This window comes from Simochromis diagramma, unplaced genomic scaffold (assembly GCF_900408965.1).
Source record: "Simochromis diagramma unplaced genomic scaffold, fSimDia1.1 OVJJ01000165.1, whole genome shotgun sequence".
Lineage (NCBI taxonomy): Eukaryota > Metazoa > Chordata > Actinopteri > Cichliformes > Cichlidae > Simochromis > Simochromis diagramma.
The window spans coordinates 2277531-2337188 of NW_024387467.1; the positions used below are offsets into that span (position 1 = coordinate 2277531).

Here is a 59658-nt window from a genome sequence, read left to right on the forward strand (position 1 = left end):
TAACTCTAAATAAATAATTCAAGAGTGCAGTTTTTGTTTAGCTGGCCTTATAGATCGAACTTTGCAATTAGGATGAGGGAAGCTGGTCACAGCTACGCTGATAGTCGCCTCGGGGAATACAGCCACAGTCTGCAAAGCTGTGAGGAAATCAATTAGATTAGCATATATGTCCTAAAACAATCCCACTATGAGAATTTTAGCATCAGCTACTCTTTTTGTGACAGCTGGTATCAGAATTGTCAGGGTTAATCAGTAAACGGACAGATTTTCTAAAGTGCTTTTCTACTCTCCCGGAGCGCAGTACTCAACTGTGGTACACCACCCAACTTCTCAAATGCTGTGCAGCTTTTTCACCAGTAAAATGACTGGAATGCAATGGTGCATGTTTTTAATAATGTGGCTACAAAGATTTAAATGCAGAACTGAATAACCTTGAAGTCTTGGTCTGTGACCCAGGAGGTACTAGACTACAGTTTGGAGATGCCACCACGGATGGTTTCCTCCTGCTGTAACTGTGGTTTTCTCACTGATCAGGATTATGTAATGCCTCTCCTCTGGGTGTTTATGCTCTTCATATGTACCTGTTACTTTGTTGTGCTTACCCGCTCTGACTTCAGATGATTTACAAAGGGAAGTCAAATCATAGGAAATGGAAAAGGACCCTTACTTCAGGGATTAGTTGTAATCAAAGCATGTGCCCTCCTGCTCAGAAACATCAATATATGGAGAATCTGCTGTGATCTATGGATGACTAGAGATCTTCACATGATGTCACAGCTGACTGATGAACCATAAGCTGGGTGAGAGGCACTTCATGGCTGCGTAACAGAGAAGATAAATGTAATGGTTAAAGAGAAGAAAATGCTTTCTCTCTTTGGACCATGAGAATAAGGACGTACAGATGCCTCTGCAATGAGAGCAGCACTAGCTCATCGTAATGATCAGATTTGGAGCTTTGAGCTAACTGTGAGTGTTAATGTGGCAGGTTGCTCATTTGTGACAAAGACACTGAGCTGAATGCTCGCGCTCATTCTAAATCATATCAGAGAGAAAGGGACGAGTTTATTTACTGGGAGACTGAGACAAGCTGCCTGATGGTCAGCCAGTCCAATGAGATTCTGTGCTAACATGTTCACTTCACCATTTCCATTTAATATTTACCAGTGTTCAACACTGTAACCAAAATCTTCTGTGTTCTATAATCAGATTTTTAAATATACATTAGCTTTGTTTGGCATCCAAACTTCAGTCAGTTATAAAAACTATTGAGACCATTTTATCTGTAACATCTAAATCCACTGGCAGTGGGGCATTGGTTATCACTTTGTAGTACAGTGTCCTGCTCTGGTCTTGCCGCTTACATGGACATTATTCTGACACGTACAAAGTGTTAAAGAATAAACATGTCCCACCTGAAATCCCACACAACAGGGGGCTACCCCAGCAGTACACTACGGCCCATCACACCATCCAAAGTGAGCACAAACAGCCTCCCCAGATCCCAATCCAAGCATGGGATGCAATAAACCTGATCCACACATACCTCCACCTGCAGGACCAACCGCCTCATCTGACACAGTCCCTGTGACAACCCACCAGGGTCAGAAACAACAAAAGTAGAAGAAGAAGAGGGACAAACATATCATATCATCATCTGAAAAAGCTTCTAGTTGACCTGTATACATTCAAAGAGTTCTGTTGAAATGAGGTAAGGAAAAAAACAGAAGCATACATGTTTTAAAAGCATCTATAGTTCTGAATTTCCTGTTTAATTAGGTGAGTTTCCTTTCATGCTCCAAACAACCTCCCATCTTCTATTCTTAATCTCTTTTTCTTGACCTCAATGATGATGCCATCAATCAAGGAAACGTGTGAACATATTCCAGCTTCAATCTGGGAGACAGACACTCTGTACTTTTAAGATTAGGCTTGAGAATTTCAAAAAAGATTTTCACCGAGCCGGACCAGGTGACCCTGGAGCCACCCTTCTCAGGATGCTTGCTCAAAAGGGGTCGTCTGATTGACGGGCTCTCTCTGTGTCATTTCTGAACCGAAAATAAATCTTTTGCCATCGAAAATGTGTTTTTTATTCATCAGATGGTCTGAATATAACAGAAGTTATTCATTACTATGCTATGCATGATTGGAATAAGTTTTAAGTAATTTGATTTATTTATGGGGTTTTTATTGGATTTTATAACACCTGTGGTCCTCGTGGACAAAAATGACCCCAAAGTACAAAGTGTTGCAAAGAGCCATATTTTCACACCATACTGCTTTCATACATCTTTGATCTTGGATCACTGATGTGTGGGGTCAAGCACTGGTCATAACAACCACAACAACAACAACAACAGGCAGCACAATGAGGAGGCAGGTGCTCTACATTCAATTAAATTTTATTTATACAGCACCAAATCACAACAACAGTCGCATCAAGCTGCTTCATATTGTAAGGTAGAGTCTACAATAATACATACACACAAAGTATGAAAAAAGTACATTTTTTTACCATGTTGTGCAAAGCAATGACCAGTAGAACAAAACACATATTGTCCTCTAGTATAATGAGGAGGAAGAATCAACGATCAGTTTATGACATCCTGAGTCTGGTAGAGAAGTTTTAAAGGTGACACAAGATTAATCATAGAAGCACAAAAAGGACATAATTTCTTGATAAAGACACAATAGATGATCATCGTTCATGACACAAACGTGCTCCTGTGAGGTGTATGGAACAAGTGGGTGTTTCTCCTGCTGTGATGTAATATCCTGGTACTGATGTGACTGTATGAGCACCAATTCCTCTTCAGAGGACTCTGTCCAACAGAACATCCAAGTAAACCAGGGAACTGTGAGATAAAAACATGGGCAGCATGTGATGCAGGTCCAGCTGTACATGGAACATGCTAGTGTGCGATGGCAAACCGTCTGTCCTGCAGTCAGGACACACGAGTTGTCCCTAACATTGCAGGTTTCCAAAAGAAAACAATCACCTGTAACAGCTTGTTTACTGTTTATGACCCTTGGCCTGCAACTGCAGAAAGAAAGCTGTCCATGATGGGACCAGTGCAGAGGAATAAACCTGAGCTTCCTCCTGCACTTGGGTCAAATATGGACACGCCTTTGTCCTCGTGAAAGTTTGCCTTCACTCAGACCCATGCCCTGGTGTTCCTACCATGCCAAAATATAGAAAACTGTCAGGCAATGAGTTGGGATAAAGTTGAATAAAACCTTGAAACACAGAGATGGATGATATTTTATACTTGTTGCTTTATAAACAGTCAAAGCAAACGGGGTCATTTTTGAGCCCAGAGGACAACAGATGTGATTATTTGCTGCCAGTAAATTTGAAATGATTAAAAAAAAAAACAATTCTCACTAAAGTTCAACATACAGCACTCTGTGGTTAGTCAGACAGTCAAAATAATCTAAACAATTAAATATTTTATTGTCTTGTTTTATTTTTGCTTAAAAAACAGGGTGTATTTTTTGTAAACAAGGTCTGGTGGCCCTAAAATGTAAAATGTTGGGTAAATTTTGTGTTAATGTGTTGGTCTTAAGTTAAACTAAGGTGTAACACTGAATTGATTGAAATTTATACTTTGTACTTTAAAAAACACTCAAATGAAGTGGGGACATTTTTGACCCCTGAGGACCACAGGTGTGTGGAGGACATTATGAGGGTTAAGCTGCTGCCAGCGTAGTGCAGGTGACTGTCACACAACAAAGGCTGAAATAATCTAACCCAGCTTTCTGTTGGTCATCCTAGGTTACTGCAGTTACTCGAATCATTTCAAGAATTGTATCGCCTCCGTGGACTGATCTCTTGATTCCTTTTAGTTTTCAGGACTTAATGAATGAGGTGGTCATGTGAACTTATTAACACTGTCATAATAATAATAATAATACATTTTATTTAAATAGCGCCTTTCAAAGCACCCAAGGACACTGTACAACAGATAAAAAACTGGAAATATACACAATGATAAAAATAGAGATAAAAGTTAAAACATACAGAAATTTAAGAATAGGCAATTTTAAACAGATGAGTTTTAAGGGTGGACTTAAAAAGAGAGAATGAGCTAATATTTCTGAGGTCCGGGGGTAGGGAATTCCAAAGTCGAGGGGCAGTGCAACTAAAGGCCCTCCCTCCCATTGTGATCAGACGAGCAGAGGGAACAGAGAGAGAAAGAGAAGATGAAGATCTGAGGCAGCGGGATGGGAGCTTCATCTGTAATAAGTCAGAGAGGTACGGTGGAGAGAGAGAATGAATAGCCTTGAATGTATACAGAATTATTTTAAAATGGATGCGAAATTTGACCGGGAGCCAGTGAAGTTGCTTCAGGATTGGGGAGATGTGGTGGGTAGAAGAAGTCCTAGTAATAATACGGGCAGCAGAGTTCTGGACACGTTGGAGCTTGTTGATAGATTTTTGTGTGAGGCCAAATAATAATGAGTTGCAGTAGTCAATCCTAGAAATAACAAGATTATGGATGAGAATGGCAGTGGCGTGAGGTGTGAGGAAGGGGCGGAGGCGATTAATGTTACGGAGTTGGAAATATGCTGCACGTGTAATATTATTGATATGCGAGTTAAAGGATAATGTGCTATCGAGAATGACACCCAAGCTTTTCACAGAAGGAGAGGTAGGGACCAGCGAGTTATTGATGGCGAGAGAGAAATTGTTAATTCTGGATAGCAGTCGTTTGGTGCCAACCAGAAGAAGTTCCGATTTATTGCTGTTGAGTTTAAGAAAGTTGGAGGAGAACCAAGAATTAAGTTCAGCTAGACAGAGGATGAGGGAAGGTGGAGGAAGAGTAGAGTCAGGTTTGGTAGAGAGATAGAGCTGGGTGTCATCGGCGTAGCAGTGGAACTGAATATTATATTTACGAAAAATATGTCGAAGATGTCGAAGAATATGTCGTGGAAGAAGGTAAATGATGAAAAGAAGGGGCCCGAGGACAGATCCCTGGGGCACCCCAGTGGATAAAGGAGAAAGCTGAGAAGTGAAGGATTTTAATTGAATGAACTGAGTGCGGTCAGATAGGTATGATTTAAACCAGGCTAGTGGAGTGTGAGAGAGACCAATAGAAGCTAATCTGCTAAGGAGAATGGGATGAGAGATGGTGTCAAAAGCTGCACTCAGATCAAGAAGGATAAGGATGGAGAGGAGACCAGAATCAGCTGCTATAAGAAGGTCGTTTGTTATTTTTATAAGAGCAGTTTCAGTGCTATGTAAAGGACGAAAACCGGACTGGAACTGTTCGTAAAGGTTATTATCAGTTAGGTGAAGATGGACTTGTGAAGCAACTATTTTTTCAAGGATTTTTGAGAGAAATGGTAGATTGGAGATAGGACGAAAATTATTAAAGTTGTTGGGATCTAGACCAGTTTTTTTCAGAATTGGGGTAATAGCAGCAACTTTGAAGGAAGCAGGAACAGTTCCAGTGGTGAGTGAAGAGTGAATAATAGCAGATATGAGGGGAAGGAGAGGGAGTAAGCAGGCTTTGACGAGGACAGTGGGGATAGGATCGAGCTGGCAGGTAGAAGGCTTTGATTTATGGATGAGATCAGCAATATCAGCTAAGGATGGAAGTTGAAAAACAGAGAGGAAGTGAGAAGGGGGAGAAGTTAGGACAGAGAAGCTACATTGAGCATTAGGGTCCAGGTCTAAGTGTATTTTATGAATTTTATCAATAAAGAATAGCATTAGAGCATCACAGAAGTTAGATGAATAGAGATGAGCAGGGAGAGAATCAGGTGGCCTGTTAAAAGAGTTGAATAGTGAGAAAAGGGTCTTGGTAGAGTCCTCACTTGAGCAGACAATAGCAGAGTAATAAGCAGATTTGGTTTGACTAATACATTCCTGGTAAAACAGAACGTGGTTATTAAACATATCCTTATGAATAGTAAGGCCAGTTTTCTTATAGAGACGTTCAAGCTGTCGGCCTTTAGCTTTCAGTAGCCGAAGTTCAGGGGTGTACCAGGGTGCAGAGCGAGAAAAAAGTACAGTTCTGGTTTTTTGTGGAGCCAGGGAATTTAAAATACTACTAAGGCTATGATTATAAAAAAGTACCAGGTCCTCTTGAATAGCTAAGTTGTTAGAAGACAAGCAGCTAGAAAAAGCAGAGGAAAGGATATCAAGATTTATATTCTTGATATTCCGGAAAGAAATAATACGGGGGTTGTTAATTACAGAGAGGGTCATGTGAACATTAAAGGAGAGAAGTAGATGGTCCGAAATTGGCAGTTCGTCAGCTGTACAGATGGAGGGGGTAAGTCCAGAACAGCAGACTAGGTCCAAAGTGTGGCCCTTAATGTGGGTAGGGAAGTTTATGTATTGTTTAAGGCTGAAGCTATCAAGGCAGGATAGAAGGTCCTTGGTAAGAGGATGGTCGCAGTTATCCACGTGAACGTTAAAGTCACCCAGCAATATTATATTAGGGGAGACAGTAGCTAGATTGGTCAGCAGATCGGCAAAGTCACTGATAAAAACAGAATTAAATTTTGGGGGGCGGTAGATGACAGCTATTACAGTTGGGGTAGGTCCTGAAAGTTGACAAACAGCAGATTCAAAGGAGCTGTACGTAGGGGCGGACAGCGGCGAGACTTTCCAGTTCTCGCGATAGATTATCGCGAGGCCACCACCACGACCGGAGTCGCGAGGTATCATGTCATGCATGAACTATGCCAACCTCAATCAGGACTTTTATTCATCTTTAATAATAATAATAATAATGGATTTGATTTATATAGCACTTTTCAAGGCACCCAAAGCGCTTTACAATACCACTATTCATTCACTCTCACATTCACACACTTTAGGCATGAAAAGATGAATAAAAATCCTGACTGAGGTTATCATAATTCATGCATGAAACAGTTAAATAACAATAATTACAAAGAAACACATCATACATCTATAGTAACATTAAAGGACCAGGCAGGGTTTGGAGTGACACATCAGTGTCCAGTGTAGGGGTTTAAGTATACCATCAACACTGACACGAATACAAGACAACAGCCTTTGCATAGCTGTCCACTGTCGTGACTACTGTGTGAAAGGGTTGACTTATCCCAACTCTGCACTCACACACTAATCTTGAATGAATTAGACTGACGGAGGAATTGCTTAGAAAGCCGGGCACATCACTGCTCTTAGCCGAGGCCTTCTCACATCTTTACTCTTGCTTTACATTCAGCACACTGCATTGTGTTGTGGTGACAACATTATAGGAGAAATGTTTATGAAAATTACATGCACTGTGTGCCCATTGGATAAGGATCACACAGCATCCTGCCAACAGCAGACAGACAGCTATTAATCTCTGCTTTTGCTTCTGTGATGAGCTGAGAAGATGGCCACTCTAAAGGACCACAGTGCCCCCTACTGGAAACATTAAAGTACATCCTTAAGAAATAAGGTAGTGAGAGTGTGTGTTTGTGCAGATGCACACATGGGGTGGCCTAGGAAGTTTTTATAAATCTGACTACATGACCAAAAGTAACGGCTCCACAAAACAAGCAATTTTGTTGCAAGTTGATTCAATACCAGCTTAGAAATCACAAATTAAACTGGTGCTACTGGTTTCTCAAAACCAGCTAAAACAGAAAGCAGTTCTTATTACACGTTAAAAAGCAGAAGCCATCATCAATCATTTCACCTGCTTTGGTGCACATTAAAGAGACACCAGCTACACTATGGTGTTATTTTTGTGCCTCTATTCTGAGTGCACATAAAGAAAATGTTGCAAGTACAAATGTTGCATTTTGAGGAGGAAATTATTTTGAGCAAAGAAAAGTTGAATTTGAGTGAACAAAATTCATTGCTGTGTGCAAGAACTGCATTTCAGTGTTTGCTATTATCCATATACACACAATAACAGATCTCTGCTCTGTGCGCTCACAGACATCTGCAGACCTGCTCTCAGTGTGTCGCTCACACTCACAACATCTCTGCTCCCTGCACGCTCAACTCTTTCTCCAATCGGCTCGTTAGCTACTGCATTCCAGAAACACTGTCCAAAATGTAGCTAAATCCAGTGGAGTGGACTGGTTTAACCCTCATAATGTCCTCCACACACCTGTGGTCCTCAGGGGTCAAAAATGACCCCACTTCATTTGAGTGTTTTTTAAAGTACAAAGTATAAATTGTCAATCAATTCAGTGTTACACCTTAGTTTAACTTAGTTTAACCAACACATTAACACAAAATTTACCCAACATTTTACATTTTAGGGCCACCAGACCTTGTTTACATAAAGTACACTTTGTTCTTGAGCAAAAACAAAATGAGAAAATAAAATATTTAAATATTCAGATTATTTTGACTATCTGACTAACTACAGAGTGCTGTATGTTGAACTTTAGTGAGAAAGTTTTTTTTTGAACCATTTATAAATTTTAAATGGCAGCACATAATCACACCTGTGGTCCACAGGGGTCAAAAATGTCCCCATCTGGTTTGATTGATACTTAATTAATATGAAGTGGATTTTCCCCCACTTTTAATTAAATATTAATTCAAACATTTTGACACTATTTCTTTATTCCATTTCAAATTTACTGGCAGCAAATAATCACATCTGTTGTCCTCTGGGCTCAAAAATGACCCCGTCTGGTTTGACTGTTTATAAAGCAACAAGTATAAAATATCATCCATCTCTGTGTTTCAAGGTTTTATTCAACTTTATTCCAACTCATTACCTGACGGTCTTCTATATTTTGGCATGGTAGGAACACCAGGGCATGAGTCTGAGTAAAGGTAAACTTTCATGAGGACAAAGGCGTGTCCATATTTGACCCAAGTGCAGGAGGAAGCTCAGGTTTATTCCTCTGCACTGGTCCCATCATGGACAGCTTTCTTTCTGCAGTTGCAGGCCAAGGGTCATATACAGTAAACAAGCTGTTACAGGTGATTGTTGTATTTTGGAAACCTGCAATGTTAGGGACAACTCGCGTGTCCTGACTGCAGGACAGACGGTTTGCCATCGTACACTAGCATGTTCCATGTACAGCTGGACCTGCATCACATGCTGCCCATGTTTTTATCTCATAGTTCCCTGGTTTACTTGGATGTTCTGTTGGACAGAGTCCTCTGAAGGGGACTTGGTGCTCATACAGTCACATCAGTACCAGGATCTTACATCACAGCAGGAGAAACACCCACTTGTTCCATACACCTCACAGGAGCACGTTTGTATCATGAACGATGATCATCTATTGTGTCTTTATCAAGAAATTATATCCTTTTTGTGCTTCTATGATTAATCTTGTGTCACCTTTAAAACTTCTCTACCAGACTCAGGATGTCATAAACTGGCCGTAGCGACTCTACTGGATGCGCGGCAGTAAGAATCAACACACCCACATATGCCTACAGCTGCATTCGGTCCATTTTTCTTCCTCTCTCGTTGGCCCTCCTTGTTCGTCATTGAGTTGGCTGTAGAGCAGGTCATCTGCTAATTGGATGGTTGTTGGTTCAAGCTCTGTGTGCTCTAGTCTGGAGTTCTTACCAAGGTGTCCTTGGGCAAGTTACTGAACCCCAACTTGGTCTCTGATGCATCCATCAGCATGTGAACGTTAAAAAGCAGAATACAAGCAGAATACACTGTGTGTAATGCTTTCAGTACTCGAGTAGAAAAGCCACTGAAGGAGTATGGGACCTGGCACATGTGCTTGGACTGTGGTAGATCATCTTTCTCTGAGGCACATGAGAGAGTCATGCATCATCTGTCACTGGGAAGGATAGAAGACCAGATCAATGTTTTCTCACATTACTGTAAATGGAAGCTTGTGAGCATACTTTGTGTGTATGTATTATTGTAGACTCTACCTTACAATATGAAGCACCTTGATGCGACTGTTGTTGTGATTTGGCGCTGTATAAATAAAATTTAATTGAATATAGAGCACCTGCCTCCTCATTGTGCTGCCTGTTGTTGTTGTTGTTGTTGTTATGACCAGTGCTTGACCCCACACATCAGTGATCCAAGATCCAAGATGTATGAAAGCAGTATGGTGTGAAAATATGGCTCTTTGCAACACTTTGTACTTTGGGGTCATTTTTGTCCACGAGGACCACAGGTGTTATAAAATCCAATAAAAACCCCATAAATAAATCAAATTACTTAAAACTTATTCCAATCATGCATAGCATAGTAATGAATAACTTCTGTTATATTCAGACCATTTGATGAATAAAAAACACATTTTTGAGGGCAAAAGATTCCTTTAGATTAAAACCAACGGTGGTCTTAGTTGACTGTTGTGTGATCAGTGTTTTGTGTTCAGAATTGCCACTCACTTATGCCCCATTAGTCGTGAATGGACTATGCTGCTCAGCCCCGGTGGATACCGGGTCTTCAGCGACAGTTTTAAGACCCGATGTTGTGGGAAGGGGGGATAGGATCCTCTCAACCATGGTGAAGCTGCAAACTGTCATGGGAGAGTGGGCCCCCATGCTAGGGGAAGCGCTGCTCACCCTGAGTGTGGGGAGGAAGTCAGTCCGCTGCTCGGTATGGGTGACAAACTGTATACTGGGGCTGGATGTACTCGGGGCACTGGACTGCGTTATTTATACAAGCGGGGTGGGGTGGGGGGGGGGGGGCTCTTGTTGTTCCCTGACGGGTGTGTTGTTCAGATGTTGAGGCGGCCACCCCAACCTGATCAGCCTACAGCCCACGCCATGTCTGAGCTGGCAGCTGACTCCTCCCCCGATCTGGATGATGTTCCGGCCGCCCCCAAGGACCCGCTTACACCAACCTCAACTGTACCCTATGCTGCTTCATGCCCTCCCCTTCCCCCCAAAGAACCGCCAGACAAGGACGGGAGAGTTTAAGCTGTGAGAGGGGTTTGGGAGGGGAGCTGCGATGGACTGACTGCTAGCGAGCAAGGCTTGCTCTGGCAGCTGCTGCTGGACTTCAAGGACTGCTTCTCCTTTTCAGAGGATAATATGGGCCTGGACTGACCTCATTCAACATGACATCAATACATTCAGATGAGGCCTAGACACCTCCCCCTGGCCAGACGGGTTGCAGTGGACAGGGCTCTGCAGGAGATGCAATGTGCTGGACTCATTGAACCATCCAACAGCCCCTGGGCCTCGCCAGTTGTTATAGTTCCAAAGAAAGTGAAGGATGACTGGCGGTTCTGCGTAGATTTCCAACCTTTGAATAAGGTGACAAAAAAGGACCCACATCCTCTACCGTATAGATGAGACCCTTGACACTGTGGCAGGATCCTCATGGTTCTCCTCCCTAGACCTACGTAGAGGGTAGTGGCAGGTACCCCTTGCATCAGAGGCCAGACCAAAGACCGCACTCATTACCAGTGGAGGCTTATGGCAATTTAAAGCTCTTGCTTTCGGCCTCTTCAATGCCCCTACCACATTTGAGACACTCATGGATAAGGTGCTCACTGGAATTCCCCAGGGAGAATGTGTGGTGTACCTGGACGACATTTTGGTCCATGGTGCTTCTTTCTATGTTGCCCTTGGGGCCCTCAGACGGGCCCTGGAGAGGGTATTGGCAGCAGTGCTAAAACTCAACCCACAGAAATGCTGCTTCATGCAATGTCAGGTCACGTTCCTAGGCCACTCACTGGGGGCTGGGGGGGTCGGCACCATGGATGATAAGATCCAAGCTGTGAAGGACTGGCCCACCCCAAAATCTGTGCAGGAGTTACAGAGCTTCCTGGGCTTGGCATCCTACTACAGAGGGTTTGTAAGGGGTTTCTCCTGCATAGCTGTGCCACTGTTCCATTCCAGTGGACAGCAGGCTGCCAGGGAGCTTTCACCTCACTGCAGGAAGCCCTAGTGGGGGCCCCAGTGCTCTCTCTGCCTGACCCCACACTGCCCTTTGTCCTTGACACAGATGCCAGCAGTGTCGGATCTGGTGCAGTGCTAGTCTAGATGATACCCGGCGGGAAGAAAGTGGTTGAATACCATAGTAGGGCCTTCAACAAAGCTGAACTCTGCTATTGTGTCACAAGGCGGGAGCTGCTCGCAGTGGTATGTGCCACACGCCACTTTAAGTACTACCTCGGGGGCCTCCACTTCACGGTCAGAACTGACCATGCTGCCTTGCAGTGGCTCATGTCTTTTAAGGAGCCAGAGAATTGAGGAACAGTGACAACCCCAAAAGGAGGAAATCGCCATGTTATCTCAGGCCACAAGGGGACTCTGGTCCATGTTTAATGCCTTGCGGCAGTACAGTGGAGTGCTGCAAAGGGGCTGGAAGGAACCAGCTACGGGCGAGATGAGGTGGCAGTTGGTGGTCCCGCGGGCCCTGCAAGAGATGGTGCTTCGCGCAATGCATGGAGCCCCAGGGTCTGGCCACTTTGGTGTCACTTAAAAACTCCGTCGCCTCCAGCAGGGATTCTATTGGGCCCGACGTAGGTGGGATGTAGAGGACTTTTGCCACCGCTGCGACAGCTGTACAGCACGGAAGGGGCCCACAACCAAATCCCACGCCCAACTCCAACAGTTTCCAGCAGGGTACCCTGTGGAGAGGGTGGGGATGGACATCCTGGGTCCTTTTGCCTGCACAGAACGGGGAAACTGTGAAATAGTCCATAGCTGTGAGGATATAGCAAAGTGGCCAGAGGCATACAGATTGCCTAACCAAGAGGCCGAGATGATTGTGGATGCTCTGGTGGAGGGGATGTTCAGCAGATTTGGGGTGCCTGTAGTAATCCACACGGAGCAGGGCAGGAACTTTGAGTCCCGTGCATTTGCGGCCATGTGCGAGAAACTAGGCTCCCATAAGAGCCATACAACACCCTTCTAACCACAGAGTGAGGGACTCGTTGAGAGATTTAACCGTACACTGGCAGAGCAACTGCCGCTAGTGACAGCTAAACATCAACGTGACTGGGACACTCATGTTCCCCTGGTCCTCATGGCATATCATTTGGCGGTCCTAGGCTCGACTTTGTGCTCCCCTGCCCTCTTGATGTTGGCAAGGGAGATTCGGACTCCAGCGGAAATGATGATGGACCGACCCTCTGATGCTGATGAGGATCAACCAGGTCCTGACTATGCGAGGAAGCTCCAGGATCACATGGAGTCTGCTCATGACTTTGCTTGAAGGAAACTAATAAGTGCGGGGGTGGGGCAGAAGACGAACTACGGCATCCATTCCAGAGGCCGACATTTTGACATTGGGGAACTGGTCTGGGTGTACAACCCCCGGAGGAAAAAGGGCAGATGCCCCAAGCTGGACAGTAACTGGGTTGGGCCCTGTAAGGTTCTGGAACACCTGGGGGAAGTGGTGTACAGGGTACAACTACCCCCCAAGGGGAAGGAAGGTCGCCCTGCACCAGGACACACTGGCCCCCTATCGGGGCATGGACAGACCTGGACTCCACCCCTACAGACTCTTCCATCACCATTGTGACTCCCCCTACAGTGAGCCCCGTGAGCCTTGGGCCTATGGCCGCTTCAGATGTGGCACCTTCGCCCGAGGAGGCACCATAGACCACCAGGCCACCTGAGAGACTTTATCCGCCCGGCGAGGGACTATCCTTGAGTATCCTTGAATGTGTAGTAGTCTAGAGGCCGTTTGGCCTGTCAATCAGATCATCTACCAATGGCAGAGTCTGGAGGAGAGCATGTGTGTGGTTGGCTGAGAGTGTTTGGGGGTGTTAGAGAATGTTGTTGTGTGTGTTTGCAGGGAAAAAGGAGCGCAAGTTGGGGGTTTGTTTTGACTCAAGAGAGTGCGTTTTTCCCTCTTGTTTTGGCGTTGGCTACGGCACACAGTAGCCTGTGTTAGTGTTCCTAATATAACACCAGGTAACCAGAATAACGATAGTCTCCGTCTTCTGTCGGAGGGACGCTGCAATACTAACCGAAAATGGATTTGGTTACATTCTGGACCATGTTTCCTGAATGCAGTAGCTAGGGAGCTGATTGGAGACCAAAACAGCCAATCATAAGTTTTGCATCCAAGTCTGTGATTGGTTGGTTTTGTGGCACATTTATAACAGTGCACAGAAAGAGTTGAGCGTGCAGAGAGCAGAGATGATGTGAGCGAGAACGACACACTGAGAGCAGAGATCTGTTATTGTGTGTGTGTATATGGATAATAGCAAACACTCAAATACATTTCTTGCATGCAGCAATGAATTTTGTTTGCTCAAATTAAACTTTTCTTTGCTCAAAATTATTTTCTCCTCAAAATGCAACATTTGTACTTGCACAATTCTTTAAGTGTGCTCAGAATAGAGGCACAAAAATGACACCGTAGTACACTGGCAATAAGAAGACAACCTCCAAAAAAAAAGAATGGTTCTGCAGGTATTGGCCACAGGTCTTCTTTGCTGTGTCCATATCACTGCTGCTGGCATGAAGCGGCAGCTGAGCTCATCGAGGAAAAGAGTGTGTGCGCTCACAGGGCTTGTTCCATCTCCCAGCAGTCTCATGAGAGTGGAGGAGACATCGGGAGACAGGGTTAGGGTTGGAGCCCACTCCAGTCAACACTGAGTGAACGAGACCTTGATGGCTGAGCTGCAGGTCCTCTCATCCACTACTCTGAGACATTAGGCCTTTTCATTGTGTGTGTACTGGTCAGATCGTGTCAGTGCTGACGTATGTAGAATTTGGTCATTATTTAATCATTCATATCAAAAGTCATTTAAAACCAACTCAAGGACTGCAACCACTTTTAATGGGAAAAACATCTATTAGCCATCAGTGAGTGTTAGCGGTATCACCAGACAAGTGCCAGTGTTAAAGGTTTAAATATTTAAACAAGCATGTGTATAGACAGACTCCAGGAGTCAAGCATCTGCCTTTTTGGTCTTTTCCTTTAAGGTTTTACAACCTATTCATCTTGGAGTCACTCTTGTTCAGAATTTCTGTAAATTCTATGGATTTTCATTATTTATAAGGACCGTCTTAAAAGAATGGATCAAAGTTTGCATGACTCTGTGGGATATGAGTAGCATGACATCTTGCATTTTGGTGTTCAAATGATCCAAGTTTGAAAGCCAAGTGCATACTTAAAGTCAACTTCAAACTATCCATCCATCCATCTGCTTCCGCTTATCCTTTTCAGGATGGCGGGAGGTGCTGGAGCCCACCCCAGCTGTCTTAGGGCGTGAGGCAGGGTACACCCTGGACAGGTCGCCAGTCTGTCGCAGGGCCAACATATAGACAGGAGACAACCATTTGTACTCACATTCACACCTATGGGCAATTTAAAGTTTCCAATTAAACTATCTATATCATATTTTTATGATTCTCACGTGCAATATTAATTTTGCATTTGCCACTTCCAGCACAAAGGCTGTTCCTGCCACAGCGTCACCTACTTCCAAGGTGCATGGAGAAAAACAAGGGTCCAAAGAACACTTGGAGTATAAAGAACAGCTTTGATCCTTGACCAACAGGTTTTGGCCTGTGGTCATTGTCAGAGAATGATGAAGACTAGTCCAGCACAATACCAAGAAAGCACAGGTTAACAAAACAAAAAGAAAAGAAAACTACAGAAACTAAAACGGGTACTAGCTCTCCTCTGTCCTGACTGGGCCATCTAGTAATAAGCAGCACAGGGGAGATACTTTAAAAACAAAACCATCTATGAACGATGTAGATGTCTATCAGACTGCTCAAATAAATAAATCAGTAAGTAAACAGGTAAAAAGCGTGTTACTGTGTGTAACTTCAGTTTTTATAAATACTTGTGTGCCCTTCTATGTATTAAGGCATGCAAACTGTCAAACCCCAGCATTTTAGTAACCACACTACAGAACATGGAAACACTAAGGCTGATGAAGTTTGACATTTTTTAATCCAAAAAGCGGTCCAGCATCCTTTGGATGTTTTGAAAGGCATCTCTGCCGAGGTAGTCCACCTGTCCCATCTCCCACAGCCTGCGGTGATCCAGCGGCTCGGTGTCTGCAGGTGTCTGCCACGACAAAGTGGGAAATAAACATCACATAATTATTCCATATAGATGCATTTAACAGAAGTCTCGTTTTGAAATCTGGCCGGATTTGAATTCTTACACAAACACACCACAGTGTAAACACAAAGAGTCAGTGTGAATCGTCTGTGAAGAGGAGAGGAGTATCACAGTAGCTAAAAAGAACAAAACCACCGCTCCATGAATCATGTTCTGGCAACACAAGTGAAGCTTTCACAAGCTGTCTGCTACTCTGTGCCACACATTTAAGTGAACACTGACAGTCAAAGGACGTTTCAACCAGTGCAGTAGCTCTACTTCATTCCGAACAGATTCAACTGGTACAATAAACATCGATCTGAAATATTGTAAGTAAACCAAATCAAAATGATAACTGCCACCAGCATGTGCTCTGTGCGGTTTTGAGCAACCAGTGTTGCCTTGAAAGAATGTGCCCTGCATAGCGCTGGCTCAGACACACCTCCCCACTGAAACCTTTAAGTTGCTGTGAGCCTGGAGAACGTGCTAATATTTCCACACTACGTCTGAGGGGCCGTCAGAACTAGTCTAAGGAATGACATAATTACGGTTTCATTTGCGATTCTGTTGACAAGCAAAATCTGCAGATTATTACAACATAAATTGTTTTACAGAACATAAATTTGGCAGCTGTAAATTCATACTTCTATGGTTTAAAGGACTACATACGGGATCAGCAGCCGTGTCTGCAGGAACGTCACTGCTTTCAGAGCCTTCTGCCCCCAAAGGTGGATTTTCAGCTTCTGACTCCTCAGACGATCTCGACTCCTCCTCCAACTGTGTGCCATCTGTGTGGGAACACTGCAGACGCAGGAATCATTTTACTAAACAGCAAACATGATTGCATGTGCCGTACGCTGCTGTAAAAGCTTCTACATCACCTGATCGTGGGGATAACTCTGCTGATGCATGTTCATAGCTGTGATCATACTGGAGGGAATGTGGTTGTTCAAACTAATCGTACAAGCTTGTATAAACACAGTGCATCAAGTTGTAATGAATTAAACAAATGACCAAAGACAACGAGAAGCTCGGAGGCCTGTGGCAGACAGCAGGCTGTATCCCTGTCTTGTTGTGTTTTTTCTTCCTGGAGTCAAATGAAGTCAGGCTGAAATACTCACAACTACTACAATCATTACTATGATATATGAAAAACACAACTAGCTAATAAGGTTATTCATTAAGCTAATTAATGTACTGATAAGAGATTATATCGAATGAGTACTTACAGGAAAAGTCTGACTTGTGTTTAAAGTAGTTAATCCCCCTACTCTGACTCATGAGATGCACAGCTATGACAATTATATTTAGTAATAAACAAAAGCAAAAAATGATGCTTCAACAAAACACAGAAACTGTCCAAGAGCTTAACATACAGATCAGCATGTCAGTCTCAGCTTACCACAGCTGGTTCAGACTGTGAATAAAGGTACTCTGGAGGAGGAGGAGAAAAATGTGCAAGCAGTGAATTCGAGGTGTCCAAGTTTTCTGTAAACGGCATCTTGGCTTCTCTTTCTTGGATCTGCACAAAGACAAAAAAAAAAAAAAAAAAGGAGGATAGTAAATGTTGGGCTGACAACCAAGACCAGCGCTGCACAGCCATCTGACACGTCTAGCTGCCACGTTCATGTTGCAGCCAAACTCTGCAGCAACTTATGTGACAGATTGACAAATCTTCAGCTACAGAGGGAGAAGTCAGCAGAGAAAACTGGTGCTGGAGCGGCTGCAGAGAAAATGTGCAGAGCATCTGCCAAATGTGGCAAATGGTCGACTTCCTGCAAAGCAACACTCTTCACAATGAAACAAAATCCAGCAAACTGGGGACAATGTATCCTTACATGAGTTCAACAAAGCATCGGCTTTAAACCAGACAGTGTGAGTAAGCCAGTCTGGTGCCTTCACTACAACATCATGACAGTGATACTGGTTTACTAACAAGGACACCACCTGTGAGCTGCTGTACTACACAGGCACATGATGGTAAAGCAGAGACATCTCGGGGGTTTCACTATCAGACTGATGGCTCATCCCATGTGAACGTTTGCATAGCTCAGTTGTAACTCATGCTGGTAACGTCTGCTGCTGTTTAAAGCCAATCTTTAGCTTCAGATGTCATTTTTGTCTTTGTCCCACTCAGATCCCTCCCTTTGACTCCTGGTGTGTGACTTTGGACCTCCACCCACCAGTGAGTCCCACACCTGTTCCGTTTCCCCCGATTAAACCTTTACTGTCCTACCCGCCCTCATGCACATTCCTACCTGTTGTGGTTTCTTCTGCTCTTGCTTGGGCTGGACAACTGGAGCAGATGACACTGTGTGAATAAGGTATTCCTTCCACCACAGAGACACAAACTGCTCCATGTTGTGTGAGTAGCTGCTGTTTCCCTGCGAGTTCCAGGGTTTGTCTGCTCCAAGGAAGTGGATGATCTTTGCATTGTGGCCAAACCTGCAAGAACAAAACTGTAACTCCAACATGTCCAACTGTGGCTGTAAAACCAGTAACACAGAGGAGACTGAAACCCACACGGTTCAGAGTATTTCCCAGTTTATCAATTCCTCAAACCTATATTTATGTTCCAGAAGGTTCATTGGAGCGTCATCAGCTGTCACCGTTTGTTTTCTGTCAGTTTATTCTCGTTTCATAAGAACTCTATCAGTTGTGTTCAGACTGTAAGACTACATTCACAGTCAATGCAGAGATGCACAGTTAGCTCAAATTAAAAACGAACAACAGAAAACGTGCAGGGCTTAAAAACCCTCCTGATCCTAATATTAAGGTACACTACAATACTACAGATGTTATACTAAAAACACACTCAAGCCAGATAACTGCAGCATCCAATCAACGGTCGCCTTCATAGACCAGCTGAAAAGTGTCACACTAACACAGAGATGAAAAAGAAGCAAAGCGTTGTCGAAAACACCAGGACACATTCACACCAACAGGATTATGGACTGGTGGCCTTCTGCTACAGCACTTTTCTACTTTACCCGACTGCCTCATTCACACCAGCACGTTTCTATGTGTAAGTGCTTTCTAGCCAGCATTTTTCATACAGAGCTTTTCATGCCACATTGAAAAATGCAGCATTAAGACTGATCATTTACAGCAACAGTTGGACAGGTATATATCATATATATCATGGAGCATTCAGGAGTCTGGAAACTTGGCAGTTCTGTACTGAGCACAAGGGTGAACGGTCAGTGAGGGCGTGTGGAGTCAACTTTAACGGCTCTGCTTCGACGGCATTGTGCAAACACATCCTGCACAGATGGAAGAGGACAGCTAAAGCAACAAGACGAGCATAGAAAGTCCACCTCTGAAGAAAACTAGATTTTGGAGTCCAGATTAAAGAGATTTCTCAGAGTGATGTCAGCGACTGATCTGTTATCCAAGTTTTATTTCAGTGCCGACTGCACGTCTAGCAAATATGTTTTCACCTCAGTGATGCAGGCAGCAGATGATGCTCCTGTGACAATAGATACAAAACTGTTTGATTTATGCCCAAAACAATGACATGCATTATAGGACCATCTATGGTACTAGCCTTTACATGTGGAGATATTTAACTGTGGGTTTTAAGTGGAAAAGAACCACAGGCAGCGCAGACACACTCACTGTTGGAAAGCAGGAAGGTAGCTGTAGACCGAGCTGGCACTGAGGTTGTAAACAAACGGCAGGTGTTTACTGAGGTCTTCCACTGACCAGCTACTGAAGAAAGAGTTCAACAGTCCTTGGTCTCCTCCTGTCAGCACACAAGAACAAAGTCCACAATAAAACAAACTCAATGTATGGTTTTTATCTTTTGTTCCCCTTTTTTTGTGTGACTGTGTAACAATTACCCAGGTTTGAACAATAAAGCAACACAACATTTACAAGGACTGCGGCCATTATTTTAGTAATCGAGTATCCTATTGATCCTTCCATGCATTAATTGAGTATAGGCCGCAGTTGATAAACAAAGCATCAAAGCAAAGAATTTGTCCTCAGGGGTCCGTTCTTCGTACCTCGCTTACTACATCCAAGACCAAACCATCGCGCTAACTTTGAGCTCGCTATTCCGGTTCTTCGAACACACCTGCTGTTGACGATTAGTACAGCTGGATGAAGTAATGTGAGATCACTGGGTGGCTTAACAGGGGCTACGCATCGATAGTAGAAACATTGATCGGCAACCCTTTGATTGGTCGGCGAAAATGTCGAAGGAGCGCGTTCGGTATTTTTCGGCAGCAGAGCAAGAACTCTTGATTGAGGGATTTCAGGAGTTTCAGAGTTTAATTAAAACGCAAGGGAACACTGCAAAGGGTGCAAAAGCAAGGAGAGAGGGCTGGCAGAAAGTTGCTGACAAATTAAACTCGTAAGTAATTTAATAATAATAATAATAATAATAATAATAATAATAATAATAATAATAATAATAATGGAGTGGATTTATATAGCGCTTTTCAAGGCACCCAAAGCGCTTTACAATACCACTATTCAGTCACTCTCACATTCACACACTGGTGGAGGCAGCTACAGTTGTAGCCACAGCTGCCCTGGGGCAGACTGACAGAAGCCAGGCTGCCATATCGCGCCATCGGCCCCTCTGGCCAACACCAGTAGGCGGTAGGGTAAATCTATTATATTACACTATATTATATCATATTATATTATATTATATCATATTATATTATATAACATTATATTACATTATATCCTCTTTCACATTAGAGCCACGACAGGGCCCACTAGAACATGGGAACAAGTAAAAGTGAAATATAAGAATATCCTACAGAATGGTAATATTTATCACTTATATTGCTTTTCGTCTCTTGGAAAGAGACCCTGAAATAATCTGTTTGTTTATAACAGCAACCAAGAAAAGGGCAGAGCAAAAAAAGACAGGTGGTGGTCCTGCACCCCCTCGTCAACAAGTTGGTTAAGTAAATAATATCCTCACGGGAAAATCGATATCTCTCTATGAGCACACTGTCGCGCTGAGCTAAAGGATCCTGTCTATCCCGCAATATACGCTGAATTCTGAAAACTCTCCTTATCAATCTTGCACCTTCCGCAATGGGCTGCTCGCGTATACGGACAGGACATGGCTGCGACAGACTTCCCAAATCCACCTTCGCTTTTATAGCCGTGGTCTCCCATCTTGATTACACGAAGTAATTTACTATTACTACTCTAAAATATGACTTACATCTGAAATAATCAAATACATGGAATGGAATGATTAATAGTACATTTCCCTTTTTTTAGGAAATGACCTGTATGTATCTGTGTGACATCAATAACAGGATCAAGTGCTGCATTATCTTTAGTTACATTGATAATATTTATTTATGGAAAAACAGTGGTAAAATATCGCTGTTGCTTTCGTATAAATGAAGCGGACATACCTGCGTGGCCGCGATCTAATCCTGTTTACATAAAGTAAACCTGCTCCCGAGCAGGTTTACGCTTACGGCTCTGTTGCTATGGCAGCAAGTCCCGCATGAGCTTCGGGGAACCGAACGATCCAAGATCACGCGAAATCGTCAACAATCAAATCCAGCTAACTTACTTAGCGAGGTACGAAGAACGGACTCCAGATCAGCTCAACGGCTGCAACGATTCATCGAGTAATTCAAGGAATTTGATTTTTTTAAAAATCCTTGAAACAAAGTCCTGATATAAAGAGCTGAAAACAGGCCAAAATCTCAATATTCTTTTATTTTATTCTTCCTAAAGTTTGGTAGGTGTGCAGGTGCTAAAGGATCCTGCACATTAAAAACATGATGTTAAAAAAAAAAAAAAAAAAAAAACAAACATGATGTTATGTCAGTGCATTACATTTGATGCAAAGCTGTCCAAGAGTTCATTGTGAAAGGGTTAACTGTGAGATCCACACCCACCAGAGGCTGCCTGTGTGTGTGTGTGTGTGTGTGTGTGTGTGTGTGTGTGTGTGTGTGTGTGTGTGTGTGTGTGTGTGTGTGTGTGTGTGTGTGTGTGTGTGTGTGTTCCTGTTGAAGGCATTTTTGAGGCTCAAAATGTGGTTTTAGTGTCAGGGTTGCAATTAGGTTATGGTTCGGTTTAGGGTTAGGCATTCATTTTTAATGGTTAGGTAAGGGGCTAGGGAAAGCATTATGTCAATGAAGTTCCTCACTAAGATAGCTGAAGTCCCGGTGAGGTTAGGTTGACATAATATAATGCATTTCTGAATCAGACCAGTCACCGCTCTCTCCCTGATCAGAACAAAACCAAAAGCTGACTGAATATTTTTGTTGGGAATAAAACATCATTGACTTGCTTTCTATGAGCACATGACTCCAATTAGTTGAGCCATTGGAATTCAAAGCACTGTAGCTCATTGCTTGTGCCTGAGCCCGTGTAGTCGTGTGTTACCATCAAAGCTGCCGTGGCGACTGGCGTGATCCAGCAGTCTGGTGTGAGTGTGCAGGGACGGTCTGAAGACAAACACTCCTGAGTTGAAACAGTCGGGCCAGCCGGGATCAGGAGCGGCTGACAGCTCGTCCCTGTCAAACAGCTCGTCCACGTTACACAGCACCTGAGGAGACCAGAGGTCATCTAAACTCACATCTACACAGACTTCATCCACCTTAAGTTGACATCTGGAGGTATACATGTTACCTTTGTGTAGAAACAGGCGTCATAAGGGATAAAAAAATAAGTTTTAGTCTTCAAACGTGCTTTTTTACAGAAAGCATGAGAACATTACTCATTACAGAGCCTGCTGTGAAACACCTCAGCTGGTATCAGTTTCATTCAGTAGGAACATATTGTAGGTAGGTAGGTGGGTTGTTCTTGTTTTTATTGTTATTGTAACAAACTCTTTTTCCATGCTAATTGAAGATATCTGTGAGACACCATTTCCTCTGTGCTGAGAAGGCGACTGGCTCAAATGTGCCTTCACTACAAGGACACAAGGGAAACTGCTACCCACTGCTCCCACCCCGAGTGTTTGTGATCCTCCCCTCAACCAGCTTCAGACATATCGGCATGTGTCAGTGAACTCACCAGAGTGTCGGCATCCAGAAAGACGCATTTGCTATACTGTGTCAGAGTCCAGCAGTGGATCTTGGTGAAAGTGATACCGAGCTCAGGACGTCCCAGCAAGGACAAGTGGTGGTAATCTTCACTGTCCATCACATCCACCACAATCACTTCATCAAACACATCTTCAAGGGCGAGTCTGTCGGGCGATTCATAAACGTCAGTATATGATTTTTAGCAGATGCACCTTCAGAGCCTGTTTGTTCAAGAGTAATGGGACACCTAACATTTTCACACACAGCTCCCATTTCACCTTATGTTTGTTGCTCCCATCCCAATAACATCTGGCCAGTATGCCAACTTAACGTTACTTCATGTAGTGACAAATGTGGGTCACTTACTTCACTTTGAATTTTTCCTATATGAAAAGAAACCAAACCACAACTACAAGTTTCATCACCTGGTTCAGACCAGAGTAAAAGTATTTACAGCACTTCACTTGTTCTGCATTTTTCATGTTACAGTCCCAATTCCAAATTCTACACACACAATAACCCATAATGGAAAAGTCTGGATGCAAATTTATTTATTTTTAAAAGCTCTTACAACAGTTGGATAAGGATCGGATGGCTCGTAGAAACGGGCAAGATACGCCCATACTTCCAAAACACCTTCCGCAGAACACTGAGGGCCACGGTGGAATGCCTTCTCCAAGCCCACAAAACATGTGCACTGGTTGGGTAAACTCCCATGCACCCTTGAATATCTTTGAGAGGGTAAAGAGCTGGTCCAGTTTTGCGCAACTGGGACGATCCTCCTGTAACCGAGGTTTGACTAATGCAGGCGTGTCCAACTCCAGGCCTCGAGGGCCGGTGTCCTGCAGGTTTTAGACGTGTCCTTGATGCATCACAGCTCATCTGGGACTCTCCTCAGCTCTTACTGGGACAGTGGCGCGGCTGCCCCTCTGTTGGTCTTCCTTGGTCTCTTGTGTTCTGGGGGCCTCTGGATGTCTGGAGTCTTGATCTCCTCCATACCTGCTTCATGCCCTGGAGGACGGGGCTGTGGCCCCCCCACACTCCCTAGCAGATCGTTACATGGAGAAACCTTTGGAATGCAAGCATGCTGATCCACACAGGTATGCACACAGGTGTACACACGGGTATTCACAGACGCGGACTACAGCTTTCTTGGCTGCTGCCTCAAAGCACATTGTGCGCTGTCTATCTTGCGTGCTGCACAATATCGTTTATTATTTAGTATCTACTGATATCTACTGCTAGCTAGTTTATTGTGATGGTGCCGTTTTTTTTATTATGTTGCTCTTTGTTGTTTGCTTTCTCTTCTGTTTTTTTTTCTCCATACAGGTGACCCAGGTGTTTTTTTTTGTTTTTTTCTTCCCCCCCTTCTCACCGTCTCTTCTCCCCTTTGGTTTTCTTTCTCTCCCTCTCTTTCTTTCATTCTCTCTCCCTGTCCTATCCTCCAGTCATGTCTGTCCCGTTTGTAGCAACTGAAAATAAAATAAATTCATAATTATAATAAAGGTCAATCAAATGGACCAATATGGCAAGGCCATGACGATCCACTTGGTAAAATAAATCCGCTTGGCATCTTTCTTGGCCTTAAGACAACAATTCTGATGGCTATAGATCCAAACGGGACACAAAAAAAAAAAAAAAAAAAAAAAAAAAAGGCTAAATGACCTCCTCAACATGTCATGAAGTTCTCCAGAGACCTAGTAATGAAGTAATCATGTGATCCAGCTGTGTTGACCCAGGGTGAGATCTAAAACCTGCAGGACACCGGTCCTCGAGGCCTGGAGTTGCCCACCCCTGGACTAATGGATGGTGGGCTCTCCTTTCCAGCACCCTGGCATAGACCTTCACAGGGAGGCTGAGGAGTGTGATCCCTCTATATTTGGAACACACCCTCCGGTTCCCCTTCTTAAAAATGGGAACCACCACCCAGGTGTGCCAGTCCAGAGGTACCACCCCTGACCATGCAACATTTCAAAGCGTGTCAACCAAGACAGCCCTACAACATCCAGAGCCTTCAGGAACTCAGTGCGAACCTCATCCACCCCGGGGCCCCGCAACCAAGGAGTTGTTTAACTGCCTCAGTGACCTCGGCCTCAGTGATGGAGGAGTCATCCACCCGTCCCAAGACTCTGCGTCCTCTACAGAAGACGTGTCAGTGGGTTTAAGGAGGTCTTGGCTCCAAAGTCCCACAGGCTAACCAAGCCTGATAGAACTGCTTCTTCAGCCCGATGGCTCCCTTTATCTCTCGTGTCCTGACCTGAATGTACATTTCTGTAGGACTCAGACAATGACTGTGCACCAACATCTCCCACCTGACGGAGTTTGATCAGTTCCACAAAGCAGAATGAGAGAATCTGCCCAAAATTAGATGCATCAAGCTTGTAGAGTCATACTCGAAAAGAACTGAGGCTGTAATTGCTGCAAAAGCTGCATTAAACACAGGCTGTGAATACTTATATACATATGAAGATTTTTAGACTTAATATATTTTGGAATAGGGCTGTAACAGGACAAAATGTGGAACAAAAGCTTTCTGGAGCCACTGCATAAAGATGAAAACACCCTTGGAAAAGATATTTAACAATGGCTGAGCATACTTCGAGCACACATGAGGGAGTGAGACTAAATTCTTTTAACGTTTGACACATGGTTCATCATTCTCCCACCTTGACTGCTCAGAGACATTTGGTGTGATCATGGCAACTATGTGGCGAGTTGTTCCATGCCGCCGCAGACTTCTGGCCACTACAGCGGCTCCCATGCAGTAAGAGTCTGTGGTGGCAAGGGTCACAAAAGCCTCAGCAGCTGGAGAAAGAACAAAAAGACCCCATCAGGCTGACTGACCCGGCTGACGTGTGTTTGTCATTTAATCTTTGTTGGATTTGGTGTTTCTTTGTTGCAGCAGGAAAAGTAACCACTGCATGGTTTGACTTTTACACGAGGTCCTGATACCCTGTTCATACTGAGAGTTAAGTAACAGTGACCCTTTCACAAGCGATATCAGTAAAGGCATGTTAGAAAAGAAAAAAAAAGACTACTTGTAGTATTTAAAATATTTCAGGATCTTTGTGGAACAAGGAGCTATTTTAAATAAAGAATACAATTCAGAAAGCCACTATGGACAGATCCAGGCCTGACCTGGCCCAAATCCACGCACTCCACCCCAGACACTGTTTAATGACCTATTAAGGAGCCTATGATAGGTTAACATCAAGCAGATGCACTTCTAGTAAGACCAACTGAGACTAATTTTGGTCATTCTCAGTGGAAAATATGTTGAGGTTCAGACTCTGAAACTGTACCTTTCAAAATGTTATTTGACAGAATTTAAAAAACCAGTCGTAACATGTTCAGAACACTGCACTACGTTTTACACGTGCCTGTTGTCAAGCTTTCCTCACGAGAACCAGTAAATGCACCAGCTGTGCATCATATTGTTGTATTGAGTAACTGTTTAAATTGTTTACACTGTGATCTGCAATAAACTAAAGTGATTTCCATTATGCTTTGATGCTTTAAAGTTTTAGCACGTCTGATGTGTAGAAATCTGCAGCAGCACTGAGAGCACACTCAGCCATAAAATAATAAACTGGAGCTAAAATGTTTTATCTTACCGCTCTGTGCGCTAAAATCACCACGACACCATTCAATCTGTGCATTTTGCACCAGCGTTGCATTTTACTGGCACATTTTCTACCTTCTTTACCAGTTTTTAATCCCCATTTGAGAATGTCTCTGGAGTAGTTGGAACATACCAAACCTGATCATTAGATCGTCACTGCTACAGATGAGCTAAATTCACTTTGTAGTGCAGGGTGCAGGGGCCTGTACTGTAAAGTAGGTTCAGCACACACGACCTCTCAATGTGGGTAGCAATACACGGGCGGTAGCAGAAGGACCTCTGAAACATGGGAAGCTCTACTGGCAGGAAGATAAATATAAGCGTAATATGAGAATAAATGCAAATCTGAAAGGGTAACTGCATAATACAGACTGAAGTAACCTAAGCTGATGTGAGTTCGTAGTATTAAAAGAAGGGTAGGGTTACTTTAAGCACTTTGGTCAACTGCTACATCAATGCCTGTGGAGTGGTCAGCTCTGCAAAGGTACCATCAAGGCTGAAAGTACATACAGGTTTTAGAGCAGGGGTCTCAAACTCGCGGCCCGGGGGCCACTTGCGGCCCACGTCACCCCTGCTTGCAGACCAAATCTTGAAGTGAAGAATTATAATGCAGTTTGGCCTTTGAAGTGACTTTTTTTGTTAAAATAAGTGATTTAATATGAAGGCAATATGAGCAGAGAGCACAAACGTGCTGAGGGATTGGCTGTGTTAGTTCTAGTGTGTAGCACAAGTGCTGCTGTGTGTGTGCACAGACACAGAGGACCAGTGTGTTTGTTTGGTAGTTCACTGAAAGGATTCGTTTAGTGAAGAGGGAGGAGCAAACAGGCTTGTTTTACAATATTTGACATAAAAAAACATTTTGGGAAATATTTGTGGCTGTTTTCTTGTCTGTTGGGGTTTTTGTACTACTCGAACACTAAAGTGGCTCGTTGAAGTTTGACACCCCTGATTTAGAGTCACACACAGAGTCCAGATGTGCGTTTTATTTCTGCTGTGTTTTTAGAAAGGCATGCCTTTGTCTGGGTTGTGAGCTGACCAGCCTGAAAACTACCATCTAAAAACATTTGAATCTTCAAGAAACAACATCAACAACAAACTGGTTTCAGTTTTCAACTTACTTTGTTTTTAAAAAAAAAAAAAAACACAGTAGATTTCTACGTTTAAACAGCTGAGATGCTTGGATCAAATATGGCTTAAAGATATCTGCATTCTGTTTTGATTTACATTTACACAAAGTCCCAACATTGGTAACTGTGGTTGTACATTTAGGATGGGATGTATTTTAGGTGGGATTTGTGTTGTTGTTGTTGTTTGTGTGTGTCAGTAAAAGCCACAGTCACTGCGGTGGTCAGTAGTTTTACAGAGTGGCTGCAATGACAGGACACAGGATTGAAGTTCTGTTGTGAATGTAAGTATGTTTTAATAACCTTTAGACTTGGCCTCTGCTGGGAACACTCTTAATAATAAATAACAGCCCACTGCTGGTTCTTCTGATGCGTGGATATATGGTTACACTCCTATTGTGGTTGTAAATCACGCGTCACGTAGAGCACAGAGTGTGCATGGCTTAATATCCCGAGCATGCAGTCAGATCACAAGCATGTTAACCTTTTGTCTGCACGAGTGTCACATTTCACGCGGCTCACTGTGTGGGAGAGTGTTGGGGAACAGCAAGCAAAGACTTTCATGTCAGAATTACACTGCGCCGTTTTTCATTGAGTGGAAGCTTGAGCGAGTTACGACTCAGTTAATGAAGTTAACCTGTGGAGGGGTTAACTGAGTTATTACTGTGGGCTCTACCTTACATATAAAGCGCCCTGAGGCGACTGCTGCTGTGGTTTGACGCTGTATAAATAAAACTGAATTGAAAGAAGGTCACGCACACTGACGCGTACTTGATTCCTCAGTAGAACAAAGTATAACGTGATAAAGACTAGATCATGTGTGTTAAAGGAAAAGCCACCTACCCGACATTCCTGTTGACAGAAGCTTTGTGCACACCTGACAGCTGCACGTATCCACAGAGGAGATCAGGAATATGCGGCACGTGTGTGAAAGTCTCCCTGCAGCGCTGTGGGAGCAGCCAATCACAAAGGCCCGGGACAGACCCGGGTTAGCAGCGGCTAAATCCCGAGAAACGCCACCAAACCACAGCTCATTCAGTTGTTCCTCCCGACCGTGTGACACTGGGCTGCTGCTGGTGCTGCTGGTTACCTGTTTGCTCAACTGGTCATTCAACCAGCACAAAGGAAGCTTTGACTGATGTTGTGCAACACACTCTGCCCTAATGCCCCTTTGTTGACCGCCCTCCTTTCACTCTACATGCGTGACAGGTTACCAATCAGCCGGTGTTTCGGCTCGACACCCCCACTCTGTGGTGGGCTGTTACTGTTTGTAACGAACCGCTGCAAAAAGGAAGCTGGCCATCACAACACGAACTCCTTCAGTAAAAACAGCGTTACTCGTCATTTATTCAGATATAAGTTTACTTAGTGTGAGTAATAACTGTGCATATGAGCAGTGAAGTGCGTTAATGATGTAGCTTCTATCAAAGAGAACAAATCCTGCATTTCATGACTTATGTGGCTGTGGCAGCTTTTCCCAGCAGCTCTGCAGCACCGCACTACACCATCTCCCGGAGGAAGCCGGGATTAATAAAGTCTAATCTCATCTATTTTATGGACTTTTGTATCATTGATAGCATTAATGTATCTTTTAAAAGACACCAGCATTCACATGTCTACCTCACAGGTGTGACAACCAACCCCAGGACCAGTGCGATGCCCACCTGACCCAGTGACAGCTGCCTATTATGAGCTCAGTAAGAGTGCAACGCTGTGTGTCACCGTTACATTCTTTGTTCATAACAGCGCATTTGTTGAAACCGTATGTGTATAGGTGGTGCAACATCGACAAAGCCAGTCCATATTAGAGGTTAGAAATTAAAATGGAAATGAGTGGTTTCCATCAAAAAATTTTTTAGATCATATCTGGCTGAATATGACATAAGATTTCATTATAAACTAGATGAAACATAAAGAAACTCCTGTTTTTATGTGTATATTTCTAACTTTCTGCTTCTTCATTCAAATCAAACTGAGGTTATTGTACTCGGCCCTGAACATCTTAGAAATATGGTATCTAACCAGATTCTTACTCTGGATGGCATTACCTCGGCCTCCAGTAACACTGTGAGGAACCTTGGAGTCATTTTTGACCAGGACATGTCCTTCAATGCACATATTAAACAAATATGTAAGACTGCTTTCTTCCATTTGTGCAACATCTCTAAAGTTAGAAATATCCTGTCTCAGAGTGACGCTGAAAAACTAGTTCATGCATTTATTACTTCCAGGCTGGACGACTGTAATTCATTATTATCAGGAAGTCCAAAAAACTCCCTGAAAAGCCTTCAGCTAATCCAAAATGCTGCAGCAAGAGTCCTGACAGGGACTAGAAAGAGAGCAGATTTCTCCTGTTTTGGCTTCCTGTTAAATCCAGAATTCAAAATCCTGCTCCTCACATACAAGGTCTTAAATAATCAGGCCCCATCTTATCTTAATGACCTTGTAGTACCATATCACCCTATTAGAGCACTTCGCTCTCGCTCTGCAGGCCTACTTGTTGTTCCTAGAGTATTTAAAAGTAGAATGGGAGGCAGAGCCTTCAGTTTTCAGGCCCCTCTTCTGTGGAACCAGCTTCCAGTTTGGATTCAGGAGACAGACACTATCTCTACTTTCAAGATTAGGCTTCAAACTTTCCTTTTTGCTAAAGCATATAGTTAGGGCTGGACCAGGGGACCCTGAATCCTCCCTTAGTTATGCTGCAATAGACGTAGGCTGCTGGGGATTCCCATGATGCACTGGGTGTTTCTGCTTCACTCACTATGTGTTGATAGGCCTCTCTGCACTGAATCGTTCGTTTTTATTGGTTCTGCCGGAGGTTTCTTCCCGTTGAAAGGGAGTCTTCTTTTCCACCGTCACCAAAGCGCTTGCTCAAAGGGGATCTTCTCTGTATTACTGTACGGTCTTTACCTGAATATGTGTATTCTCATAAAAACTAGAGAAGCATTTAGATATGAAACAAGTCCAACAGCTTTGCCTCTGCACTCCAACAAAAGGATTTAAAATGAAGCTTTAAAAATGGGAGCAGACTTTCAGCTGCTCAGGTATGTTTGTGTGGACTTGGTGCAGGTTAAACACAACGAGGGTTCCAAAATACAAACACAGATCATTTTATTTGAAACATTAGCGTACATTAAATCCACTCACAAATGCAACATTTCTCTCATCTAAGTCAGATGTAAAAAACTAAATAACCTGGATCACATCTCGGTTTGTAAACCCAGACAAATTAGTAACAGACTAACAAAGCTCAAAGCATCTGTACACACCATCTCCCCAACTATCTACATCTCACAGGGATGCAAACTATTTCAATATTTTAGCATCGTAAGAGTTCACATCACATTACAGTCTGAGTGTCTGCTGATGAGCCCTCAGACTGTAATGTGAAGCTCATTTATGACCAATGTCCCAGTGTGAGTCTGTGGGACAGCACACAACGTGTCACACTAAAACAAACACCTGATGAGCATAAATGCGTCGGCCCAGTGTCAGTGATCTGTGGCTGCTGCTCGTCTGAGGCACTGATTCATTAAACCTTTCACAAACTCTGTTTGCTAAACATGAGCCGACACATCTACACATCCCATGTAAATATACCAAACACCTGAATTCAGCTGCTAAATGTTCAAACTTTTAGTGACATCGTATTTATGATCCGGACACTGTGTACAATTACTTCTCATCTTTTGGCATAAATCATATGTTGATAAAGAGCTGCTGATTCTGAGCGTTCATCTACAAAGCAGCAGACTGACTGTTAGGACGATAAAAAGGTTTTGGACAGACGGAGAAAAATGAATTTTTATAATCAAGCTCAAGATAGCAAGAAACTCATGTTTGTGCTGTATGTTACATTAAGAGCAAAGATCCTAAGAGTTGTCTACAACGAGTGCATTAATAAATGTGCATTTTTTGTGTTTCATGAACAGATGTGCTCACACTGCAACCAACACTACAAACATCTCCTGGCTTTATATCCATGCGCTCAGCACGGGCTGTGCTTCCTGCTGTCGTTTACCAGCACTGGAAATGTGCGTGGCCTCCTGAAGAATGTGCACTTCCACTAAACGCTTAAATCATGCGACAAACACGGTTCTTTTACTCTAAAATACACATTTCTAGTTGATTTTCATTGGTCACACACTGAGCCTAAACTACAGCTCAACTAATGAAAGCTCTCCTTCAGTTTAAAACACCTCCAGGGACCAGGCTGGCTAGCATGAACACACCCTGCTCCAAACGGGGTCACTGCTGTGTTTGGATGTGTTCATTTTGCGCTGCACAGCAGCTTTTATATCCCTGTTCTCTGCAGAGGTGTGCTGCAGAGGTGCGCGCTACGCTGAATAGTATAATAATAATAATAATAATAATAATAATAGTATATGTGTGTATTTAGTAAACTGTAGTAACGAGTGTTTTAAACGGGAACCCTACAGAGGAGACTTACTGTTAAAAATATCACCTGCATGAATATTTGCACCTACTTTAAAATAAATGTGTGTATTACCACAGAGCCAGAGTATTCATCTTTACAGTAGTTACACACAGCCAACAAACACAAATACAATGCTCCTTTCAAATCACCTTTGGGATATTCTGATTTTTGTTAAAGATACAAAGAGAAGATGCACACTCAGATGTTTGCAAATGGACAGTCTTCAAGCTGGGCTACAGTTGTAGTTCTGGTTTAAGTCGATCAGGCTGCAGAAGCACCACCAACAAGGCTGACTGGAAGTTGAATGAAGTCCTCTGGCAGCAGGAGAGACGCGTCTAGTTTGTCTGGAGCAGGTTGCTGAGAACTGAAGTTAGAAAGAGCACAGCGATAAGCCAGTGCCTGTTCACAGTCACCACCAGGGGGCAGGCTGGGTTTACTTAGTCTTTTTGGTGCTGTTCTGGATGTTGCAATATCACGCTCCATCGGACCTTCATTTAAGACTTGTTACATTTAATCACTGATTATTTCCCCCTAATCATTCTTTAGTATTCGAGCTGCGAACAGCAGACTGATCTGCTTTCAAACATTTTAAATATTCACTTTGTGCACTCTGATTTTTCTCCTTCTAGTTCACACTTAACATGACTTTATCATATCAATGAACATCTGTTAGCAAACAAGCTCACTCACTGCTCAGGTCACACATTTCAGAGCGTAACAGTTTTAAAACTGTTGACTGACCAGTCATCGCTCCTGTGTCACAGCTGAGAAAACAAGTAACACTGAAGCTACAGTAACTAGAATCTACTCTGTAATGAGGGGCTGAGAGGTACTCTTTACTGTTACTCTGCGACAGCGTGACAGTCAAGCACCCCAGGCAGGTCTCAGTGATCACCTTCATCTTCTGATGAAAGGTGATGGGTGTGGTCTCCTCGTCATGAAGGTTCACTGAACGGTTTGATGAGGTGATGCTGTTGTCCTCAGCAGATCTCAGTCCAGTGAACACTCCTTATTAAGACACCTTTTGTAACTTCGTAGTAAGCAGCCAGCTTAAGCCTGATTCATGGCCGTGTCACAGAGCCCTGACGCTCTGCAGCCTTCTCACAAATAAACGGTGAATTATCACTGGTGTAGAAGTAAAGACAGGAAACAAAGAAAACAGTCTTGTTTCTCCAAAAACCTCACATTTTTCATTCTGTTGAAGCCCTTCGCCCCTGGTGGTGGACAGAATACGATCGTACACTCACGTCTTCAACCCAGGTTACAAAAATCAAGATGTGCAGGCCGTCCGAAACAACACCAAAAGTGGCGCATGCGCGGGCAGCTTTGGGGCGTGTCACGCCACCGTGCGTGGACTGTGAGAACTTACCTTGAGGCTCGGAATGAGTGCCTTGGTGTCCTTTACCACTCTCTGGATCTGCACCTGGATCAGAAACACTTATCAGGATGATGTCAGAGTCCTGTTATCTGTAATCAGCAGTAATACTGAACTCATTATTACAGAAACGAGGGATACCGACCTCCCTGCAGCTTGAAGCACAGTTTCTTCTTCTGATAAGCAAAGTAACTGGACGCTGCTCCCACCAGGGCAACGCCTACGGCACTGATGATTCCTGCAATCGGACCACTCCCTTCGAATGCAGCAGGACAGGAAAAAAGACACATTACTGGAAAGGACCCACTTTAAATGTATTCAAATTCTATTTTTTAATCGGTATGTCAAATGACTTCGTTTATCAAGATCAGAGTAAAATCACTTTAAAGCAGGAGTGTCCAACTCCAGGCCTCGAGGGCCGGTGCCCTGCAGGTTTAGACGTGTCCTTGATCCAGCACAGCTGATTCAAATGGATAAATGAGCTCCTCAACATGTCCTGAAGTTCTCCAGAGGCCTGGGAATGAACTAAACCTGTGAATCAGGTGTGTTGACCCAGGGTGAGATCTGAAACCTGCAGGACACCGGCCCTGGAGGCCTGGAGTTGGACACCTCTGCTTTAAGAGTGGCAAATGTTTGCAAATACTTGTAACTTGATACCTGCTCAAGTGAGAAATCGAAACAGCGCTCTGTGTTTGTTTGGCTCACAAACATGATCGTTAGAGTTTAAGATTTTAGGAACAATTCAAAAAGCTTGATCCAGACCCAGTCCATGAGCTGTAATGACCACAGTTCACCACATGATGGCGGTACCTGTGGCGTTAATAACTTTCAATGCCACAGTTACTGGCAGCACTGGAAAATGTGCAGGAAGGCAAATGAAAAGCAGATACAGCAGCTCCAGTGCAGGGCGTGGCAGCATGAATAATGAAGCTGCTCTTTGAAGCCACACTGAGTCACTGAGCTTTGTCTCATGATGCTGCCGATCACTAAAACAGGGAGTTGCCTGGATATTAAACAACAAGAAAACAAGGCAGGCTGGCAGCTGTGTGCATGACTTACTGCTGGGAAATGTGGAGAATGTCACTCACTGCTCTCCTGTCTCACACAGGACACCTGAGGGCTTAGCGTGATGTGTCTGTTATGTTATTATGATACTGGGACATAAGTCGAGGTCATTATAAAATCTAAATCCTACAGCACAACAACTCTTGTGGATTTAGGAATCATATTTCAGATACACTGACCGTTTCAAGCTGCTTTTATGATTTTATTATTATGTGTTACACTTTTCTCAAAATAAAATCCAAATCCCTTAAAGACTCGAAGCAAAAACCAAAACTCCAGTCATACAAAGAGCAGTTCAGAAGCTGAGCTGTGCCAGAGAGAAGAAGCATCATCGGATCACACATCAGAAAGTCTATCCCGGGCAGTTTGCAGCTCTACATGTTGGATGTGTCAGCTGAGGCTTTGAATGCGTGCTATCCTAAGAATGCCGACTGTGGAAGAGATACGCAGGCGTGTCCTGACACAAAGCGATGGCAGTAAAAAACCTGATTTCCAGTAAGCAAACCAGTTGTCATGAACATGGATGAACATGTGATATTTAGCTCCATTCACAGTCACATGTTCTTTAAAAAACTCTCCCAGTATGAGGTGCTGCTGGTATGTGGTCCCCTCTGACTGTCAAAGTACTACAAAGCACACATTTGTTTGCACAGCAACACATCACACACAGAAAATGCAAGTAACATAAAAAGTATCCCAATGACCACAATCCTGGCACCCAGCAAAACAACATGTCTAACTGCTCATTTTGAGTCCATCAGATATTGAAAACAGCTTTTGTAAACCACCGCATGACCCAACAGCTCATTGCACAGCTTGTAACAGATCCATGGCCCGCTCTAACAGAGGTGTTAAGATCTGCTTTAAGTTGGACATCCAAACATAGAATTCCTCGGGCATGTTAGCGTTTAACATCTTCAGGATGTGGCCCCACAGAATGTCTGGATCTGCAACGACACAATCGTAGCAGGGTTTTAACCAGAGGAACCAGACCGGGGGGCCATTAGCAACTTAAACAAAATGCAACCCATCAAACAGCCAGCACATAATCCAGCTCCTGCCCACCAAGGTAATGAGCTAGCAGAGCTTTCAAAACAACTAGTAACAGGAAGTCCATAATGATAAAAGCTAATGTAGGAAAGCAGAGGCATTCTGTGGTGCTTCCTCCATGACAGGAAACAGGAAATGACCAACAACTCAAGAGCTTCGATTCTGAAGACGAACACTCAGGAAGAAGGGCTGCGCGTCTTCAAGGCCGAATAGATAAATGTTGGTCTCATGTGCTGAAACCTTTTTATAGCGACCGCACAACCAAATGATCCACTGTTATTATTACAGCTCATGATTACATCATCACCACATTTAAACAAATTCCACGTGATCATAAAAACAAGAACACTGTTAGTGCTGGAGACTGAGCATGGTCCTCATATGGACAAAAGCTGCTTGGACACACTGTGCAGGTCTAGCAAAGCATGGACTGAAGATCAAACGTGGGACTCACCTTGAGGCTGGTCAGCACCACCTGTGAGAACACGGGATTCACATTAATCAACAGTGTTTATTACAGACGTGCTTCATACTGTGACACTGATGTCATGTCATGATAATGCTAACACGAGGACGAGCGAGCTGCCTTAGTGCAGCTTTGTGCTTCTGGATTCTTGTTTTTCTGTTTACTGCTGCATTCATGTGGTTCAAAGTGCGTCCTGATTGTTCTTTATAACCACAGATGAACCAAAAGGCACACGAGTCCTCTAAGACTGTCTGCAGAGCTGCTGCTCTGAGGCAAACCTGTGTGTGTGTGTGTACAGTACAACAGGCCCATCGAGTGCTGCATTTCTGCACTCGTCCAGGCAAAGCATGGACTGAAGATCAAACGTAGGACTCACCTTGAGGCTGGTCAGCACCACCTGTGAGAACACGGGATTCACATTAATCAACAGTGTTTATTACAGACGTGCTTCATACTGTGACACTGATGTCATGTCCTACATGATAATGCTAACACGAGGACGAGCGAGCTCATTGGCTGATCTTGAACAAAGTATAAGTATTTTTTGTGGCATGATAACTTAGGACAGCAGTGCACTCCTGCTACTCTTGTTAAATGAAACATGTAGTCAAAATATTTGTAAGGTAAAAACGAGGCAAGATGAACCAAAATACTGCATACCCTGAGGATCCATGGCACGACCTGAAAGAAAAGGTTAGACGTCAGTCAGAGAGCTGACCTCAGACTCTCAGCACAGCAAATCAACATGACATCACATACCTCAGTCATGACTTCTCTTTCCTGTCTTTGGTCAAAATACAACTAATTATTCTGATGCTGTCACTAAACCAAGACCAAGGGTGTCCATCTCCAGGCCTCCGGTGTCCTGCAGGTTTTCGATGTGTCCTTGATCCAACACAGCTGATTTAAATGACCTCCTCAACATGTCCTGAAGGTCTCCAGAGGCCTGGGAATGAACTGATCATGTGATTCAGGTGATCTCTAAAACCTGCAGGACACCAGCCCTCGAGGCCTGTGTCCTGTTATCTAGGAATTAAAAAGCAAAAAGATCTACACTTGTTTTTCTGTATTTTCCTTTTTTCCAATGATAAGAAGAAACAACATTGCAGCAGTTCTGATAAACGATGAGATGTTTTGATCTTTGGTAAACTGGTGGTAAAAATAGCTTCTAATCATTTAAAGGTCAGCAGAACAGCATCAGCAGCTCAGCACTGATCTACACAGGAGCACCTCAGACTGGTCCTAACGTCTGGTCCTTTCTAGTTCTGGTGATCACTTCAAGTCTAAACAAAAACAACAAAGTGAAAATGCTTTTATGTCCCATCCTCAAACCTCCAAATGTGACCAATAAAAACAGTTCCAAAAGCTCCATCGCAGCTTTTTAACCTTTCACACAGCGGTCACTGCAGCTATTCAAAGGCTGTTTACTTGTACGTCTGTCAGTGTTGATGGTATACTTGCACATAAACCACTGCACTGGACACTGATGTGTCCCTCCAAACCCTATTTGTTATAGTTTATATACATGCTGTTATATTGGCATCTTTTTTATCAAAAATATTTGAGCTATTTTATAGTTGTTACACAGCGTATATTATTTATTCGTGTGCCTGTTGTCTACCTAAGTGGATGTAAAAAACTCTTTAAAAAGTACACGTTTAAAAAGAAGAAGTTCAAAAATCTTTTTTCAAGCCTAAAGATGAATAAAAATACTAAAGAAAAACATCCAGAGTGCGGCTGTCATAATTCATGCATGGAAGGGTTAAACAGATGTGCAGTGAACTCATTAAATAACAAATAAGGGGCCAAAATGCACTAACCTCAATGATAAAGACGGCCAAAAGAATCTACTGCAATAAAGACTAAAAATAAAAAGAGTGTTGCTTCTGTTTGCATATGAAACTCTCTTTTGTCTTTAAGTAATTTTAGTTCCCTCGAGACAACATCAAGGATAAATAATGAAACAGTGTTGGAGAAGAGCCACAGGGCGTCAACATTACTGTGACATTATATCAATGTGTTGTTGTCTTCCAGTGACACATGATACCATTATAGCAGCTGGGCAGAGTCAGCGGTAGTGAAGGGCAACAAAACACAACAATAGACAGGAAGTACTGCACAAACTCCAAAATGTTTCCTAAATACAAACTGGAACCACTGAATTTTCTATCTGACTCACCAATGGGAAACAAACTGCATAACAGCAGTAAAAAACACTTATCAGCTACAGTGCAGATTTAGACCGTGTTATAGTGCCGTCTGTCATTTATATAATCAAAGGTCTACAGCTGCAAACACCAGCAGTATACAGCTGGAAGCACAACGAGTAACATCCTGATGCATTTATCCCAGTCCAACTCCTCACCCTGGGTCAACACACCTGAATCAAATCATTCCCAGGCCTCTGGAGACCTTCAAGACATGTTGAGGAGGTCATTTAGTCATTTAAACCAGCTGTGCTGGGTCAAGGTCACATCTAAAACCTGCAGGGCACTCGAGTCCTGGAGCTGGACACCTGTGATTTAGGGTTACACTGGAGCCAAGACAGAGACATAAAAAGCACAATCACAATAGAAATAACATCATAAAACAACCGTTATCGTACCTCCTGAGCGGCCTCCATCAGGCTTGTAGTCTCCATCGCTTACACCAAACAAGTCGGAATCATCAAACTTTCCACCACCTGAAAAAATGATGAACAACCAATTATGCCGTCACATGAGAACACCAACACTTCTGTACTGCTACAGCTGTTTCCACACGTTAACAACATCTGCTGAGACTGGAAATCTGCCACAAATACACTGCTTGATGATCAGTGAACACAAATGTGGGTTTTCTTGATGAATTCAGTCGTTGTCATATCTTAAAAAGGTAAATGTTCATTTATTTCCATTCATGGTTGTGACAGGAAAAGCATATGTAAGGTCACGAGATTATATTTGACCAAAACCTCAAAATGCCTCAATTATTATGTTTATTTGCCTTCATGATGTGCACTGAAGAACTGACAGGGAAGCAAAGAGACAGAGCCTCAGGTCAGAGCTGCTAAACTGGAATCTCATCCATAAATCAGTGTCGAACCAACAACCTGCCACTGACAGCAGCTTATGAAACAGAGGCTTACCTCCTCCACCCTTTGGTGGGTTGACAGCAGGTTTGTCAGGTTTAGTGGTAGGTCCTGTAAATACAAATGCATCATGAGGACCAATAATAATATATACGATAAACAGAGCAGATGGATTAAAGTCTATGTGGGCAAAGGCCCACCTGTGAGCACAGCAGCAGTGCTATACGTCCATGCTCTGTGCAGATAGCACCATGTTAGCACTGAGCCACACACAGCAGTCAATCAGCCAGACTCAACATTAATGACTGAGTCCAGACTGAATCTACAGCTGACAGCTCGAAGCAGGCGGGGGAGGGCCAGCCAGCTCGAGCACAGATGAACTCGCTCCACACTCTCTCACCCTTGTTGAGGCGTAAAGGAAACGCTCCCCAGTACTCACCATTGCTACTACTAACAAAACTGGAGTGACTGATGGGAATGATCCATGTCTTTACCTGGATTGACAGCGTCTCCCAGATCGAATCCAGTGGAATCTGTGACATAAAAAAGAAAATTCTTCAAACACTGTAAGTGATGATTCATTTACCTTCAAATACACTCACACACAAAACAAACATGTAAAATCCACCTTAGCGTCAATGTCCCTGCATCACAAATGATACAAAAGCACAGGATGTATGAAGGCTGTCAGACCTACCAGAGTCTCCAGGACTTGGTTTCTTGGGTTTTTCCGGCTGTGGCTCGTCTGTGGAAGAAAGATTAATTTAAACAAAAACAGTGGTGGACAGTCCAAGCATGGCTAACGATGAGCTATTTTATTCTTAACAGTTTTGCATTTGTAGAAGTAAAAATCAGACATGAGATTAAAAAAGGACAAATATATTACGCAGAACAAATTCTGACACTCAGCAGAAGACAATCAGTAAAATAAGACGTCAGCGTATCTACCTGGTCCAAATGCATCCCAAAGGTCTAGCTCACCTGAAGGAGAAACACATGGAATTAGTCTGTTAACCCGTCCACGTGTGTGGCTTCAAAACAGGAAGCTGTGCAGCATATCAACTGGGACATACGTTTAAATCTATATTTATACCGTTTTATTTCTGCTTTCACAGTCTTACGTTCTTATTATGAAGCAGTTTCTGGGAAATTTAAAGATGGCACGAATGACTGCCAGACCCACAAAGAAGAGCATGAAAAACATCCAAGTTTGATTCATCGAGTTTGATTTACACAGACGATATGTTACAATGGATACACCTGTAATCTCATACATATACATATATATATATATATGTCATTCATGTCATTACTGAGCACTGACATATTGTGTTCAAGACAATGGGACAGACTAACACAGATCATCATATGTGTAATATACATCACTGTAAACAAAAGGCCACTGATGGCGTGCTTCAAAGTTCAGTCGTAACACATGAAATACTACAAACCATCCTTTTTGGGCTGCTCTGGTGCCTTTGTCTTCTCTTTGGGCTTTTGGGTTGTCGTTTCTAAAGAAACAGAAAGAAACGAGTGAACGAAACCTTTAAAAAAACAATGCTAGGAAAAGTGCCCGATGTGACGGTCACTCACTTATTCCATCCAACGCATCCCCCAGGTCGAATCCTGTATGAAGAAGACATGAGGAAGAGCATTAGTTTAATAGTGGAGACTGTTGACTGTAACCACAGGAGGGCAACACTGTCACACTACATCACACTTCACATAAATACCCTTTATATTTATATCTATATATGTTTATATCCAGCTTTGTCAGCATGTCTGATTTCCTCTGAGTCTTTAAGTAGCAGACACAAACATGCCCGTGTGGGCCCATGGTGGGAAGCTGTGAGTGACCTGGGTCATGAATGGAAGGCTGGGAGTACTGGGAGTACTGGGAGTGCTGGGAGTACCGGCAGAGCGAACATGTCCAGAATGGTGACGTCACATTAGATGGTTTCATGCACAGTGTGGAAGGTGGCAGGCAGCTGTGAGGTTCATGTTTGACAGTGACTGCTGTTTTTATTTCCCGCTGAACGCCATAGTTTTACATTTCTATCATGTTTTCTACGATACCATCACTGAATTATTAAGATGTTTGGTATCGTGTTGTTTATTTGTAGCCTTTGTTTATTAACATATTTTAAATACCTTCACGATCTGTACTTTGTGAAACTAATCTTAAATACCAGTTTCACTAAGTCGAACTTAGAACTGGGAAAACTGGCTGAAATGAACAAATTGAATTTTTTACCTATTCGTGTTTTTATTGCAGAATGGAGTCAGAATGTTCCCTGTGCTATTGAAAGCAGCACTGAGTCGTCACAACCCACAGTCCACACTAATCACATGCCAGATGTGCCGGGCCCACAGCTCACTGTGCCCCTTGCGTGTTGGATACAGTCATACAGTGTATTTGCTGGTTGCTAGGGCAGCTCTGACTGACACATCAAGAAGCTGTAAAAAGCACGAGTCACAACTGAAAGTAGGAGGTGTGAGCCGCACTTTGCCTGAACAAGTGCAGAAATCCAGCACTTGCTGGGCCCGTTGATCTTGTACTGTACGCGCCCACAGACAGGTTTGCCTCAGAGCAGCAGCTCTGCAGACCGTCTTAGACCAGCAGTCCCCAACCCCCAGGGCCTCGGACCGGCACCGGTCCGTGAGTCGTTTGGTACCGGGCCGCGAGAGTTGTGAAATGTATAGTTTTCAGGGTTTTTATCGGTTTCCAGCGTTATTTTGTTATCGTTTTTAGCGTTTACTCGGTTTTCCTGGGTCTTTTCACGTGTGTTATGAATAGATTTTCTTTTTTCGGTACCGGTACTAGTTTTATTTTGTTGTATTTATCCGCGACACCTTAAAGGCCGGTCCGTGAAAATATTGTCGGGCATAAACCGGTCCGTGGCGCAAAAAAGGTTGGGGACCGCTGTCTTAGAGGACTCGTGTGCCTTTTGGTTCATCTGTGGTTATAAAGCACAACCAGGACGCACTTTGAACCACATGAATGCAGCAATAAACAGAAAAACAAGAAACGAGAAGCACAAAGCTGCACTAAGGCAGCTCTCTGGCCAGTACTCGAACTAGTTTTTGCATATATTCCTTTTATCTGCTTTGCACTTTTTAAATATAGTTTGTGACCAGATGAGTGCAGCATGACAAATGTTGTACAGCAGCAGGTGATGGACAACAGGAGCTTTCGGATTTTGTTTCATTTTAGTTTAATTCTCTGGTGTCTTCCTACAATTATTTTATCCATGCTGGGAGTTTGTTGTTTAATTGTTTGGCTTATTATGTAATATATACGCAGCCTATATTTGTAGATCTGTGCGAAGGGAGGTTTCTTCATTTGATTGTTGTGTGTATTATTGTAGGGTCTACCTTACAATATAAAGCACCTTGAGGCGACTGTTGTTGTTGTGCTGAATACAAGAAACTGAACATACAACGCTGCCTCTCTTCACAGTTCTGTCGTTAAAGATCTGACACATTTTGGGGTCAAGTTGAGTTTTTCAGTCTATTTTCTTCAGTCTGTTTCAACCTTGGTGGATGTAAGCAACATTTGAGTGGACATGAGCCCACTCTAATCCCCCCCAGAATTCAGTCAACAGCTTTGAAGGTATCGTGTTGACAGACAGACAAAAGGCACATATGCAAACAGCACCACAAACCTACGGCCTTTTCTGACTCATGCCAGGACAATATGTATTACATGTAGATTACTGATCAGCTCTTTGTGGCTCTGATTCAGTGTTGCTCATGGTCACATGACCTGTGACAGGTGATGTAAGACGATGGCTCAGAGGTCCATCCTGGGAGTTCTGCAGTTTGGAATGTGTTTTAATTCTTTTCTCCAAATATCAATTTCCCATCAAACATGCGCGTATGGCCCCACGGTGAGCACGCCAGTGTGGGTGTTTCGGCGTGTTTCCTGGGTTACAGTTATAATTTAAGATTTATGCAAAGTATCGTGACGAGCTGTGGGTGAAGTAGAAAACCTCAGTTACTACATTGCGTGCCATCTACTTTAGAAAGCGTGCCTGTGGTTTGCCATACCAGCTCTGTTTGAGTTTCATACAGGAAGTATGACAGAGGAAGACGTGCAAATGGCGTGCAAACTTTAAATGTAGCTGACACTCACAAAGGCTGGACTGATATCTGTCAGCTAGCTTAGTAACGCCCCCAAACAGGATGCAGAAAGGACACCAAACCTAGATAAGTGGCAGAAAATGAATGGATGGATTTTTGTCCCCATGACGTTTTCCCGTGGAAAACGTTTATACCTTGGAGTATATGTTGAACAAATCCTGGATGTGTATAATATGATATGTGTGTTACTTGTATTTGATTTTTGGAGTTGTTACTGAGCACTTTCTTGTTGTTAGTGTCTTTAATGTCTGTAATTTAGTGTGATGTGTTTATTGTTATTAATCTCTGTCTCTCCTCCACAGCATGTCTTTATCCTGTCTTCCTTCTCTCACCCCAACCAATCACAGCAGATGGCCCCGCCCCTCCCTGAGCCTGGTTCTGCCAGAGGTTTCTTCCTGTTAAAAGGGAGTTTTTCCTTCCCACTGGGTTGGGTTTTTCTCTGTATGTATTATTGTAGGCTCTACCTTACAATATAAAACACCTGAGGTGACTGTTGTTGTGATTTGGTGCTGTACAAATAAAATTGAATTGAATTATTATCGTTGTGGTTATTTGTCAGTCTCCAAAACATGAACTGGATTTCCAAGAGGTCAAATAAATGTAATGTAAAGTGAACAGGGACTTGGACACTAGTGTTTGAACCGAGGAGAAGATCAGCTTGGTTGATTTGGATCTTCTCACATTAGTCCAAACAGATATCCAGCCACGTCAGGCCCACTCACACTCGCACTCACAATCTTTTCTACAGGCACCCCAACCTTCATTTGTAAATGAATGAAAATAAAACTGTTTGCTTGATCCTGACGAGCTCACGAGCAGCATCTTTTCGCTCTAAACTCGTAGCAGTCATGTGACAAATTGCTTCCACTTCTGGAATTTGGTGTATTCCCAAAAAGGAAATAATCCTGGAAACCTCAGATGAACCAGCTATCATGTGTTTGACCCAAAGAACAAAAAGACCAGAGGACCACACTAAGGACACTGTAACAAACATGTAATAAACATTTTTCAACATTATATGAAATGTAGTGTTAATGTAATTATTCCAAAAAAACATCTCGAGTATGGAATATGTTGCAAATGATATGAGCTTCAAGCCTAAACTCTTTAATGACATCATTGCGCTCTGGGAGGAACATCCTTCAATCAATAACTCGAACATTTCGGCGGCTACTGTGTAGTGTCTGTAACTGATACATGTTTTCTAATAAACGGGTTATGAGTTTGTTTAGCGAAAGAAACGTCCACTTTATTTGAAAAAGCACACAAAAAACCCACACAGGAAGCCCAGATCTCCCAGTTTCACACTGGGAATTGAACGCAGCCTATATTTGTAGATCTGTGCGAAGCTGGCAACATTAAATTTGCTTCAAAACCCCACGAGGGCATGACGTAATCAGCGATTGGCGCACACGCATTAAAGTTTTGAGAGAGACATGTTACGCGCAGTTTCAGACGTTTGTGCGCACAGGAGGGTTGTTAACAGAGACAATGTTCGGATTCGTGAGCTGAACTAAATAAATTGTGAATAAAGAATGAGTATCCCGGTTTGGATCGAGGCAAACAGTTCAGCGTGTGCTCAGGTTGCAGGTTTTTGTGTGCATTGAACCACAGTCCTCAAAAGTTACACGTTATTACAAACAACATTTGTCTTATTTTACGCGTGTGGATCATATCGTCCGCATGTGCAAAGAGCAGACGAAATAATACCCAGCTTTTCAAAGAAGTGCCTCTTTGTTTATTTGCTTGTTTGTTTGTTTTTGGCAAGTGGCCAAACAACTTTTTAATTCGCTATACTCGTCTCGCGTGACCTTAAAAAGCAGTTACACACAATAATAATGGCAGCTGTGCTTTTACCTTGTGTTAATGTTCCAGTAACCAGGAAAAGCAGCACCGCAATCCTCAAACAAAGCTTCATGTTGGCTCTTCTTTAGCCGTGTGCGCGGGTCGGCGGCGGGTATTTGTGGACTCAGAAACACTCCGCTGGTGTCTTCTTACACTTCATGAGTCAACTTTGCCTGTGAAGCACAGACTGGGTGTGGCAGCCTCTGAGAGGGCGTTGTGCGTGAGACGCAGGGAAAGATACAAGAACAGCAAACGGAGCCTAAAATCTTTCAGTGATTGCCCCAAAATTTAGATCAGCCGATATAAATATTACAGTTCGTATGTTTGCTGCTGATTATGTACTTCAGTTACGCCTGTAGCTATATAAGACTGAGCTTTTTTAAGGCAGGTGGGAGGTCTTTCATGGGATGACTCATATTTTCTGGCTTGGTTGTAGCCCAAGGGCTCAGGCTCCTAACCAGCTTATACAACAAGAACCAGCAACAGTTTCTGAAACTTGTGTGCCGCCTAGTGTGTGTCCGCCTCTGTCATTTTACACCCTTTCACCACATTGTTCATCCATTTTTGTTCCAGTTTAACTTTTACAAGTAATCTGATTATTGGCTATGATTACTATGGCATGCAACAGTTCAGGGGTGTATGCCCATGCCTGTGTGATTACAGAGAACTATAAACAGTAAGAGCTGATCTAGATTTGCAACATAAACACACCTGGGATGCCTTCTGCTTATCAGATCCCTGTAAATGATCACAAGAGTTTCAGAAAACTCAACTTCTGACCTTGAGGTCACTGAGATTCAAACTCATTCAAGATTTTTAGTAGACACATTTGAAACTCCCATGTCACTGCTTTCTCCATGTATCACATTCACAAACTAGTATTTCAGCCTTGCCTGCCCACCTGGCAGCATGACATACCCCATCAGCCTGTTAAAGTTATGTCAGTCTCAAAGCCATTTCATTTGCACCATAGAGAGGAACAGCAATCAGCACGTTTCTTATCTCTCATAATAAACAGACATTTAACCAGTTGGTGTAGCATGAAAGAACTTCTTTACACGAGTATGGCAGCTAATACATGTGCCACTGAACACATTAGAAATATAGACGCCTATGGATTTAAACATCAATACGTAAATAGAAATTGTCGGTTAAACACTTGTTTAAACCACATCTAAAGCATGGCTGGACCGAACCAGGTATGAAAGACAAGTCATGCTAAACAGACACTAGTAAAGCTGGCTGTAGGCAGTCACCAGTGACAGTTTTAATGTAATGAATTCATGTTATTACTGGTTTACCAAAGTCTCTGTTTTTACAGTGGAAAATGCTGCTTCAACCAAGTGAGTGTGTGAGGAAGAACATCTTTTAAGTGCTCTGCAAGCTGTTTACTATTTTACAAAATGAAAAGATTGCCATGTCATTAAAACAGTGCATTGCTAGCTCCAAGCTAACCCTTTCATGGTAAATGGTAAATGGCCTGCATTTGTATAGCGCTTTTCTAGTCCCTAAGGACCCCAAAGCGCTTTACACTACATTCAGTCATTCACCCATTCACACACACATTCACACACTGGCGATGGCAAGCTACGTTGTAGCCACAGCTGCCCTGGGGCGCACTGACAGAGGCGAGGCTGCCGGACACTGGCGCCACCGGGCCCTCTGACCACCACCAGTAACGTTGAGCTAGTATCGAGGCTTTCACTTGACAGGATACATGTTAGAGTGAATCTCTAAATTCTACTGCATCATTGTTGCATTTCCTTCTTAACGTATCGAGGACAGTTATTTGTTTAGTGGATTTTTATCCATGTGAAACAATAAAAGACAGATCTACATCATTTGGTCACAAAACACATCTGTACACATGTAGCATCATGTAAATATCTGCACAAAACTTCTAATTAAGGCACCTCCCAGCTTTTCCTTCAGTACCAATTGAAAACAAAAGCTCACATGTAATGTCCCCATTAATTTTAGAGGTTTTTAAACAGACACTGGATCTATACGTAGCTGCTGAAGTTCTCTTTTCATGTGGGGAAACATCCTTCCAAAACAAATTGATGTCTTAAGGTTGCATGGACCTCCTAAACAGTTAGTGCAGGCTCCACTGGTTAGTTTGCAGTTTGAAGCTGAATTGCTACAGATCAGTTGTGACGTTCATGGTCAAAGTTGGGTTACATCAATAGTAGCAGACATCAAGTTAAAGTTTTGTTGATTAGATTAACTCCGTGATTTCCACATGTCTAGTAGTCGTGATGACTCATTTATGTATTGCTGAATGCTGTGTGGCAAAATCCAGAAAGAATATCAGCACAGGTCAGCTGATCACAGGCATTTTTCTCCATGCTTCATTACTGATCTTAGGGTTCCCACTATACTACTCTTTGCCAGGCTGGTCAGCTTGGCAAAGCTGAACTGGTGATAATAGCAAGAACCACCTCACCTCTTCTTTGGTGTTGGTTTACACCCTAACATTATTGTTTTCAATTGTGATTAAAACACAATGAGAAATAACACAAGGGAAAGGTAATGATCGTGCTTTAATTTTGTACTGAGGCTTTTATGCATGCAGGTGCAATAAAGAGAAGAGATGGTATCAAAAACATGCATTCAGTAATTACAAAACATTTCGGTTCATAGAAGTGGTCAGAGAGGTGGTGGGACTGCATCTTTAAGCAAGTACTGTAAATCCAAGACGAGCTAGCTACCAAAGAACTGTCCACTTCTGTTCACTCACTGGTTTCTCCATTTACGTGAAAAGGGAAAGACCATCTCTGAGTTGAGGAGGGGGGCCTAAGGGTACATCTGACCCCGTCTTACAATGCTGTGATTGCAGCCATTCCCCAACTCTCTGTGAATGATACTCATGGTTATTGATCAGTGGGCTTTGATCACTGATCAAGGACTCATTCCACTTATTGCAAAGAGTCAAACAGGAAGTGGCAGATTCCAAGCCTTTTTATAGGAGTGCAAATTTGGAGCTTACCAATTATGGAAGAAAGAGGGGAAAAAACAACAAAGTTTATCAGAGTTTTTTAAATTGTCTCTTGAATCATGTAAACAAAATTGTGTGTAGGTGTTTTTGTGTAAAAGCCTCAGAAGGGGTAAATAGATGCTAGTGTGCAAAAGTATTTGATATGTAACTTAACTAATAACTGCTTGCATATGTGACGACCCTTTTGGCTTATGTGTGTCTTGTTTGCAGGCGTTGGAGAGGCGGAGTTTGCGTTTACAATCAGTGACACTGGCAACACCTGGGCCAGTGAGCCAAGGCTCCATAAAAAGCCTTAAATAGCTGTGTTGGGCTCATTTTCCTTTGGGGGAAAACCAGGCGTTTGGTTTGGCTTTTAACACCATTACATGCGCCATTTTTCCACCCATGCACTCCCTCACACCACTGATGGTACTGACTACACACACCACAGTTTGTGTTTTTTGACAGTAGGTTTTCTTCTGTTTTATTTATTAATAAATAATTAAAGTAGTCTGGAAACCTTCCTAATCATGTCTGGGTTTTTTGTCATGGCCGTGCGGCCCGGTTTGTGACACACAGTTTATTCTGGGGAGGAGCTTAAGCTTTACACACCTGGGTTGATGCAGGTGAGGGATTGTTCAAGGTGACCCTGTAAGAACATCGACCATGCCTTTGGTTTTTGTTTCAGTTGTTCTTAGGTCCTTTTGAACAGCTTTCAGTAGTGATGGCCAAATTAAGTTTTTCTCGAGCTTTGAAGCTTGTATTGAAAAAGGTTCATTACTCTGCTTTAAACACAGTCTCTTTGGTGACATCTGCTGGGCAAAAATATGAAAAGCAGCTTGAATTAAACTGCTTCATTATGATTTGACAGCTTCAGTTTAAGATCATGTAATTGTGTGATACCGGGCCATTGTTGTGGTGTCTGTTTGGTTAAAAAATCATTTTAATGCATAAACCTTTTTTGTTTAAACATGTGCCATGCTGTGGTCTTCTTTGACTTCTTGACATTCGTAAAAATAACAGACTAAAAAAACCTTTTATATATAACAACGTGCACACTCTCATAATCGGTTGGGAGCGTGCTTGTGCGGTGAGGTCTCTGCTTCCTCGTGCTTTTGTAATTAACCAGTGGACAGGTACATTTAGATATATTATAACGTATGTCTATAGTGTATTTTTATGTACGTTTTGGACCTGGGGGCAGAATTGTTTATGAACTAGTAAAATAAAAACATAACATTTAATTTTTTATCAGGAATAGGCAGAGCATCCTCTCTCCCTTCCGACTCCATGATGAATATGAGGCACTGTCATGGTCTGGCAGTCCTCGCCGGTCGACCTGCCCGTTGTGTCCGTGTGTTGTGTTTTGTTTTCTCGACTCCACTCCTGATTCCTCGTTTTCCTGTTTGTGTGTTTCGGAGAAACCATCATCACTCAGGCCACTCAAAGACAGACTCCACTCAAGCCCTATGCACTACTTCCAACCTGTTCTTCTAATGTGTGCCTTCCTCCTGCCTGCAGATATTTCTCCTGCTTGTTATTTCTGCACAGTTGGTGTGGAGCACTCAAAATTTCATTGTACATGTACAATGACAATGAAGGGCTATTCTATTCTATTCTATTCTATTCTATTCTATTCTATTCATTCACTTCACTCATGGCTGACATCTACTGGCAACAGCGTTTGTTGCACAGCCAAATAAAGCTTATAAAATTGTCACTAATGTTGTGAGAATTACCCAAATATTCAACCTGACTCGATTTTATAGGTCTTTGTTGTTGTATGACATAATAGAAACATAATAAACACATCGAATTTTATCTATAAAATAATACAATAAAACAAAAACACTGTGACGTGGATTTGTCACTGATAGTGAATTACATACTGCATGGGGCAGATGGTTTTACATCATACATTGAGGCAGCAGGTGTCATTAATGTGTCGGCAGCAGGTCGGGATGGAATCTGCTCCAGACTGCTCGGGGACTGTGCAGACCAGCTCTGTCAGGTGGCCCTGTACATCTTCAAGGTTCAAGGTTCAAGGTTCTTTATTATTTGTCACATGCATAGTTGTATAACTATGCATGTTATACTACAAGTTTAACACACAGTGAAATGTAGCCTGACACGCTCCTCGACATGTGCAAAAATTGGGGGGGGGGGGGGGGTGTAGAGGAGGAACATTATATATATATATATATATATATATACATATATACATACATACAGACATATAGTATATACACTGGGTGAATGTGCAGTAGTAGCAGCAAGCAGGTGAATTCTGTACATTAATATGAATAGACATCTGACTATTTTACAGGATAGACAATATAAACATATTTAAAATTAAAGGAATTGAAATGTACATTGTGCCTTGGTTTAGAGTGTCTGGAAGAGTCCTGACTCAGTCAATTATAGATGATGTGAGAGGGCGGGTGTGTGTGTTTAGGGCACGGATGGCTTGGGGATAGAAGCTCCTCTTGAGTCTCTCTGTCCTTGCCCGGAAGATGCGGAACCTTCTACCAGATTGCAGAAGTTGGAACAGTTTGTTGCCAGGATGGGACGGGTCCTTCAGTATCTGCGCTGCTCTAGTCCGGCATCTCCTGGTGTAGGTGTCCTGAAGCGGGGGGAGAGCAATCCTGCAGCAGCGTTCTGCTGTACGGATCACTCTCTGGAGAGCTTTTTGGTCCTTCACACAGCTGTTCCCGAACCACGATGTCATGTTCTGTGTGAGGATGCTCTCCACAGCGCCTGTATAGAAAATCCTGAGGATCTTTGGAGAGACCCTGAACTTCCTCAGTTGTCGTAGGTGATACAGGCGCTGTCTAGCCTTTTTGGTCTGGACCTGAATGTGGGCAGCCCATGTCAGGTCTGAGGAGATGTGGACACCAAGATACTTGAAGGACTGCACCCTCTCCACTGGAGCTCCATTGATGATGATGGGCTTGTAGTCTCTGTGCTGACCCCTTCTGAAGTCCACCACCAGCTCCTTGGTCTTGCTGACGTTCAGCTGGAGGTGGTTGTCCTGGCACCACGATGCCAGATTCTTCACTTCATCCACGTAGGCCGCCTCATCGTTGTTGGAGATGGCACCCAACACCACTGTGTCGTCAGCAAACTTCACAATGGTGTTGGAGCCATGGGTGGCCACACAGTCTGAAGTGTAGTGTGTAGTGTGGCCACACAGTCTTCAACCTGAGCCTGAGCCTGGAGAGGGTTCCTGAACTGTGGAAGACTTCCTGTGTGGTTCCGGTGCCAAAAATCGCACACCCCAGGGAGCCCAACCACTTCAGGCCTGTTGCCTTGACTTCTCATCTGATGAAGACCATGGAAAGGCTCATCCTGCACCACCTTCAGCCACTGGTGGGCTCAGTGTTGGACCCCCTGCAGTTCGCCTACCGTTCTGGAATTGGGGTGGATGACGCTGTCATCTACCTGGTACACCGATCCCTCTCTTACTTAGAGCAGGCGGGGAGCACTGTGAGGATCATGTTTTTTGACTTCTCCAGTGCTTTCAACACCATCCAACCCACACTACTGAGAGGGAAGCTGGAGGGAGCCAGAGTAGGCAAACAGCTGCCTGCATGGACCATCGACTACCTTACCAACAGACCACAGTATGTGAGGCTCCATGACTGTGTGTCCGAGGTGGTAATCTGCAGCACGGGGGCACCACAGGGCACGGTTCACCTTTCCTGTTCAGCCTTCACACTTCAGACTTCTGTTATAATTCGGACGATTGCCATCTGCAGAAGTTCTCTGATGATACAGCCATCATTGGATGCGTATCAGACGGGAATGATCAGGAATACAGGGGGGTCATCAGTGACTTTGTTGGCTGGTGTGAGACCAACGTACTCCAAATCAACACCGGCAAGACACAGGAGATGATCATAGACTTCAGGAGGAAGTCACCCCCTACAACACCGGTGAACATCCAAGGGAAAGACACTGAGATAGTGGACTCTTATAAGTACCTGGGTGTTCACCTCAACAAGAAACTGGACTGGACTACAAATACAGACGTCCTGTATAAGAAGGGCCAGAGTCGACTGCACCTGCTGAGGAGACTGAGGTCCTTCGGAGTCTGCAGGACTCTGCTAAGGACATTCTATGACACTGTGGTAGCATCTGCCCTTTTCTATGCAGTGGCCTGCTGGGGGAGTGGATGCGCGGACAGGGACAGGAGCAGGATTGACAAACTGGTGCGGAGGTCTAGCTCTGTGCTGGGATGTCCCCTGGAGTCTGTGGAGGTGGTTGGTGAGGGGAGGATGTTAGTAAAGCTGACATCCATCATGAACAACCCACATCACCCACTGCATGAGTCTGTGAGTGGGCTGAGCAGCTCCTTTAGTCAGAGACTGAAACACCCTCGCTGCAGGAAGGAGCGCTTTCGCAGATCATTCATCCCAACAGCAGTTAGACTCTATAACTCCTCAATCACGATGTCATGAGTCACTGGACACTGTGAACATCCACGGTCACCACTTCATGCATAATGGACCCTCCATGACCTTCCAAGCTATATAGTTTATGTCTTCCATATTTCCAACTATATCCATAATCACATACTGTGCATGCTACCATTGTATATAGTGTATTATCTTACTTTTTTTCATTGATTGTACTTAATTGTATTTTTGTATTTCCTTCATATATCTGTACCTGAGCTGAGGTGATGCAAAAATTTCCCCGTTGTGGGATCAATAAAGTCTTATCTTATCTTATCTTATCCTATGTAAAGTTAAAACGTATCATACAAAAAGCATTTGACGCATTGTGACTCATTTATGTTAACAAAAGGTGTCCTCCCTCACTAATGCTGCACTTTTGACTGGTGAGTTTGTTTTAACTCATAAAAGTGTGTTTTGTTCAAAGAATTCAATGAAAGGAAATTTCTTGAAATGCTCTTTCAAGAAATTTAATCTGAACAAAAAAAATCACCAAAACCTCTCTGAAAAAATGTATCACCGTCTGCTGTTAAGTCAAATGATCATGTCTGTTTTTACTGTCGTGAGGACATTTGAACGCTGCATGTCCAGCATTAAAGAGAAAGGAAGCTCAAGCCACTAAAGCTCTGCCAGTGTGGGCTTCTCCGGCAGCTTCTCCGCTGAATGTGCATGTTGATGCTGAGGAAAAATCAAAAGCTGACGTTGATCCACAGTTTTTGTCATTCATCTTACGCTGGTTTGTTTCGTTGACTGGTGCACTATCTTCAGATGTGTGTCTTGCATGCACAATTACACGCGCACAAGCTCATAAAATGGATGAAATTGTGGATTTGTCTGGATCATTTATGGCTACACTTGATGAAAAAGACTCTTTTGTGTCACCCAGTAATTCTGTAAAAATGATCAGATGTGATGTTTCTGAAGTTATTCCTGCAGACATAAATTTGAACTTGAACGTGAATAGACGTGAAACGTTGATCAAACCACAGCAGAGTGATCCTTCACTGGTGCCTTGTTTTTCTTCTGTTGTAGAGGGATGGATCTAAAGACCCAGTAAGGTATTTAGTTGAAAATGGTGTTCTGTTGAAGTCTTGGTCTCTGGACTTACCTTATTCCAGGAAGGAGGGGGAGGATTCGTAGTGTCGAGTCAGCTAAATTTGTTACAAAGTTGGACCTTTTAAAGGGTATTGGCAAGTTCTGTTAACACGTTAACGCTTCTGAAATCTCTGCTTTTGTAATTCCGGATCATTTCTTCCAATACACGGTTATGCCTTTCAAGTTGCAAAATGCACCTGCAGCATTTCAACGTTTACTGCAAAAGGTTTTGTTTCAAGTGAAAAACTGTGAAGCTTACTTGGATGACATACTCATTTATTTTCTGACATCGTCAGAATATCTGGAGACGCTCTCTGTTGTGCTCAGATGTTTCCACGATGTAACTGTCCCTGAGACAGTTAAAATAAAGTTGTTTATTTCACATGTTTCTGTGATAGATTCATGCTTAATTTAGTTCATTTATTTGTTGGAAAGAATTAAACATGTATTGGATAAGATGATAAAAGTGTAGCATTGATTAAAAAACCTTGGCTAAAATATGTGGTTACAAAATAATGGTTTGTTACAGATGCAAAGTGCTGTAGTTTGTATTAGGTAGAGTTTGTAATGGTCACATGAGCAGAGTTTGGTTGAGAGCACAACCATGGCATTGTGGGTCAGAAGCTACAGATGCGGCTACAGCACAACATGAATGTTATTCTGCGTGTGGTCCAAGAGGCGCACACAGTATGGTTTTCATGTGTATCGTAATGTTGCATACATGTTCTACATTGGTAACAAGAGGACATTTTCAGTAATATCCATTATTTTGCATTTTTCTGTTCTGCTTGCTCAAAACATGAGACTCTGATAAGATCTAATACATTTATGTTGTAAACCTTATGTTTCTTCAGTTTTCACGGTGTCTGAAGACAATAGAGACTCACAGACCCCGTGACTTTTGCACATTGCATTGTGGGTATGAGTGGCAACAACATCAAAACACTGCATCAAGCGCTTGCATTTCCAGCACCGGTAATCATTAATTCTGCGGTTTTAATCCCTACTTGCATTTTATTTGCCCCAAAAACAGTTCTGTACAAAACGACGGAGAACACGGCAGCTCCGTACGACGACAGACGTGACGAAGAGGCAAAAGAAAGTACGAGGAACAAATCAGAGGAGTGAAAGGGTCAGACCCACACGAGCATACAGAGTGGAGTAAGGACGTTAGCGTGCTGCCCAACTTTCATCACGCACATTTTTATTATTATATGGTCCTAAGTGTGAGTGCACACACTCACAACATGTTTAGTAACTTCAGATCCTGCAACAAGCCCAGGCCCAGTTTATTTTGGTGATTTGGACGATTCCATCTCACAGCTGTTGTTACAGGCCAACGCATCTATTTGTCCTTTCAGGTTGTAGTGTTACACAACATCTTTCAGATCTAATAGAAATAAAATAAGTGTTTCATAATTTACTCAATTTATTGTCTTTATTTATAACTGGCATTATTATTTAATTCTATTATAGAATCTTACAAGAAAGAGGCAAAATTGTAAAAATCCATCGTGCTTTATTAGCTGCTTCGGTGAAAAACAAATCAACAATGCAACAAAAAACCAACAACATTGCAAAACATCATACTGGAAAACAGTTATTCATCACTTGATTGCTTCAATACAATGATATTGTATTTTATGTTATGATAACTCACGTAATAACTATTAGGAGTTGGTGGTGTTTCTCTGGTGTGGTGTCACGGGGTCTGCTTCTGTTTTCAGCACAGGTAGGCGGGGTGGTGTGTCACGGGATGCTGACACACCGGCGGTGCATCAGACGTCATTTGATGAAGCGTTACTTAGGAGCAGCGCGACTGACGTCTGGTGTCGGAGTATTGCCACCTCCTCGAGTGGTAACGTGTTTGTTAATTCTCCGCGGTGTGCATTACGGCCAACCTATGTCTGGGATTTTGTTTGCTTACCTGTTGTCCTGTATCCTCAGCCGGATCCATCACCCGCTTACCTGTCAGCTGTTTGTGAAGCCGCATTTCCGGGATCACTACGGAGATCAATCACAGCGTTTCTCCCACATCCCGAGAATCCTCGCCCGAGCCTGTACAGCCAGTGTGACAAGTGAGCTCTCCAACTCTCCCCATGTTTATTGCTGTTTCTTACCGGTGGTTTGGCATCTCCCCCTAAAGTTTCGTTTTTCTTTTTCTCATAGATCCACCCTGCGTACGCGGGTAACCCCTTTCCCTCCGAATGCGTGTCCTTCTGTTCAGAGGATGAAGCTGACCCCAACTTAACACAAAAGGTCCTATTTAAGAGATAGGACTTTAACCACAAAAGTGCCGAACCAGAAATTCCCACACAGTGCTGTAAGCGGGAGATCAGCAAATCGTGATCCACTGTGTCAAATGCAGCGGTCATGTCCAACAAGACCAGCACTGCATATTTACCACGGTCTGTCGCTATCAGGATGTCATTCATAACTTTTACGAGGGCTGTCTCCGTGCTGTGGAATGGCTTAAAGCCGGACTGAAAGATTTCTGACAATTTAGAGTCATTGAAGTAGTCCATCAACTGAGTATAAACAATCCTTTCCAGAATCTTACTAAGAAAGGGAAGCTTAGAGATGGGTCTAAAATTTGATATGACTGAACTGTCTAAGCCTGGTTTCTTAAGTAAAGGATGTATGACTGCTTAAATTCCCTAGGTACTTGACCAGACAAAAGACTAGTATTAATAATGTTCAGAATGTGTGGTCCGATGACAGGAAATACCTTTTTAAGAAAACGGGGAGGAACAACGTCATTTGGAGAGCCACACGGTTTAGCATTCAACACAAGTTTCTCTAAATCAGATAAAACAATTGGTAGAAAAGCAGAGAACAGACTTGAGCAAGAACCATGCATGGCTGGGTCAGCAATAGGTAGAGTCGGAGGTCTCAAACTAGCAACCTTTTCCACAAAATAATTAAGAAACTTATTGCACATAACCGCAGAAGAGTGCAAAAGAATATAGCCTTCTGGATTAAGTGCAGAATTTATAGAGTTATATAGAACACGAGGGTTATGCGAGCTGGCAGCAATAAGTTGAGAAAAATAGGAGTGCTTGGCAGCCTTTACTGCTCTCTGATAGACTTTCCAGCTAGTCTTAAGAGCTTCCATAGAGACGCACAGCCTATCTTTTTTCCACCGTCTTTCACATCTTCTGCATTCTTTTCTAGCGGCTCTGGTAAAATCAGTTAGCCAAGGACTAGCCTTTGGCTTGCATTGTCTGAATATAAAAGGAGCGACAGATTTACAAGCAGAATCTAAACAAGAAACTAATCCATCTGAGATGGACAACTCAGGAGGATAAGAAATAAATTGGAGAACAGCTCGGAGGTATCTGAGCCAAAAGCACGATAACATCGAGCAGGTACAGCACGCTTAAGAACAGGACTTCAACGCTCATGTTGGCTGTTGTGGAAAAATAATTTGAGAATCGAAACCAAACTGATTTTCTGAGATTTATTGAACGAACGTTAAAAACTTTGCAAAGTGATCAATAATAATAATAATGGGGTTTGTACCAGCATTGAGGAAAAAAGACAAGATTCCTTCCTCAACTCAGTGGCTGGGAGTGAAATTCTCACCATCATGACACCAGCTTGATAATGAAGTTTGTCATGGTCTTGAGCAAAGCTTACAGTCAGTTCTTTTCCCGTCTTCACACTCGTTGTACAAAGCATTAGTTAGCACATAGTACATTAGCATTAGTTGTTCTACTGCATAAAGAGAGCTTTAAAACTTTATTTAAATAAGTTGTTCATTTATGTGAGACATCTTTATCAAATGTTATATTTAAATCCATCAGCCAATGTTTCTAATTTACTGACTGTTTATGTAAAAGAACTATTAGCAGCAGTATTGTCAGGGATGAAGGTACAACATGCATCACCAAACATCACACACACCCTCCTTTTGTGCCATTATATTTTGCCATGTAATGAGGCTCGCGCTTGGTGTTGACTCTCACTGCGGTAGAGTATCACTTTCTGTTCCTGTTCCAACACACAGTGGTGTTTTTGTGTAGCTTATCTGCGTAGTCAATTTAATTAAAAACGAAATAATAGACAGTGTGTTATTTCATAGTGTCATTTTCACGTGCTTTATCCAAAGTACACTCTCTGTTACATTCACAGTATTCACTCACTGTTTCTTTTGTGATTTGCTAGCTTACCTCAAAGCTGACTTGCTAGAGGTACGGCCTCTTCACCTGTCCCTCCTGCAGTTTCCTGCTCAGTGTGTCAGATGTTTAGTTACTCCTCAGCCTCCTCTAGCAGTAATGATACTTGTAATGAATGTAGCCTGTTTGCAGTTTGGGCTAGGATCACTGAATTTGAGAGTTGGCTTCGCACCTTCAACAAAACTGTAGCTAGCCAGGCCTCTGTAGCTGGTGCAGCTGAAGGTAGCGTAGGCCCTGTTAGCTCTCCCCCGGGTGATTATTCTTAGCAGCCAGGAAAACAGTATATCAGGGTCCTGGGTCAGTGACCCATCATTTTGAGTTCATGGTCTTTTGTGATTTCTTTGTGTTGTACCGTTAGTTACATCAGATTAAAACTTTGGGTGTAAGATTCAGATAATTTTTTATTAAAAGCTCGACATTTTAAATGAGAATAAGAAAGAAAAGTATGTCTTTGTGCCCCCTTTTCCCAGTTCATGCCCTATCGGCCCCCCTGGCTAAACTTTGCTAGACCCGCCCCTGCACAGTTACCAGCCATCAGCTGCGTAGAAAAAGATCCTGGTGTAGAAAGTAATATTAAATAAATTCTAACAACAGCTTGTCAAGCTTAAACGTGCTGCTGTTGTTTCCTCTTTCTGGTGCAAAGTGGGCGATAAAAAAACAAGAGAGACAGAGTTGCGACAGAAAAGCCGATCAGCTGATCATTGATCAGTTTCGCGATTGAAGTAGCAGCAGGAGAGAGAGAGAGAGGCAGTCGCTCCACATATCGTTTGTTAAGCTTAACGCAGGAATGCTTTACAAACATTCAGAGATGGACTTACACACTTGCTTTACTTCTCTCTGGGATCATTTTCTCGGAGATGAAATGCCGGTTTGGCTCCAAATGCTCAACCAGACCCCCGAGAGGTCTTGCACTCCACAGCCGCTCTTTCACGTGATGCATACTGCTCCGACGTGCTAAGGTTATGAGCTGAGTTATGCCATGTCGCAAGTTTCTGAGGTGCTCTTTTTTTTTTTTTTTTCCTTTGTGCCTGTCCCATTTGGTTCTTTAGCCGTCAGAATTGTTGTCTGAAGACCAACAAGGAGACCCAATGGATTTACTTTGCCAAATGGATCATCACGGCCTTGCCGTATTGGTCCATTTGATCGACCTTTGTTGTTATTATTTATTTTATTTTATTTTCAGTTGTTACAGACGGGACAGACATGAGTGAGGGATAGGAAAGGGAGAGAGAACGATGAAGGAAAAGAAAAACAGAAGAGGAGAGGGACAGTGAGAAAGGAAACTTAAAAAGAGAAAGAAGAAAAAAAATCTCCTGGATCAGCTGTTGAGAGAAAAAGAAGAGAAAACAAGCAAAAACAACAGAGCAACATACTAAACACAACACCATCATGTTAATCTAGCTAAGTGTAAACAGCAGTAAATACTAAATATTGAATGTTGTTGTGTAGCAAGCAGGACCGACAGCGCACAATGTGCTTGGAAATAGCACCAATAAAGGTGAACAGTGAACACCCGTGTGCACACCTGTGTGGATCAGCGCGCTTGTATTCAAAAGGTTTCCCCATGTAATGGTCTGCTAGGATGTAGAGAGCCATAGCCCCGTCCCCCAGGGCATGAAGCAGGCATGGAGGAGATCCCGGCTCCAGACATCCAGAGGCCCCAGAGTGCGAGAGCCCAAGGAGGACCACCGGAGGGGCATCCGTGCCACCCTCCTGGGAAGAGCTGAGGAGAGCCCCAGATGCTGAGGTGCTCTTGTGATATTTATGGACCGGATTACTTTTTTTTT

At 43.1% G+C, this 59658-nt stretch overlaps 2 protein-coding genes across 7 annotated transcripts; both read right to left on the reverse strand.

Annotated features, from left to right (window-relative positions):
• Nucleotides 1-14647: 14647 nt before the first annotated feature.
• Nucleotides 14648-28911, reverse strand: gyg2 (glycogenin 2). 2 transcript variants are annotated; one of them, XR_005693741.1, is made up of 10 exons: nucleotides 28556-28911; nucleotides 25633-25771; nucleotides 22956-23130; nucleotides 22323-22485; nucleotides 19566-19692; nucleotides 18206-18392; nucleotides 17350-17469; nucleotides 16829-16877; nucleotides 16617-16748; nucleotides 15797-15911 (listed from the first exon to the last, which is right to left on the reverse strand). XR_005693741.1 is itself a non-coding variant. In XM_040014858.1 (9 exons), exons 1-9 carry the CDS (start codon nucleotides 28560-28562, stop codon nucleotides 15792-15794), a joined length of 1170 nt encoding a protein of 389 aa, XP_039870792.1. In that variant the 5' UTR covers nucleotides 28563-28907; the 3' UTR covers nucleotides 14648-15791. The 2 variants fall into 2 exon arrangements, 1 of the variants encoding a protein (XP_039870792.1); XM_040014858.1 differs by lacking the exon at nucleotides 16829-16877 and having other exon boundaries at nucleotides 14648-15911; nucleotides 28556-28907.
• A 1895-nt stretch (nucleotides 28912-30806) lies between these two features.
• cd99 (CD99 molecule) lies at nucleotides 30807-45504 on the reverse strand. 5 transcript variants are annotated; one of them, XM_040014799.1, is made up of 14 exons: nucleotides 45177-45499; nucleotides 40770-40802; nucleotides 40628-40687; nucleotides 40125-40157; nucleotides 39874-39921; nucleotides 39671-39709; nucleotides 39234-39287; nucleotides 38712-38789; nucleotides 36767-36787; nucleotides 36483-36503; nucleotides 36095-36115; nucleotides 33671-33781; nucleotides 33520-33573; nucleotides 30807-32514 (listed from the first exon to the last, which is right to left on the reverse strand). In XM_040014799.1, the coding sequence occupies exons 1-14, from the start codon at nucleotides 45235-45237 to the stop codon at nucleotides 32486-32488; spliced, it is 663 nt and encodes a 220-aa protein (XP_039870733.1). In that variant the 5' UTR covers nucleotides 45238-45499; the 3' UTR covers nucleotides 30807-32485. The 5 variants fall into 5 exon arrangements, with proteins under 5 accessions (XP_039870733.1, XP_039870734.1, XP_039870735.1 ...); XM_040014800.1 differs by lacking the exon at nucleotides 36095-36115; XM_040014801.1 differs by lacking the exons at nucleotides 30807-32514; nucleotides 33520-33573; nucleotides 33671-33781 and adding an exon at nucleotides 34768-35539 and having other exon boundaries at nucleotides 36085-36115; nucleotides 45177-45504.
• Between the last annotated feature and the right edge of the window lie 14154 nt (nucleotides 45505-59658).

Excerpts from the sequence above, each read along its gene's own strand:
- gyg2 (XM_040014858.1), bottom strand. Across the intron at positions 18,393-19,565 it reads TACCTTCCTGCTTTCCAACA|GTTTGGCCACAATGCAAAGA; the intron begins GTGAGTGTGTCT and ends TTGTTCTTGCAG. Across the intron at positions 15,912-16,616 it reads CAGACACGGCTGCTGATCCC|ACACCTGCAGACACCGAGCC; the intron begins GTATGTAGTCCT and ends TTGTCGTGGCAG.
- cd99 (XM_040014799.1), bottom strand. The coding sequence starts at position 45,237 with ATGAAGCTTTGTTTGAGGATTGCGGTGCTGCTTTTCCTGGTTACTGGA. Across the intron at positions 38,790-39,233 it reads CCCACCAAAGGGTGGAGGAG|GTGGTGGAAAGTTTGATGAT; the intron begins GTAAGCCTCTGT and ends TCATTTTTTCAG. Across the intron at positions 36,788-38,711 it reads TGATGGAGGCCGCTCAGGAG|GTCGTGCCATGGATCCTCAG; the intron begins GTACGATAACGG and ends CTTTTCTTTCAG.